Source organism: Stomoxys calcitrans, chromosome 4, assembly GCF_963082655.1.
Source record: "Stomoxys calcitrans chromosome 4, idStoCalc2.1, whole genome shotgun sequence".
NCBI classification, from domain to species: domain Eukaryota; kingdom Metazoa; phylum Arthropoda; class Insecta; order Diptera; family Muscidae; genus Stomoxys; species Stomoxys calcitrans.
Window position 1 is genome coordinate 117,490,150 of NC_081555.1, and position 71,015 is coordinate 117,561,164.

The following is a 71,015-nucleotide window of genomic DNA, read 5'->3' on the forward strand; positions in this document are numbered from 1 at the left end:
ATCGGCTTGTTGTACGCTCTAAATAAAAAAATAACCTCGAAAAATATAACCTAAGTTAGGAATTCTGTGCTACTTACAAAATCCTTAATTGTTTTCCATGCCACTCCCCTAAGTTGGTGTAGTGTATTCACTTTAGTGCCGGTATCTGTTTGAAGCGAAAGCCGTGCACTGACAAAGGAAATGCTCCAACGTCTCATTATCTTCCCCGCATGCCCTTCACATGTTATCATTTGCGATTTTACATAAGTGAGCTCGTAGTCCTATGTGTCCCGTTATGATACCATTAGCTATACTAACCTCCTTCTTACTTCCTCTCAGTAATAGCCTCGTCTTCTCACGATCTGGATCCCCCCATAGGATTTTCCCCGTCCTATCGACCGTTTCGCTGTTCCACAATGTTGTATTCGCATTCGTCGCCCACTCCCTTAACTCGGACTGCGCCGACCCGAAAGGATTCGGGTTAACCAAGTTTATTGACGGTATTGCTCTGACCTTCACCGCCAAATACTAAGAGAAGGATGGCAAAATCCGTTCAAAAAATTTTATTTCTACTAATTTTTTTCCATTCTAAAAGACACACAAAAGACACATGCAGGTGATTCAAAGAATGTTCAAGTGCACAGCAAAAAGAGTTTGGTAATGTTGATGTGTTTGTTGTTCTTAGCATTGATGATTAGTTTGCCTCGGAGTAGTAGAAAGAACGACTTTCTTCTCTCTTACTGCGCTAAGGAGTGATAGAGAACTTATCGATCACTGTTTCAAAACAAAATCGTGCTGTACACCCTTCTCAATAGTCGTAGGGTATGTAGGGCAGACTAATTGATATGGCAAAAGTGTTGATGTAGATACATGGAGTATGAGTAATCGCGATCCACCATGCCAGTCAAAGTGTTTTGAATAACCGCACACACATGCCTTGCTTTTCTAAGTTCATTGCTATGCTATTATTTGAATAGATTTTTATAAAGACCTTTGTAGCGAGCACACCAGATCAGTTAGACACAATATAAATTAAAATTTCCATACGTATTGAACTGTGGCTTTAAGCGACGTCTCTTTATATGCGCCAATTGCAGTGTATACTTTTGGGCTTTTAAATAAATGAGCTCTTTAGGGCTGTCCAAATATGGCTCACATAAAGAAAATTAAATTTAAAACAGCAAATATTCGCTGTCGGTTTTCATCGCCTTTAAAAATCCGTATTAATGTCATTCATTAAAACCGATATTTCGATTTTATATCTTGAATACAAAATATTTTTCAATGAACTTTGCTGAAATAAGGAACAGTAAGTTATATTATATTCCTAGAAACCCGTATCGAATATATAGTGGTGGAAAAAATAATATGGACAATTGTCACTAAGAATAATTTTTAACAAAACAAGTAAGAAAATATGTATGCACCAATGAAAAGCTGGACCAGAATATTCGCAGAACTGATGATTTCGGAATAGCGAACTAAAATTGTATAAAAAGTCTCATTAAATTCATGTACGCTTGGTTCATATCGGTTCATAACCTGATATAGCTGCCATATATGCCGCCTTGACTTCTTGAGCATCTAGAGGGCGCAATTCATATCCGATTTGGCAGAAATGTTGCATGAAGTTGTTTGATATGACTTTTAACAATTGTACTTAGTATGGTTCAAATCGGTCCATAACCTGATATAGCTGCCATATAAACGGATCTGGGATCTTGACTTCTTGAGCCACTAGAGGACGCAATTCTTATCCGATTTGGCTGAAATTTTGCATGAGGTGTTTTGTTATGATTTCCAACAACTGTGCCAAGCACGGGTGAAATCTATGCACAACCTTATATAGCTGTCATATAAACCGATCTGGGGTCTTGACTTCTTGAGCCTTTAGAGGGCGCAAATCCTATCCAATTTCGCTGAAAATTTCCACGACGTGTTCGTTATGACATTTAACAGCTTTGCAAAGTATGGTTCAAATCAGTCCGTGTACGGAGGAAAGCGATGGCGTTGATTAGGGACAGTGGGGTATCCAACTCTATTGCCTCCCTTCATCATCGTCGCAATGTGGGCTGTTTAGCGCTGTCCTATCGGTACTTTCATCGGTTCGTCTGATATTCGTCTTCTTATTCCTTATGTAAGGATGTATGTCAGGGATACTAGATATTCCAGGAACTCACACCCGTTTTTAATTGATTGGCCAGCGGACCGTACAATTCATTATAGAGAAAATTCTTATTTCGCCCGAACCGTTCGTATGTGGAATCGACTTACGGCTAATGTTTTTCCCACCCACTTTGGAATCCAAAGATTTAAGACAAATGTCAATAAGCACTTCATCCTTTCCCCTTCTCCTATTCCTATTGGGTTGCCCAAAAAGTAATTGCGGATTTTTCATATAGTCGGCGTTGACAAATTTTTTCACAGCTTGTGACTCTGTAATTGCATTCTTTCTTCTGTCAGTTATCAGCTGTTACCTTTAGCTTGCTTTAGAAAAAAAGTGTTAAAAAAGTATATTTGATTAAAGTTCATTCTAAGCTTTATTAAAAATGCATTTACTTTCTTTTAAAAAATCCGCAATTACTTTTTGGGCAACCCAATAATTTCCTCTCGCCAACGCAATGCACTACATTCATAGGGGACATCCCCTGCGTGTTGGCTGACAGGAAAAAAAAACTCACCGCACTAAACTTCAACAAAATCAAATCAAAAATTTACGTTTTATTGACTCAATACCTTAAAGGGGATATATATACATATGTATATATCGGGTTTTTCAATAAGGACAACTTTTTTTAACGATTGTAACTTGTGCTGTGGGACATGTGGCAACGTCCTGTTGAAACCACATGTCGTCCAGACCCATATCTTCCAATTCAGGCCAAAAATAATCAGTGAGCATGGTGCAGTAGCGTCGTCCGCCCAAGGCAACGTGACGATTGGCATCATCGACGGAGAAGTGTGACCCAAAGACATCGCCGGCCTGCAAACCGCACCAAACACTTAGTTTTTGTGAATAAAGTGTTGATTCTGCGAAATAAATGTTTTTCCCCTTCAGCCGATACCTCTGCTGCGCGTTCTACTGGCTGCAGGTATGCTTTTTTTGCTCTCCATTGTAATACCACAGTGGCGACAATCCCTTTTGATAATGCTTCTAATTTGGTCAAAATTTCTATAGTAAATTTTTGTATAAAACTGACATTTCAGTCACTTCTACGGAAGCTGGAAAACGAATCAGATCTCCCGAAGAACATAACACTGCTAAAATGCTGAAGAAGAAAAAGAGTTTCCCGCTTTCTCTGGGAAAACCAAGCTAGCCATCCCGCAATGAAGACTCCAGACATTGTCCTGCGGAGGTATACAAAGTCGGAACAGGAACGAAGGAAGCGCGCAAGGCCCCTGAGTCTTCATGGAAGACTGTGACTTCCAAACGGAGGCCACAATCATCACGAAAGGGGAAGATGGTCGCTGATTCTTCCAATTCAGGCCAAAAATAATCAGTGAGCATGGTGCAGTAGCGTCGTCCACCCAAGGCAACGTGACGATTGGCATGATCGACGGAGAAGTGTAACCCACAGACATCGCCGGCCTGCAAACCGCACCAAACACTTATTTTTTGTGAATAAAGTGTAGATTCGTGAAGCAATTTAGGATTTTTACCTAACCATTAACGAACATTTTGCTTATTTGCGAATTAATTTGTATTCTTGCAAAGAGTAGTCTAAAGGAGTTTCTTCTTCCGTCGCTAAGCACTGAAGATTAAGTAATAGCCAGCCTTGAAATAAACAAGTCTCATTACTGGCTGGCTTCCCTATGCATGGCACAGGATTCGTAGATGCCGCCTTTAAACCTTAAGTCGCTGGTTGAAGCCGTTTCTGTAGGGAAGAAGAGCCTGATATAGCTGCCATATAAACCTATCTGGGATCTTGACTTCTTGAGCTTCTACAGGGCGCAATTATTAACTGATTTGGGTGAAATGGCTTCTCCCATGACCTTCAACATATTTGTCAAACCTGGTCTGAATCTGTCTATAACCTAATACAGCTCCGCTATAAAACGATCTCCCTATTTTACTTTTTGAGTCCCTAAAGGGCGAAATCCTTATTCGATTTGGCTGAAACATTCATTCCATTATTCCTATTCCTTTATTTGCCTCAATAGAGACACCGGGAAAAGAACTCGACAAATGCGATCCATGGTGTAGGGTATATAAGATTCGGCCCGGCCGAACTTAACATGCTTTTACTTGTTGGAATTTGTTTTTGAAATTTTAATAGAGTTTTTTATTAACTTTTTAACACGGGCAATCATTTTGGTGATAACCTTTTTTATCCACACTTTTTTACACTACACTCTCTGCCACCGGTTTAATTTTTAGTTCATGTATTTGAACATGTGGAGCAGTGCCAAGGGCGTATAGAACACTTGCAGCTACATCGTTAACATTCAAACAGTTACCCTCAGAGCATGACCTTACCAAACCGTCAATTAATGCTGTATCCACAATTCCTGGACTAATACTCTGAAAAAAAAGCTCCAGTTTGATATTCATTTTCAATACACTTTAACTTTGTACTTACGGTGATTTTGATTTTCGTATCGAAATGTCGAAATTCCTGCCGATACATTTCAGTTAGAGCAGTTACGGCCCACTTGGAAGCTGTATACATGCCCAGAACAGGAAGCATCTCTTTGGGAAATATCGATAAATTATGGCCCACAATGCTATTCAAAATAATCACATGACCATCGAAATTCCGCTTTTTCATTGATTTGTAAGCTCTTTGGTTACAGTGCACCACACCCATGACATTGGTTTGGAGAATTTCTTGTATGGAACTTACATCGCCGGTGAGTAGAGAGGTTGGATTTATGGTTCCAGCAGAATTCACCAAAATATCTACTCCTTTATATTCACGTTCTATCTCATCGAAAGCCTCATTTACTGAGTGTACATCCCCCACATTGCATTTGATTGGCGTAAATTTCTCTTGTAATTCCTTAGGTAATACGGTTTTGATTTTTTCCATACTTTCCAGGCGTCTTGCGAGACCTACAACGCAAAGACCACTGTTGAGAAGACTTTGAACTATGGCAGCACCTATGCCGCTGCTGGCTCCGGTCACTACAGCTACTTTATTGTGCCACCTCTCCATTGCTACTAAAACAATATCGTACTGATGAAATTAATAGAAAAAACTAGATCTTTTATACGCCTTACTAAGCCCATTGTAATTATACACCATAAAATGTTCATTAATATTCACAATAACCATGTAATTTGGGGTTGTAGTTTATAAAGAGCAGATATGGAACAACCATGAGAATAAACGATAATAGAGACAGACGAAAACTGAAGTTGCAATATATGCAGGGTAGGGTTAGATTAGCTTAAAGTCTAATGTCAGACTAATTTACACGGTTTATAGTAAAAGCCTCAATCCTCGGTTTGAGACCCCACTTCGATTACGCTCTACAGAAGCGTAGTTGGATCAATACTAAGTTTAACTAGACCAATAAAAACTTAAGTCTTGGCAATTTGGTGAACGAACGGGCGGAGAGAGGTGCGAAGTAAGAACTTTCCAAACTTTCAGAAAACATGGTGCCTTGGCATAGTTAGAAATTCTAACTGACTACACCATAGACACCCAGATTAAGTACGAAGCAGCCAATGCGATTATTAGATTTACGGCAATGGGAGAATACATTGAATAAAGTAAACATTCCAGTGCAGAGATTATCAACCACAAGAGATGTGATAGATTGAAAGAAGTTTCTGATCGGACACCTGAGACGACATTTGTGGTCGAGGTATTGCCACCTGGTAATTCTTGCTACACTCAAGGATCTAAGCTGGAGGACGGAACAAGTCTGGGCGTCTTGTTTGAGGAGCCAAACATTGAGTTCTGTCTCCATCTGCCTGACCATAGCACGATCCTGCAGGCGGAAATCCGACGATCATGGAATGCTTGAGGTGGTGGTACGGTACTAATGCGAGGATGTCGAGTGTGAATAACGGATAGAAAATTTGGCCGTTAGTGCTATAAAAAACAGGACGATCTTGGAGTGTAAGAAGGAGATAAATGCCTTCTCTGAAGATGGCACGATCCGCATCGGTTGCGTGCCGTGGCATAGGAAAATAAAATAAAACGAAAGGGCCGACGATTGGGCTGTAAAAGTCAGAGGACAGCCAGAAATAATACGCTGACCTCACTATCGTCATCGCCTATACTATGGGATACCAACAGCTAGGAAAATCCCAATAACTCTATCTGTATCTATTGGGTTGCCCAAAAAGTAATTGCGGATTTTTTAAAAGAAAGTAAATGCATTTTTAATAAAACTTAGAATGAACTTTAATCAAATATACTTTTTTTACACTTTTTTTCTAAAGTAAGGTAAAAGTAACAGCTGATAACTGACAGAAGAAAGAATGCAATTACAGAGTCACAAGCTGTGAAAAACTTTGTCAACGCCGACTATATGAAAAATCCGCAATGACTTTTTGGGCAACCCAGTAGTATCATATTACATTCTTGTCTCTGTGCCTCTGTCAAAGTCATCTTTTTGATGTTTAATTCTTTAGTTGAAATTCCGAACTTAATTCTGACTCCTGATCGTCTTTCTGCGAAATAAATGTTTTTCCCCTTCAGCCGATACCTCTGTTGCGCGTTCTACTGGCTGCAGGTATGCTTTTTTTGCTCTCCATTGTAATACCACAGTGGCGACAATCCCTTTTGATAATGCTTCTAATTTTGTCAAAATTTAATTTCTATAGTAAATTTTTGTATAAAACTGACATTCCAGTCACTTCTACGGAAGCTGGAAAACGAATCAGATCTCCCGAAGAACATAACACTGCTAAAATGCTGAAGAAGAAAAAGAGCTTCCCGCTTTCAAGTACTCTGGGAAAACCAAGCCAGCCATCCCGCAATGAAGACTCCAGACATTGTCCTGCGGAGGTATACAAAGTCGGAACAGGAACGTAGGAAGCGCGCAAGGCCCCTGAGTCTTCATGGAGGACTGTGACTTCCAAACGGAGGCCACAATCATCACGGAAGGGGAAGATAGACGCTGAAATTGGTAAGGAGCCGCCCTCTTACACCAGAGTGGCAAGGAAGCATAACAGAGATGAGCTGACTTATGCAGTAATCAATATCGGCAGTGAATGCGGTAGGATTCCACCACATCATCGGTCCCAAGTGGAGCATCTGGTTAACGATCGGGTTTTCGTACTTATATGGAACTCTGTAGAGGGTCCATCCATACAAATGATGAGCTGCGAGTATAGAGGCGACATCTTAACGCTCCATTTTGCATCAGCGGAATGTATTGATACCGTCAAAGAGCTCTTCTGAGGTATTCACGCTTCCTGGGAGGGCGCAAAGCTCGACCTGGTGAGAAAGGTGGACATTGCCCAGCTCACAAAGGCGACGGTCTTCATCAAGGGACGGGGCAGTACATTTGCGACGGAACGCATGTTGGGATTATTGGACAAGCAAAGCTACGGTTTGATCGCAGAGAAGTGGGAGGTCTTCCATATGGAGGAGAAGGAGGAAGGAACTCTCTTTGTGGTTGGCATTGATTAAGTCTCAGTAAGGCTGTCTTTTTCAAGATTGGAAAAACTAGGATAGGCAAAAATCCGCATATTGAGACATCAGACGACGAGACAATCACCGTCTCTCTCAATATTGGAAAGACTAGACTCAATAAGTAAAGATTCTAATACTTAAACAACAGGCACTGCAGGGGCGAGATACCCAACACAGCCTAACGACCAGGGACCCGACAACGAACCCATCAAGACTCGGAAGACTAGAATAGGTAACATAGGCAAACATCCTAGTATTGAAACATCCGATAGAATAGGAACAGGAACTTAATACAGCCGGAAGATTCGGAAGACTAGGCTAGGCAAAGAAACTTATTATAAAAACATCAGGCAGTGCAGTGACAGAACAGAACTGTCAATACAGCCTAATGAGCAAGGAGCGGGCGATGAGATCATCTCCTATTCCCAAGAAGCCCATTTACTGGAGGACCAATGATTTAGGTCATCCAGATAAACCTCCACCGGAGCGAAACAGCTTCACACGCTCTGATGGAAAAAATCAGCAAGGGCAAGATTCATATTGCCTTAGTTCAGGTGCTATGGACGACCCGGAACAAAGTTTCTGGACTGAACCATATCATCTAACAATTATTCTAGGCAAATACTGGTACTCGCCCGAGGATCTACGTTATTTTTCATAAAAATTTTAATAATATATTTACAGATGCAACAGTGGCTAGACTGGAAGATGGTGGAGCATACCTGGCATCAGTTTATCCGCCTTTCGACTCATCGAATCTGTCCCCACGTCGGAGCTGCAACGGCTGGTGAGAAAAGCAAAACAGACAGGAAAAGAGGTACTAATAGGATGCCAACTCTCACCACATTTCGTGGAGTAGTACCAAAACTAATAAGCGGCGCCAAGCCTTGGCAGAGTTCTTGAATACCAACGATTATCTATCTTTTTTAATAGGATAAGGGAGGAGGTATTAGATTTGACGATATGTTCGGAAAATCTCATTGATGAGGTTCCGGACTGGCGGGTCTCCACGGAACAGCGCCGAATCCGATAAGCTTCCGGAATAAATTGAAAACCAACTGGACAAAATTCACAAGACTCCTCAGAAGATGGCTTGGGCAAGATAATTTAGATTGTCCAAGCATTGAAGACATTGACGACAATGTCGTGGAGTCTCAAATTAAAGGTATTCAGGAGTAGGGTACGAATTTCATATTAAAAATCGGCTCCAAGTAACTGGAGGGCCTCCCCAAAACCCCAAAACACCCTAAAATAGGTTTATTGGACGAGCACGCCAATATGGGACTCAAATGAAAGGTATTCAGGAGTAGATTACCAAAATAGTCAGGAAGAAGATATAGGCTTTATAATTTGTTGATCCCGGTAGGTAGCGGAGCGGACCCTTCCCAGTTACTCCAAAAACACCACACAAAATCAAAAGTGGACCGATAAGGACAATATGGATATCAAATGAAAGGTATTGAAGAGTAGAATAGGACTATGGTATTTAAAGTTGGGTCCAAGTACCCAGGAAGTCGCCATATCAATATGGAGCTCAAAAGAAAGGTATTCGAGAGTAGATTACGAATCTGGCATACAAAATCAGACCCCACCTGCCTAAAATGCCCCAGATGAGCATAGGACCCATCATGACTATATGAGACTCGGTTTGTTTGTTCCGTAGAATCAAAAACGGCTGAACCGATTTTCTTAAAATGTTCACAGATTGTGTAGGTTTTTGTGGAAGGAAACACAGGCTATATAATTTGTAGATATCGGAAGGTGGCGGACCTTCCCCCTTACCCCAAAGATGTCACCCCAAACAAAAAGTGGACTGATATGCACAATATGGGTATCAAATGAAAGGTATTAAGGACTAGAAAACGAATATCGTATTAAATTTTGGATGCAAGTACCCAGAGGTCCGACCCAACCCCAAAACTCCTCTAAACAAATACATCCGACGTTACTATCAATATGGTACTCAAATGAAAAGTATTCGGCAATAGATTACAAATATGGCATAAAAAATTAGGTCCAACTATTTGGAGGTCGCCCCACCCACAAATACCCCTTAATGGGCATATAGATATTTGGAAGTAGATTACGACATTAATGACATTATGTCATTAAAATTTGCGTTAAAGTCTAGGTGGCGCTTTTCCTCCTTAAAATACGTCGAATAGGTTAATTGACCCATTATGGGTCAATATGGGGCTCAAATTAAAGATATTTGGGAGTAGAAAATGAATTTGATATCCAAGTGTTTGGGTGTACGCCCTAAATCACCCCCTAAACTGAACTTCATTTTCGATTATGGCAATGTTGAGCTTAAATCAACGATATTTGGGAGTGAAGATGGAATTTGATTTCTATTTTCAGGGCAAAGTGCCGGTGGCCGCCCCAGATCCAAAACACCTTCCAAACGGTTCATGCTTACGGACCATGGCGATACGGAGCTCAAATTAAAGGGATTTGGGAGTGGAGCTCAAATTAGATATCCATATTTGAGTCGAAATGTCGCCCCTAAAAAGCACTTCTCATTACCCTTATTTTCAAAAATACCAGATATCGGAGACTGGTAATGTGATACGTTCGAAATTTTTTGCACTCACAGTCACCAAAAACAAAACATGGTTTCTGTGGTTGGGGTCGGGGGCCGCCCAAAATGGATATATAGACCAATCATGACAATATAGATCCATGTGTTTGGGGAGCCGACTTTGGGATGGGAATTGGTGGATTTTGGGGAAATTGATATTCATTTTCGGGACAAAGATCTCTGGGTCCACCCCACCCTCAAACACAACTTATTTACCGATCATGCAATTATGGGGCTCATATGATACGAATCTAATATTTACTCTAATGGCCAAGTGACCATCCCCGAAATATCCCCTAAACCGGAAATATTTACCAATACGGTAATATAGGACTCAAAAGAAAGGCATTTGGAAGTAAAGTAAAAATTTGCCCAAGAACCGAGAAACTTCTCACACATCAATGACTGCTTCTCGTTTCAAGTTGAGTTTATCAATGATAAGGGACCTTTTTCTATAACCGAATCCAAACAGCGTGCCGCAGTGCGACACATCTTTGGGGAGAATTTTTTACATGACCATGCCAGCATTAAGAGGGAAAAAACCACAAATTCGACATCCACATTCTGGGCGAATTGTCCCCACCTTAAAATAATATTAGAGAGTTAAAGAAGGCGCACCGGAGCGGGCCCGGTTCGGCTAGTATCTTATAGATGTAAGTCGTGGGGACTGTAAATGTTAAATCGATCCATATTGAGATATGGCTCCCGTATAGAGCAATTTTCCGATTTGACCTTCTGAACACATATATGGCGCCATTTTATTCCGATTTGGCTGAATTTTGCCACCATGACTTTTACAGTGACTTATAATATACATGTCAAGCATGATCCGAATTGGTCCATACCTCCCATATAAAAAATCTCCAGATTTTACTCCTTATAAATTTTGTGGAAGTAATTCTTAACCTTGACCTTCAACATCTCTACTAATCGTGAATTAAATCGATTCATAATCTAATATAGCTCCCATACAAACGGAACTCCCGACTGTACATCTAAAGGCCATTAGAGAGCCTTATTCTTATCCTAAATGACTAAATTTTCCATAATACTTTCTGATATGACCTCCAGCATATAAACCAAGAATGGTTCAAATCGGTGCATAACTTCATATACCTAACCAAATAAACATTTGTCTCTATTAGACTCTTGATCTTCGATTTGATGCTTGAACTACCTTCAGTTTCTGCCTATAAAAAAGCCGTGCAAAGAACTTGACAAAAGCGTTTCATTGTGGAGACTTAGAAGATACGGACCAGCTGATCTTAGTCATGTTTTTCTACAACGACTGAGTTGTTGTCAAAACGGCTGTAAATGCTCCATATGGTCTACTTATGTGTGGTCTTACAAAAGTTAATCGCAACCCAGTGATAATAATTTAATGACTAGACTTATTTTTTTATTGCAAGTAATATGTAAGTCTTTCTTGAAACGTTCTTAAAGTACCTCGCCCACAGGTCGTACTATCATTTCATGTACTTGAACATGTGGTGGTGTAGCAATGGCATACATTATACTGGATGAAATGTCTTCAGGCTTGAGTATTGCAGGACCGACATTCGCCTTTACAAAGTCAGGCACCATTTCCGTATCTACCAAACCAGGACTGACACTCTGTACACAACACATTTGGGAAATTAGTAAAGTATTGTCACTACATTTCAAAACCATTTTCATACTTACAGTTATTTTTATCTTAGTACCAAGTCCTATAAACTCTTGCCTATAAATATCTCTCATTGCCCTTAAGGCAAACTTGGATGGGGCATACATATTTAGATTTGGAGCTTCTACACCATTGAAGCCAGGAATATAATGACCGGTCAAACTGTTCACCAATATTACATGGCCATCCGCATTGCGTTCTTTCATAGACTTGAATGCTCTCTGCGTACAATTGACCACACCCATGACATTGGTTTGTAAGACTTTTTGAGCACTTATTATATCCATAGTTGACAGCTGACCTGGTTGATAGAGTCCGGCATTATTTACCAAGATGTCCACTCCTCCCAATTCATCAATGATTTGATCAAAGGCTTTATTAACCGATTTCGTACTGCAAACATCACATTTTATGGCCGTCAAATTGTTACGCACATCTGGCGCCAAGTTCTTCTTTATATCCTCGACTCGCTCATAACGCCTTGCCAGGCCAACTACCCGTACTCCATTCTTCACCAGATCCTTGATTACAGCAGCACCTATACCCGAACTGGCTCCAGTGACCACAGCTACCCTATTAAGCCAACGTTGCATTTTGCAATATTTGTGAGAGCAGCATACGAAATGCCTTATATTGGAGGACTTGCATACAAATTCGCATGCAAATCAAACCGTAAATATTAAGCTGATATGTAAAATGTGAGGGATTATGTGCAGATTATACTTCCATGTGACCTTTAATGACTTTAATCGCATTTTTTTAATACTCCAACCATGTGTGATTGTATTTTCCAACAATTTCAGTAGATAAGAACAGCATTTCAATCATGTCAGACAGAATACACATTGTTATTTAATAACGCGGCGTAATAAAAAAAGAAGAAATTGTGAAAATCTTTTATCTCGCTGATAAGTTGGTTTTTTGAATGCATGTCGCATTGATTGCTTCCTATTCTAAAAATAACTTGAACGTTTTCACTTAAATCAATATTAGTATTTTTATACACTCCACCATAGGTTGGGGGTATACTAATTTCATCATTCTGTTTGTAGCTCCTCGAAGTATTCGTCTAAGATCCCATAAAGTATATATGGGTTGCCCAAAAAGTAATTGCGGATTTTTCATATAGTCGGCGTTGACAAATTTTTCACAGCTTGTGACTCTGTAATTGCATTCTTTCTTCTGTCAGTTATCAGCTGTTAATTTTAGCTTGCTTTAGAAAAAAAGTGTAAAAAAAGTATAGTTGATTAAAGTTCATTCTAAGTTTTATTAAAAATGCATTTACTTTCTTTTAAAAAATCCGCTATTACTTTTTGGGCAACCCAATATATTCTTGATCGTCATTACATTTTAAATCGATGTAGCCATGTCCGTCCGTCTGTCTGTCGAAAGCAAGTTAACTTTCGAAGGAGTATAGCTAGCCGCTTGGAATTTTGCATAAATACTTCCTATTAATGTAGGTCGGTTGGGATTGTAAATGGGCCATATCGGTCCATGTTTTGATATCGCTATATAAACCGATCTTGGGGCTTGACTTCTTGAGCCACTAGATGGCGCAATTCTTATCCGATTTACCCGAAATTTTGCACGACGTGTTTTGGTATCACTTCCAACAACTGTGCTAAGTATGGTTGTAATAGGTCCATAACCTGGTATAGCTGCCATATAAACCGATCTGGGGTCTTGACTTCTTGAGCTTCTAGAGGGCGCACTTCCTATCCGACTTGGCTGAAATTTTGCAAGACGTGTTTCGCTACGACTTTTAACAACTGTGCTAAGTATGGTTCAAATCGGTCTATTACCTGATATAACCGATCTAGAATCTCGACTTCTTGAGCCACTAGAATGAGCAATTCTTATCCGATTTGGCTTTAATTGCGTGACGAGTTTTGTCATGATTTCCAACAACTGTGCCAAATATGGTTCAAATTAGTCTATAACCTGATATATTGGGTTGCCCAAAAAGTAATTGCGGATTTTTCATATAGTCGGCGTTGACAAATTTTTTCACAGCTTGTGACTCTGTAATTGCATTCTTTCTTTTGTCAGTTATCAGCTGTTACTTTTAGCTTGCTTTAGAAAAAAAGTGTAAAAAAAGTATATTTGATTAAAGTTCATTCTAAGTTTTATTAAAAATGCATTTACTATCTTTTAAAAAATCCGCAATTACTTTTTTGGCAACCCAATAGCTGCCGTATAAACCGATCTGGGATCTTGAGTTCTTGAGCCTCTAGAGGTCGTAATTATTATCCGATCCGAAATTTTTTTACGACGGATCCTCTCATGACCATCAATATACGTGTTTATTATGATATGAATCGGTCTATAGCCTGATACAGCTCCACTGATCTCTCTATTTTACTTTTTGAGCCCCCAAAGGACGCAATTCTTATTCAAATTGGCTGACATTTTACACAAGTCTCCAACAGATAATATAATTATGGTCCGAATAGGACCATAACTTGATATCGCTCTAATAGTAGAGCAAATCTTTTCTGTTATCCTTTTTTGTTGCCTAAGAAGGGATGCCGGGTAAAGAACTCGACAAATGCGATTCACTGTGGAGGGTATATAAGATTCGGCGCGGCGGAACTTAGCACGCTTTTACTTGTTTCGAATTTTCTTTTTTTTTACCTCAAAATCAATTATTCGACTTTTTAAACAGTAAAATTCGACTTCGACTTTTTCACACAAAACGTCTATTAATCGATAAGTCGAAAGTCGACTTTTAGATCCCTAGTTTGAACATGAGAATGAATATCACGGGAATGAAAAAGAAAGACACACAGTCGGATCTGACACAGATTAAACACACCATTAGTGGACGTTTCGAAGGTTGGTTAGGCGCCAATTTTAAACAATATCATGCTTCTCTGGGCCTCCCGTATGTCGGCCCACAGTTTATAGTTTGTTTTGTACTGTCATATCAGCTTACAAAACACCGGGGAATTTTTATGGAATCTACAATAAGATTATCAAAACAGATTAACAACTACAGCCCGCTATACAGCATATCTTCACGTATCAATGTGTATATCCACCACCATAGGATGGGGATATACTAATCTAATCATTCCGTGTTTAACACCTCGAAATATTGATCTAAGACCCCATAAAGTATATATATTCATGATCACCTCGACATTCTGAGTCGACCTATCCATGTCCGTCCGTCCGTCTCTCGAAATCATGATAGCGGTCGAACGTGTAAAGCTAGCCGCTTGAAATTTTGCACATATACTTAATATTGATGTAGGTCAGTGGTACTTGCAAATGGGTCATATCGGTTCAGACTTGGATATAAACCGATCTGCTAATTTGACTTCTTGAGCACCTGGAAGCCGCAATTTTCATTTGGTTTAGCTGAAATGTTGCATATAGTGTTCTGTTATGACCTTGAACATCCGTATCTAGTGCGGCCCAAATCCGTCAATAAACTGATATATCTCCCATATATATAAAAATCAATTTGTGTTTGTTTGTTTGTGTTTTCCTTATAGACTCAGTAACGGCTGAACCGATTTTCTTGAAATTTTCACAGATGGTGCATAATGATCCCGTGGTGAAAATAGGTACTAAATTTTTTGATATTTGAAGGGGGGGAGGACCCTCCCCCTTACCCTAATTTTCAGAAACGCCAGATCTCGGATATGGGTGGTGCGATTTAAGCGAAATTTTGTGTGCTCTCATATAGTACCCTAAAAATAAAAATTTGGTATCCAAATTTCGGATGGGGTACCTAGGGGGCCGCCCCCCTTAAACCTGCCAAACATATATTTAGACTAATCACGACAATATGGGACTCAAATGAAAGGTATTTAGGATAATAAAACTTATCTGATATCCAATTGTCGGACCAAGTGCTCCCTACCTACCTCCTACCCACCCTACCCTAACGCACCCCTAAGTCGGACATATTTACCGACCATGACAATATGGGATTCAAATGAAAGGTATTTGCGAGTAAAATACGAATCTGATATCCAAATGTGGGACCACGTTTCCGGGGGTCCACCCCCTTCCCAAAACACCCCCAAACAAGACTTATTTACTGACCATGGGAAGGTGGGGCTTAAATTAAAGGTATTTAAATGCAGAATACGAATCTGATATCCAAATATGGGACCAAGTGTTTGGGGAGCCGCCTCTCACCAAAAAACATCCCCCAAAGGGGACACATTTACGACCATAGCAATATGGGGCTCAAATGAAAGGTCTTTGGGAGTAAAGCACGAATTTGATATCAATATTCGGGAAAAGTGTCTATGGGGCCACCCCACCCGCACAACACCACCAAAATAGTAAGTATTTTCTGACTATTGCAAGAGGGTTTTTAGAGTAGAACGCGAATCCTATATATATTTTCAAGGCCAACTCACTGAGTGGCCGCCCATCCCCCAAAACACCCCCAAGCCGGTCATGTTTGCGACTATGGAAATATGGGGCTCAAATTAAAGGTATGTGGGAGTAGACCACGTATCTGATATCAACATTAGGAGCCAACTGTCTAGCGGACGCCCACCACCATAACAACACCCAAATAGGACGTATTTGCTCACCAAGACCATTTGGGTCCCAAAGGGAGTGGAACTAAATATTCATAGTTTTTAGGGCCAATACCCCAAACCGGACATATTTGCTGACTTTTGCAATAAGGTGTTTAAATGAGATTAGAAAACGAATTTGATATCCTATTTTGAGGCCAATGGCAATATGGGGTTCAAATAAATGATATATAGATATATGAGAATAGAGCACGTGGTTGATATATTTTCCGGGCTTAGAATTTGGGGGACCACCCCAATCCCCAAAACACCCCTAAATCGGGCATATTTACCGACCATGACGAAGTGGGACTTAAATGAAAGGTATTGGGGGATAGAGCAAAAATTTATACCCATTTTCGGGACCAATTTTCTGGGATTCTACCCCTTTGCCAAAATACCCCACAAACAGCAAGTTTTTAGTGACCATCGCAATATGGGGCTCAAATAAAGGTATTTGGAAGTAGAATACGAATTTGGTATCCAAATGTAGGTCCATGTATTTAAGGCATCACCCCTTCCCTAAAACACCCCTCAAAGAGTAAACATTTTTCGACCATGCCAATATGTGGCTCAAATGAAAGGTATTTGAGATTAGAAAATGAATTTGATAACATATTTGAGGGCCAAGTGTCTGGGGAACCACCTCACTCCCGAAAACACCCCTAAATCAGAGAAAACATAAGAATATCGGGCTGAAATAAAGTATTTTAAGAATGGAGTACACCTTAAATTCATAGACCAATAAAGATCATATGGCATTCAAATAAAGGTACATAAATTGTAAAACTGTTAATATAGCGATATACTATTTTCGTAGCATGGTATTTGACTAAAAGCTTTTTAATTATCGAAAATAAATATTCCACGAAAACTTTTGCTCCATATAAAGTAAGAGAAGGCGCAGCGGAGCGGGCCCGGTTCAGTTAGTCTCCCATATAAACCGATCACCCTTTTTGACTCCTTGAGCACTTAAAAGTCTCAATTTTTGTCCGATTTGGCTGAAGTTTTGCATATGGTGTTCTTTTATGACTGTGCCAAGTACGGTCCAAATCGGTCTTTAACCTGATATGACTCCCATATTTAAGGAGTGGTGGGTTGCCAAGATTCGTCCCGGCCGAACTTAGCACGCCTTTTCATTATACCCTCCACCATAGGATGGGGGCTGTACTTATTTCGTCATTCTGTTTGTAACTACTCGAAATATTCGTCTGAGACCCCATAAGTTATATATATTCTTGATCGTCGCGACATTTTATGTCGATCTAGCCATGTCCGTCAGTCCGTCCGTCTGTCTATCGAAAGCACGCTAACTTCCGAAGGAGTAAAGCTAGCCGCTTGAAATTTTGCACAAATACTTTTTATTAGTGTAGGTCGGTTTTGGTTGGTATTGTAAATGGGCCATATCGGTCCACGTTTACTTTTGATATAGCTACCATATAAACCGATCTTGGGTCCTGACTTCTTGAGCCTCTAGAGGGCGCAATTCTCATCCGATTTGACTGAAATTTTGCACCACGTGTTTTGTTATGACAACAACTGTGCCAAGTATGGTTCAAATCGGTTCATAACCTGATATAGCTGCCATATAAACCGATCTGGGATCTTGACCTCTTGAGCTTCTAGTTTTCAAGTTCAATTTATTATAACACAAACATTTTTTACAACTTAAAAAAACCACACCCTCCAACCGTTAAAAAATCACATTTGCTATTGTAAATTTGTAGCCTTTTGCAAAGTCTACACTTTGACAGTGGCAAAAATTCACCCCTGCATTTGGATCATTTTATTTAGATTCTTGCTCTTAAATTCGTCCAATAAAACAATTGGCGACATTTAAAGGCAGTTATTCACTTTTGCACTTTGAAGTCGTGGAAGCTATGGACAACAACGTCGACATTTCTTTTAAAATTCAGTTTTTGTGGTTGATTTTATTTTTGTTTTAAACTATGAACTCCGCCACAGGTTTAACTGTAACTTCATGTATCTGCACATGGGGTGGAGTAGCTAAGGCATATAGAAAACTTTCTGCTATGTCATTGGCATTCAAAAAATACCATCTGAATATGTTATCGCATAGCTATCAATTAACGAAGTATCCGTGATGCCAGGACTTATGCTCTGCAATAAAATTATATGCACTTGGAAAAATAATCATATTTTTTTAACATATTCAACTCACCGTAACTTTGATCTTTGTATCAAAATGCCGAAATTCTTGCCGATAATATTCCGTTAATGCCTTTATGGCCCATTTGGAGGCTATGTACATGCCCAACATTGATGAAATGTCCTTGGGAAAAATTGGTATAGGGTGGCCCAAGATGCTGTTCAAAATGAAGACATGACCATCGAATTTTCGCTGCCTCATCGATGAGAAAGCTTTTTGGGTACAATGTATCACGCCCAATACATTTGTCTGAAGAACTTCTTGCATGCCAGCCACATCGCCGGTGAGCAATAAATTAGGATTCATAGTTCCGGCAGAATTTACAAGAATATCGATACCACCATGCTTACGTTCTATTTCATCGAATGTCTTATTGACACATTCTACATCACCTACATTGCATTTAAGGGCACTTAACAGGGGTTGTAATTCAAGGGGTAACCCATTACGAAACTCCTCCATATTTTCAACACTTCTTGAGAGGCCAACAACTCGAATGCCATTCTTAAGAAGACAGTGAACTATGGCAGCACCAATGCCTTTGCTAGCCCCGGTCACAACAGCTACTTTACGACACCAACGTTCCATGATATGTGCATAATGCAATGGAGAAAATGCCACCTATATTGTAGTCGTTTAATTGATACATTATTCCATACCAAATGATGATAGTTGCAGTCACATTGCAAAACGACTATTTCAGGCGGTTTTTACACTACTTTTCATACAGTTTTTGTTTTCCTGCTATACATTACTGAATCAGGTTTTTAAGTTTTTGTAAGCTGTAAATAGTCTCTTGTTTGAGAAAAGTAATGAACAGAATTGTTCAAAGTTTAAATTTGTATTATATGTAAAAGGTGATTTTTTAAGAGCTAAAGGAAAGTTTCAAAAAAACACAAAAAAAAAAACAAAAAAAAATTCATGAAATTTTTATTTGAATCGATCGGTCTATATAATTTAATGTTATTTCATGCAAATGTTTACCGTGACTGCGCCTCAAATTTAGTCTCCGCTTAGTCCAATTTTGGCATACTCTTTCCAAAATTTCGGCCGGTATCTCACGAATAAATGCTTCAATGTTGTCTTCCCATGCTTCAATTGAAGCGGTCTTGTCTGTATAGACTTAAACATAGCCCCACAAGAAATATTCGAAAGGCGTTATATCGCACGATCTACGCGGCCAATTGACCGGTCCCGAACTTGAAATAAAATGTTCACCGATCTCGCCTCTCAATAAGTGTATTGTTACTCGTTCTGTGTGGCATGTGGCACTTGTCTTGTTGAAACCACATGTCATGCAAGTCAAGCTCTTGCATTTTGGGCAAAAAAAAACGTTGGATATCATCTCACGATAGCGCTCACCATACACAGTCACGTTACGTTACGTTACTCTTTAAAGAAGTACGGTCCACTGATATCACCAGCCCATAAACCGCACCAAACCGTGAAATTTTCTGGATGCATTGATAGCTCTTGCAATGCTTCTGGTTGATCTTCATTCCAAAATCGACAATTCCGTTTATTTACGTACCCACTGAACCAAAAATTAAAGTGGAAAAAGCGCGTGATATACTTTTTTAACAGAACACGCATTTTGATAATAAAATTAAATAATTTGCAAGCGTTTGTAAGACGATTCTTCTTAAATTATAGGCCAGTTTGGATTTGGGTCCAGATTGAACTTTAAACTTATGGTCCAAAACTCCTCACCATTCTTTCAAGTAGTGCGAAGATTCAATCGATTCACCAACGAGCTATGAATGACAGTCTGTAAGCCGATTTCGCCGAAATTTGGGACAGTGAGTTGTGTTTGGCCACTCGACATCCTTCTTCAATTTGGCACAGATCAGTCTAGAATTGGATATAGCTACCATATAGACCGATTTCTCAATTTAAGATCTTGGGCAATTAAAAGGCGCAGTGGTTCGGGGTATTGGCCCTAAAAACTATAAATATTTAGTTCCACTCTCTTGAAGACCCAAATTGTCTTGGTGAGCAAATACGTCCTATTTGGGGGTTGTTATGGTGGTGGGACGTCCGCTAGACAGTTGGCCTCTAATGTTGATATAAGATACGTGGTCTACTCTCACATACCTTTAATTTGAGCCCCATATTTCCATAGTCGGCAAACATGACTTGGGGGGTGTTTTGGGGGATGGGTGGCCACTCAGTGAGTTGGCCTTGAAAATATATATCGGATTCGTGTCCCACTTTAAAAACCCTCTTATTCGAGCCTCATATTGCAATAGTTAGAAAATACTTACTATTTGGGTGGTGTTGTGCGGATGGGGTGGCCCCATAGACACTTTTCCCGAATATTGATATCAAATTCGGATTCTACACTTAAATACCTTTAATTTAAGGCCCATATTCCTATGGTCAGTAAATATGTCCTGTTTGGGGGATGTTTTGGGAAAGGGGTGGACGTGGTCCCACATTTGGATATCAGATTCGTATTCTACTCGCATATACCTTTCATTTGAGTCCCATATTGCCAAGGTCGGTAAATATGTCCTGTTTGGGGGTTGTTTTGGGAAAGGGGTGGACCCCCCCCCCTTTGGATATAAGGGGGGGTCGCAAATACCTTTCATTTGAGTCCCATATTGCCATGGTCGGTAAATATGTCCGATTTAGGGGTGTTTTGGGGGTTGGGGTGGTCCCCCTAGCACTTGGTCCGACAATTAAATATCAGATACGTTTTCTTATCCTAAATAGCTTTCATTTGAGTCCCATATTGTCGTGATTGGTCTAAATATATGTTTGGTAGGTTTTACGGTGGGGCAGCCCCCCTAACTACCCCATCCGAAATTTGAATACCAAATTTTTATTTTTAGGGTACTATATGAGAGCATACAAAATTTCGCTTAAATCGCACCACCCATCTCCGAGATCTGGCGTTTCTGAAAATTAGGGTAAGGGGGAGGGTCCGCCCCCCTTCAGATAAAAAAAATGTAGTACCCTTTTTTCACCACGGGGTCATTATGCACCATCTGTGAAAATTTCAAGAAAATCGGTTCAGCCGTTTCTGAGTCTATAAGGAACACAAACATACAAACAAACAAACACAAATTGATTTTTATATATAAGATTTGTCATTGATCTCCCAAGCGGGAGAGATACAGACTGTTTGAACATGAGAATGAATATCACTGGAATGAATGGTTTTAATTGATTTCAGAAAAGAAATTGTCACACACACACAGAAGGATCAGACACAGATCAAACACACGATTATCGGACGTTTCTAAGGTTGGTTAGGCTAACATTTTGAGCAACATCGTGCTTTCTCTGGGTCTCTCTGTGCGAATAAAAAAAACACAATCTCCAACCGTTATTAAAATGTAAGTGCTTCGCGATAATATCACATTTGCTACTGTCAAGTTGTAGCTTTTCGCAAAGTCTACACTTTGACAGCAGCAAAAGTTCACTCCTTCATTTAGATCATGTCATTTTAGATTATTGCTCTTAATTTTGTTCAATTAAACAATTTGCGACATTTTAAAACAGTTATTGACTTTTGCTCTTTGAAGCTGTGGATATTATGGACATTTGTTTCAAAATTCAGTTTTTGTGTTTAATTTTATTTTTATTTTAAACTATGAACTCCGCCACAGGTTTAACTATAACTTCATGAATCTGCACATGGGATGGAGTAGCCAAAGCATATAGAATACTTTCTGCTATATCATTGGCATTCAAAAAATTACCATCTGAATATGACCTCGCATAGCCATCAATTAACGTAGTATCCGTGATGCCAGGACTTATGCTCTGCAATAAAATTATATGCACTTGGAAAAATAATCATATTTTTTTGTACATATTCAACTCACCGTAACTTTGATCTTTGTATCAAAATGCCGAAATTCTTGTCGATAGTATTCCGTTAATGCCTTTATGGCCCATTTGGAGGCTATGTACATGCCCAACATTGGTGGAATGTCCTTGGGAAAAATCGGTATATTGTGGCCCAAGATGCTATTCAAAATGAAAACATGACCATCGAATTTTCGCTGCCTCATCGATGAAAAAGCTTTTTGGGTACAATGTACCACGCCCAATACGTTTGTCTGAAGAATTTCTTGCATGGCAGCCACATCGCCAGTGAGTAGTGAATTTGGATTCATAATTCCGGCAGAATTAACAAGAATATCGATACCACCATACTTACGTTCTATTTCATCGAATGTCTTATTGACGCATTCTGCATCACCCACATTGCATTTTAGGGCACTTAACAGGGGTTGTAATTCAAGGGGTAACTCATTACGAAATTGCTCCATATTTTCAACATTTCTCGAGAGGCCAACAACTCGAATACCATTCTTTAGAAGACAATGAACTATGGCAGCACCAATGCCTTTGCTAGCCCCGGTGACAACAGCTACTTTACTACACCAACGTTCCATGATATGTGCGAAATTAAATCGAAAAAACTCCACCTATATAGTAGTCGTTCGATTGATACATTGTTCCAAACCAAATGATGATAGTTGCAATCATATTGCAAAACGACTGTGCATGCAGTTTGTACATGTAAAAGCTAATATTAACTAATTCTGGTTTCCAGCTACACATTACGATATCAGACTTGTGATTTTTTTTAAACTGTCTCTTGTTTGGGAAAAGTAACGAACAAAATTGTTCAAAGTTTAAATTTTTATGATATGTATATAAAACCAACTATTAGATAGGCGTAAGATTATGGCGTCTCAATCTCATGCCAGAGAACTGCAAGCGGTAGTATTTTTGCTGGTTTGTAAAAATACCACGTATATGCTGAATAGGTCCCCAAAGTTCGACAGAAAATGGTTTTTTAGAAGTAAAAATCAAATTGGTATAACCCTTCTAATTAGACGTTTGCTTCTAGAGTGAAGCAGACCTGTTTTAATACCCTCCATCAATGAGTGTGGGCATACTAATTTCATCATTCTGTTTATAACGAAACAGAAATGCTTGAGTGCCATGACGTGTCGTCATTATATTTTACGTCGTTCCATCCATGTCCGACCCTGTGTAAACGTCCGTATTTCGAAAGTACTCTAACTTTCGAAGAAGTAAATTTAGCGGCTCGAATTGATAGTTTTGCACAAATGCCTCTTATTGATGTAGATCCATTGAGATTGTATGGGGGTTTAAGCCCATAACAGTCGCATTTATCGATTTTTCTGAAATGTAAAACAGTGCGATTTATTAATGATATAGCTGTCATGTAAACCGATCTGGGGTCTAGACTTCTTGAGCGTCTAGAGGGCGCAATTTCTATCCGATTTGAATGAAGCTTAGCATCATGAAGTGTTTCTTATGACTTCCAACAACTAAGCTAAGTAGGGTTCAAATCTGTCTATAACCCGATATAGCTTCCATATAAACCGATATTGAATCTTGAGCCACTAGAGGGCGCAATTCTTATCCGATTTGGCTGAAATTTTGCATGAGGTGTTTTGTTATGACTTTCAACAACTGTGCCAAAAAGCTTTACTAATTGCTCGATTTCGCTTAAATTTGGATCAGTGAATTGAATTAGACCCTTAGAGATTTCTGAGACTCTTATTGTCTAGATCGCACCACATTTAGATAAAACTTCCATAAAGAGCTATACTCCAATTAGTGTCTTGAGCCTATATATGGCGCATTTATATGCCATTAAGTCTCATTTCGCGACATTACTTAGGCCCAAACCTTGAGTTGCCCTATACCCTTCAATAACCATACCGAATATGACTCAGATTGGACAAATGGTCCATATAACTGCCATATAGACTGATCTTCTGATTTAGGACACTTTACATTCGCACCAAATATGGCATAGATCGACCCACATTTTGATATAAATAATTGTTACTTAATTGAATGTTCGTGGGAGATCGTTTATGTGGGAGCTCTACCGGGTTAAAGACCGATTTAGACCGAACTCAACGCAGCTGTTGGAGGTCATAAGAGAACACCATGTGCCAAATTTTGGCCAAATCGGATGAAAATTGCTGCTTCCAGGAGCTCAAGAAGTCAAATCGGGAGATCGGTTTATATACCGATTTGAACCGTACTTGACACAGTTGTTGGAGGTCATAGCGGAATGCTTTGTGCAAAATTATAGCCAAATCGGATACAAATTGAGACTTCCAGGTGCTTAAGAAGTCAAATCGGTTTATATGGGGGCTATATCCAAATCTGACCCGATATGGCCCATTTGCAATCCCCAACCACCTACGTCAATAGTAAATATGCAAAATTTCAAGCGGGTGTCTTTCGCTTTCGGCCGCTATCGTCATCGACCGACGGGCGGCCAGACATGGCTAGATCGAATCAGAATGTCGAGAGGATCAAGAATATATATACTTTATGGGGTCGCAGATCAATATTTCGAGGTGTTACAAACGGAATGACTAGATTAGTATACCCCCATCCTATGATGGTGGGTATAAAAAAGAAGATAAGCATATCCATGGTGGTGGGTATCCCAGGTTCGGCACTGCCGAACTTAATGCGTTTATACTATGTACTAGTTGTGATCATTTTATTTCATTCAATTTCAAAATGTCAATTTTCTATTCTTATTCTTCTTGCAGGCACCCTTCTTTATTGGTAAGTTCAATTTTAATACTTGTAGTAATAAAACAGTTGTACTTCTTTGTAACGAACTTCCCTATAACAAATTGATCTATATAGCGAATAAAAATTTGAAAACGCAGCTTTTTTCCAGCCATTTTTACCTATAAGAAATTCAAAATGCAAATTTGCCTCTTGAACATAGATTGAGCTAAGGAACAGGGGCAAAGAAATAAAGAAATTCTCTATAACGAAAACCTCTCCTTAACGAATTTTTTTTTTTAAGCGCAATTTGAAATTCTCGTACAAGCTCATCTCTCTATATTATCACTCAAACTAATCTCTCAAAACTTATTCAATGTTCATCATCAACGCACTTGCAGACAGCCACAAAATGAATATTGCTGCAAAATACGTTAAATTTTCAATAATTACTATGTCTAGTTTCTCGTATGCACCAAATAATGATTTGGGTTTGCTTTGTGTATTCAAAAACAAGCAAAACAGTGTTGTGTGAGAAAAAAAATAACTTTAAATAATTTTTGTAGTGGCCTGTTGCACAGTGGGATGGAGAAAAAAATTAGTGAAAATAAGTTCGTTTGCCTTTTGCAACTTCTAAGGCATTCCCAATATATATTGCATCCTTTCACGGAATATTTTCAAATCTATAGCCATTGAATTACCACTACAGTGTTGATGTCGTTGAATTCGAGCCTACACTCGCTGAACCATTTCAAGTTTGTTAGGGTTTTTTTTTGACTACCGTCATGGCATTTGCCATTTGCAACGCTGCCAGAATTATTATGACTATTTATGGTGCGATGCACAAACATTTTGTTTACTTTATGGTGTTTGAGTTCGCCGACAATAGTCGCCGCTTAAGATTTTTCTTTCCAAATATAATTCAATCACACTATTACGCTTGAACTCCATCACGAATAAAATTCTTTTTGAACAAATTCATAACCAAATGTCCGATAGTATAGCAGCGTTATGGCAACTTCCGTTAGCCGCCCCAAGGAACCCATGGTACGACCAGGAGTGCCATAAAGCTACTGAAGCCAAAAATGCATCACACAGTGCAACTTTACAGTCAGTCACAACGCGCCAAGTAATAGAGAGGATATGGGAGAAAAGGAGAGAGAATGAATGAAGTCCGAAATTCTATCAAAGATTTAAACATCAAAGAAATGGCTTTGGTACAGGCACATCCAAAGAAAAAGAAATCTGGTAGCAGATACAGATAGTGTGCTGGGTATATGGAAAGAATACTGTTTTCAGCTGCTGGTATCCGATGATTGTAAAGATGTGTATACCACAGAACCAAACCCTGATGATGGTATAGAATGTATGCCTCCTAGTCAAAACGTGGTCCAAGTATCATTAAACCGGCTGAAAAGAAGTGGGCAGCAGTAGCCCAAGGGTTGCCCGCTGAAATGTTTAAGACCAGAGGCGACTCACTGATAAGGCGTATACAACAGCTCGTCTGTGCAATCTGGCTAAAAAAATGCATACCCGATGATTCCAACTTTAGTATACTATCTGGAGATGATAAACTATCGATAATCGCAACATTCGATCGCATTTATGTAAAAACTGTCAATACACACACCGAATAAAACCAAATTTAGTCGATTGGAAGTCATGGGAGAAATCATTGTGCAAAATTTTAGCCCAATCGGGTTAAAATTGACAAAATGTATCTTGTAGGATACATTCAGTGTCGAACAGCTTAGGGTAAGATATCGCTGCCATTTGACCGATTTATAACCTTGCAACAGCCGAATTTATTGCCCGATTTCACTGAAATTTGGTACAATGAATTGCACTTGACTTGTAAATGGGCAGAGATAGACGCATCGATAAGTAACCGATCGGCTTGGAATCCCTTTCTAAATTGATTACGCTTTTCCCCTCTGTCTGTCTGTCTATCACATAAACAGGCATGCTAATTTGTATTCAAAATACAGATCACAGTTTCCATCAGATCATCTTCAAATTTGGCGCGGACATATATTTCGGCCTACAGACGCAGCCTATTGAAAATAGAAGGAATCGGTTTAGATTATATGTTTGTCTTTTTTCGACTAATATTCCAGTTATGTCGTCATTTGTAAACGGATCCTCACGAAATATTAAAGAACGATTTTTTTATGACTGTCGGCATTGCTCATAATAATCAGTTCAGATTTATATAAATGCAAATTTGCCCATGAACATTCCATTAGGGAATTAGGGGCAAACTTCTCACAAATCAATGAATGTTGTCCGATTCAATTTTGAGCTTAATGATAACGAACCTCCTTTTTATTGCCGAACGTCGTGCCGCAGAGCGACACCTTTTTGGGGAGAAGTTTTTACATAGCCTCACCAATGTCGCCAGCATTAGGAGGGGATAACCACCGCTGTAAAATTTTCTAATGTTCCTGCTAGGATTCGAACCCAGACATGGCCTCCATAACATGTATCGCCCGATTTCCACTTCTCAAACGTATGCAACAAACGTTTTATTAACCAATCTCAAAATTCTACACGATGCTTTCTTCCATGCATTTGGAACATTGGTTAAAATTGCTCTGATTGGTCTGCACTACCCAGATTTTGCCTTGTTTTATTTTTTTACCCCCCAATAATAACCACAAGGAATAACACAGTGAGATACTAAAGAACAAATTCGGCCACCGGTTTAACAATCAAATCATGAACCTGCACATGTGTTGGTGTGCCAAGGGCATATAGCACGCTATGGGCCACATCTTCAGCATTCAAAAAATTTCCATCCGTATAGTCCCTTAGATAGTTATCAAGGAAAGGTGTGTCCGTTGCACCAGGACTTATGGTCTGCAAGAAGAAAAAAAAAGAAATCATAATATTTAGCAAAGTTTTACAAAATGTCCTCAGGCTACATACAGTGATTTTAATTTTTGTATCAAAGTGACGAAATTCTTGTCTATAAATTTCCGCCATTGCTTTTAAAGACCACTTGGATGCAACGTACATGCCCACCATGGGTGGGACCTCTTTGGGTGCTATGGGTATATTATGGCCTCCAATACTGTTTATAATAAAGATATGACCATCGAAATTACGATCTCTCATAGATTTGTAGGCTCTTTGGTTGCAATGGACCACACCCATAACATTGGTTAGCAGCATTTCTTGTATGAAACTGATGTCACCGTTTAGAAGTGACTGTGGATGAAACAACCCAGCTGAGTTAACAAGTATATCGATGCCATCGCATTTGCTCTCAATTTCGTCAAATGCTTCATTCACCCAATGCAAATCGGAGACATTACATTTTAGAGCACTAAACTTGTGTTGCAGTTCTGCAGGTAATTCTTTCTTCATCTGCTCCATAGGTTCTATGTGTCTAGCCAGACCTACAACTTGGATACCATTCTTCAGGAAAGCCTGTGTTATGGCAGCACCTATGCCTTTGCTGGCACCTGTCACAACGGCGACTTTGTTGTACCAACGATCCATTGTTGAAAAAGAAAAAAACCAAAAAATCAAAGTTGTTTAAGCCTCAACCGTTTGTTTCACATTGGCCTAGACAAATGTTCTAAAACTTTATAAAGATGCAAGAGTTTTGAAATTCTCTCAAAAGTTGTTTTTACTTCAACTGCAGTGTTTAAAATGCTGGTCAGCACGCGTGTTAAGCTTATCGCGAAGCTTTTTTTTTAAAGCACAATACAGTAGTTTCACACTCAAATTTAGCCCATACACATGGAATGGGAAGAGAGAACGCATAAAACAAGCAAAAACACAGCCGTGCCTAAATTTGCATACCCATCACCATCTCCAACATCACTAGTTACATCCAAATGTGGATGTTATAGAAGTCGCAATTTCAAATTTCAATGAAATGGTGCAATAAATGCGCCTTTAAATGGATTACGACCTTAGAACGTAAGAGCGTTCTATATGGCAGCTATATTTAAATATTATTCGATTTGGTCCATAAATGGAAATGATGTTGACGAATCTAATACAACTCACTGTTTAAAATTTTGGATAAATCGGGTACAAAATGCGCCATCTATTGGAGATGCCAAATCGGAAGATCAGTCTATATACCATCTTTGTATATCCAAATATGATACCAGACTCGATACTGGTATGGAGAGGTCTACTAAAGGGTGATTTTTTTGAGGTTAGGATTTTCATGCATCAGTATTTGACAGATCACGTGGGATTTCAGACATGGTGTCAAAGAGAAAGATGCTCAGTATGCTTTGACATTTCATCATGAATAGACTTACTAACGAGCAACGCTTGCAAATCATTGAATTTTATTACCAAAATCAGTGTTCGGTTCGAAATGTGTTCATTCACCGTAACGTTGCGTCCAACAGCATCTTTGAAAAAATACGGTCCAATGATTCCACCAGCGTACAAACCACACCAAACAGTGCATTTTTCGGGATGCATGGGCAGTTCTTGAACGGCTTCTGGTTGCTCTTCACTCCAAATGCGGCAATTTTGCTTATTTACGTAGCCATTCAACCAGAAATGAGCCTCATCGCTGAACAAAATTTGTCAAAATTTGAACACATTTCGAACCGAACACTGATTTTGGTAATAAAATTCAATGATTTGCAAGCGTTGCTCGTTAGTAAGTCTATTCATGATGAAATGTCAAAGCATACTGAGCATCTTTCTCTTTGACACCATGTCTGAAATCCCACGTGATCTGTCAAATACTAATGCATGAAAATCCTAACCTCAAAAAAATCACCCTTTAGAACTCAATGCTTCAAATTTCAGCAAAATCGACTAAAAATTGCGTCTAGAAGTACAAGAGGTATAAAAGGCAGATCGATTTATACGGGAGCAGTGTCTATGTGTTAACCGATATGGCCCATTTACAATCCGAACCAACCTACATTAATAGGAAGTATTTGTACCAAATTCAATCAAACGCCTAGATTTAGTCCTTCGAAGGGTAGCGTGCTTTCCACAAACAAACAGACGGACGGACATGGCAAGATTGACTTAAAATATCATTCCGATCTATATTATATATTCTTAATGTAATCTTAGACCAATATTTCGAGGTGTTACAAACAGAAAAGCGAAGTAAGTTTAGCCAGGTTTTCGGTGGTATGCATTCGTTGGAGGTTTTTTAGGAAAATTGAGTCTGAGCCGAAAATCCTTTGGGCGATAAGAAGTTTCGACTCTTTAAGTCGCCAGGCCCTAATGATTTATCACCGATTGAATTACAAGCTGTGTCTGATAGACCGGTTCCTTGGCTTAGTGAGATATACTTTGCTCATAACAGCATGTCATTTGGAATGAAGGGGCACGCAGGTCATTTTAATTCTGAAACCAAAAAACCCTACCGCGCGAAGGCGAAAGATTTTCGTCCTATTAGTCTGTCATCCTTTATGCTGAAGGCTATTGAGAGGTTGATAGAAACATACCAGGCAAATCTGCTGAAACAGCCCTTCACGACCTAGTCGATTACATAGAGGGTTCTCTAGCTGTCAAAGAGTTGGAGTTTCTAGGCATCACCTCTACCGTAAGAAAGTTTATTAATAACTTACTTGCTAAAACATGCATTACGACAGGGATCTGTGCATCAGCAGAGGAACGCCTCAAGGAGATTTACTGTCTCCTCTACTTTGGAATATAGGTACTACCAATATATTTTTGTCTCTGGAATAAAAAGGCGTAAAAGAGGTTTCGTATGCTGATGACGTGGCAATTGCGATTAGGGGAAGTTTCCCAACAACAATAATGTTCCATATACAGAAAGCGTAAAATACCTGGGTGTTTTGTTGGACAGGAAATTGAATTTCAAATCCAACATTTAAGAAAGGGTAAGAAAGGCAACTCTTGCCCTATACACCTCTTATTAACTTGATAATAAAAAAAAAATTGACAAACAGTGGGAAGACAAAATATCCCCATGACTAGGGTAGTATTTCTTGAACAACAAAATTAGTAGTAAATATTTGTTTGTAAATATTACTGTTTGAATAAGAATTTTAATTAGACTTTTTACTTACAGTTCTTTAAATTTTGCATGAAACTCTACTATTCTTGAACGTGGATTCAATTTGTTAGAGACCACAAAGATCTTATATCGCGATAATATTACTTCACAAATATGGCGGTATTTGAAATTATGTCACGTTTACTTAAAAAAAGAAGACAAACACCAGACAAGACAAAAAATTCATATGCCTAGTGTAGTATTTCGGAAATAATGTTATTTATAAAACAATATAATTATTAGCAAATACGTATTTGATGTTTTGTAGTGGATACTGCTAACTGAATATAAATTGTAGTTTCACGTTTTACTAACAGTTCTTCAAATTATGTATGAAACTCTTATCTTTTGCACCGTGGATCGCATTTGTCAGGAACCACACTGTTCTTAAATACCGATAATATTACTAAACAAGAATGCACTGTATTGTCCTCTGCATAGAAAGCCTTGATGAATCAATACTTTGGTAACAGGATCGCATTTGTCAGTGACCACACTGTTCTTAAACACCGATAGTGTTACTAAACAAGAATGCACTGTATTTTCCTCTGCATAGAAAGCCTTGGAGAATCCACACTTTGGTAACAGAAGCCTTTATCCATGCCCATTCAAATCCCGGATTGCGATCATGTTTTTGCCGTCCATAAAAGGTGTATTTATAACCCGATTTCGCTAGCCTTTGGCACAGTGAGTTGCACTAGGTCCCTCGACATCGAATATGGTTTATATCGGTCTATATTTGGGTATAACTGCCATACCCCACGAGTATATATGCATATATCTTCGAGTAAAGTTGTTTGGTACATCAAATATGTATGGATTACCCGATTTCGCCGAATTTTGGCTCAGAAACACTTTTAAGTATTTCGACGTACGTGCTGACTATGGCTCAGATCGGATCATATTTGGATATAACGCTCATGTAGACGGCTCTCCCGATTGAAGGTCTTTCTTATACGTAAATGGTGTATTAATTACCGAATTTTACTGTAATTTTATACACTAACATCGCTACACATTCATGTCGAATGTGATTTATGTAAATGCTATAAAGACCGATCTTCCGTGTAAGGTCTTGAGTCCATTTAAGGCCCATTTATTAGCCGTTTGCTGAAATTGCCGAGTTTGGTCCAGTTAGGACCAAATTTCGATAATGTTGCAGGGTTCATAAATGTTGCATTTTTCTTTGGATTTCGACGATAAGTGTTTTATATGTCCGAGATAGTGGATACTCAAAATTCTCCATCACAGGACGGGGGTGTAATGGGTTCATAAATGGTTAATTTTTCATTGGATTTTGAAGATATATGGTTAATATATCCGAGGTAGTGGGTATTAAAAATTCGGCTTGGTCGAACTTAATGCCTTTTTATTCCCTCCACCATAGAATGGGGGTATACTAATTTCGTCATTCCGTTTGTAACACCTCGAAATATGCGTCTAAGACCCCATAAAGCATATATTCTCAATCGTAATGACATTTTAAGTCGATCTAGCCATGTTCGCCCGTCTGTCTGCCAGTCGAAAGCACGCTAACTTTCGAAGGAGTAAAGCTAGGCGCTTGAAATTTTTCACAAATACTTCTTATTAGTGTAGATCGGTTGGGATTGTAAATAGGTCATATTGGTCCATGTTTTGATACAGCTGCCATATAAACCGATCTTGGATCTTGACTTCTTGATCCTCTAGAGGGCACAATTCTTATCCGATTTAGCTAATTTTCACGTGGTGTTTTTATATCACCTTTAACAACTGTTCTAAGTATGGTTCAAATCGATCCGTAACCTGATATATCTGCCATATAAATCGACTTCCCGATTAGACTTTTTGCGCTTGTAGAGAAGGCCTTTTTTGTCCGACTTCGCTGAAATTTTGCACTTATCATTGAGGAATGACTTCCAGCAACTGTGCCAAGTATGGTCTAAATTAATTCATAACCTGATATAGCCGCCATACAAACCGATCTCGCGATAAGACATCTTGAGCTTCTAGAGAGCGCAATTCTTATCCAAATTTGTTGAATTTTTGCATATGTCTTCCAACAACTGGGCCAAGTATGGTATAAATTGGTTGATGATAGCTGTCACATAAACCGGGTCATTACCTGATATAGCTCCCTTACAAATCGCTCTCCTATCTTGACTTCTTGAGTCGTTAGAGGGCGCAATTATTACCCAATTTGGCTGAAATTTTGCACGAAATGTTTTCTTATGACTTGCAACAACTGTACCACGTATGGTCTAAATCGGTTTATAACCTGATATAGCCCCCATATAAACCGATCTCCCGATTAAACTTTTCAAGCCTATTAAGGGTGCAATTCTTAACCGATTTGGCTCAAGTTTTGAACAATGACTTACACTTTAGTCTCCAACAGCTAAACCAAGTATGGCCACAATCGATTTATGTTATTGTTGTTTTGTAGCAGTTTGTTGTGCTCTATCTTTTGTCTGCTTGATTCTGTTAAGTGTGCAGATCCAGGAACTCTGCCACTAAGGTGGGATGCGTCCAGAGGTATATGGGTCTTAGTTGAGTAGGTCTGGCTGTTAAACAGGTGACAAGTGTCGTGTGGTCCCTTCTCATAGTAGGGACATACATCTTGCACGTCGTCATCAATCCTTGCTCTGTAGGACTCTGGTTTGTCGAGCGAGGTCAATTTCTTCAGGTGCAACGGGAGGCGGTCGTTCTTCAAGGACTACATTCACCCCGTAGCTATTTACCGCATCTGCTAACGTGTCTGCATGAATGTTGTTTAGGCCCGCTTGATCTAGAGGTTCTCTCTTGTAGCGCTGAACCTCACGCTCTAGATCATGAGCATGATCATTTACCTTAAGGCTTCTGGGCGGTGGATACTTTTTCACAAGATGATGATTTCGATGGAGAAAACATGTCGCAGTTCGAACGGCGGCATTCTGACTGATCTGAATAATATTCCCCTGCGTGTCAAAGAACTGACGGGACCACACTGGCGCTGCAAAACTTACCACCGACTGGCCACCGGACGTACAAAGCAACGTGGTAAACAAGGTTTTTTTTTTTATCAGCACCCCAAGTGCTGCCGGCAAGTGACTTGAGGACCTTGTTTCCACTTTTGACTTTATCGCAAAATGCTGTGACATGTGGGGAGAATGTGTAAGAGCTGTTGGGAGTGCAATGGAGAATAGGTAGAGGTTAAACAGGGCCGGAGATATCACCCCGCCTTAAGAAACTCCCTGTTTCACTCCACGATGCTTCGAATTCTTTTCCCTGAATTTCACAAATGACTGGCGACCACACGGATAATTCGCAACCCAGCGTTTCAGACCCGGCTGGAGGGATGTGATGGCGATGTCTTCAAATAGTTTGGCATGGCTGACCGTGTCGAATGGCTTCCATGGGTCCAGTGCCACGAGGACCGTCCTATCACATGGCCTGGGCTTACTGAAGCCACGGTAAATGTGTGCGGTGATGACATGCAAAGCAGTTGTTGTGCTATGCAGTCTTCGAAATCTATGCTAATGCTCGGCGAATGGAAATTCTTCTACGAGGCTCGGGTGGAGGAATGCCTCAAGCGTCTTGACTACTGGTAAGAGAAGCGAGATCCGTCTGTAGGACTCCCCCAAACTCGGGTCCTTTCGAGGCTTCAGTGGCGGGATCACTCTGCGGGATCATTTTCCAGACATCGGAAACTATAAGAGTGCTCAATGACAGGATGAGGACAGTGTTAAGGTACTTAACTCCAGGTAGATCCAGATTCTTAAGCATCAATGTAGAGATTCCGTCGGGGCCCAACGCCTTGGTTGATTTGGCGCCACGGATGACATTCGTAACTTCGTCCACGATCAATTGTAATGGCTCTCCTCCTTGTCCTGTCACTCTCGGGATGCACAATCAATTGACGGTTGGACAACCTGGCGCATCTCTTCGGATCAGCCACGGTTACGTCGCCAAAAGTGAGTGAGGTCCTGTCATACCGTCTACCGGGGTTCGAGAGTGACCTAACAGCAGACCACAGCTTGCCTAAACCGGTACCTAAGTTGCATTGCTTCAAGATTCGCTTATGTTCGTTGACTACCCTGTTTATTTCCTTATTAATCTGACTCTGGGGTAAGTGGAGTCCGCACAACGAATCCCATCACTGCCTTCGACGGGAAATTGGGCCGCACTTGGGGTATTCGACCGTCTGGTATAAAGCGAGTGGTTGCTGCGTTAATGATGTCTCGGAATTTCCTCTCGGCAGCTAACACATTCGAGGTGTCAGTTCACTAAAGCGACGATTGGTGTACTCTATGAAGACAGCCCAATCGGCCATCTTTGAAAAATCTGCCGGAGATCAGAGGTTCTGAAGTCGGGTGGTCGGTCCATGGTGTGAATTATGGGGAATTGTTCTGATCCCTAAGAATTGACAGCTTGCCAGGATGTGTCATTCAGGAGATAAGGGGAAGCAATGGAAATGTCTGGCGAGCTACTACACCTCCTCATAATCCTAGTGGGGGTATCCTCATTCACCATGCAAAACGTGGAGCCTTTAATCTGCTCTGTCAAAGCTATGCCCCGCTGGTCGTTACCTAGAGGATAATGCTAGAAATGTGATGCGCACTAAAGTCTCCTAGAACCAGACGATTATGGTCAGATAGGAGCCCACTTACGTCCGGCTTGTAAGTCTGGCCATTAATTGGTACACAGTCACCAAACGGCAGTATATATACCATGTATAGCTCTATCTCGGCAATACAGGACCTGACTGATATCCCCATGTACTCCATGTAGGAGTCACTAGTGCCAGGCGTAGAAGAGATAGATCTATACTGAAGGCCAATGCCTCACCTCCATTTCTTAAGCGATCCTTACATATCACATTGTATCCGTGACAACTGTGCAAGCACCAAGGTGTTGGTCAGCTTAGTCTCCTGGATCGCTGCAACCAACATGTTCTTCCGACTCATAAAATTCACTTTCTTGTCTATCTTACCTCGGAGACTGTTGCAATTCAATTGCAAAAATGATACACCTTCTGGAACTGGCCTGGTATTATTGAGACTGCGATGCTGCTGTTGTGTATATTGCCGCACTGGAGAGGTCGAAGGGTCACATAGTACGACGATGACGCTTGTGACCCACTGCTGTCTATGGTCGCACAGCACCTTGCAAAATATTCAGTATGACTACACTCCCGTAGTAACGTAAGGCCAGAGAAAGATCGGAAATGTTACAACTCCATGCACCGGTTACACCTCACCGACACTGACCGATGATGGAGGCGGTTCTGGCAAACCGAACAGAATCCGGGTTTCTTTGCAATCCCGGCACTGACCAGAAGCGTGCAGATAAGGCACTACACGGTATGCCTCTCCTATGACGAAAAAATGACGAACACCTGGTATAGCTCCAAGAGCATAGCAATTCTTATCCATTTTCCTTTGTTTGCCTATGAAGATATATCGGGCAAAGAACTTGAGAAATACGAGCTATGGTGGAGAGTATATAAGATTCGGTCAGGCCAAACTTGGCACGCTTTAACTTGTTGTATATTATTGTTTCGTATTTTGCGCTCCTCCTAACAACCTCATCGTAAATTGATCAGCAGACATTTTCCGCTATCAACAGGCTTTTAGCAGACAGACTGCTGATATAAAATGGCATGCATTTTGCTATTACAACAATATTTCCTTGGTAATAGCAATAAAATTAATAACAACAGTCAGCAGACAGTGTATGCTATTAACAGCAGACTTTTTTCTATGGTTGTGGAATAACTACCACAAATGCCGCCCAGATATTCTATATAAACTGTCAGTCAATTCCAAATTTGATTTGTAAACAGACGTTTCTTTCGAATTTCATCATCTATCGGGGATATGACACTTTGTGCACCACATTGGCCACCAGACAGCACCTGATTTAGTGATTTCCAACTTTTTGTATTGCTATACCCACTGTGCCCATTTTAGTTTTAGAACTGTACACATAATTTAAAACGTGTATTTGTTTAAATATTTCTTTAAATATTTATTTAAAACAAATAATTTTCTTTTGTTCTTCATTAAAACAAATCCAAAATTTTTCATTTTTGTAGCTTAGAATGAAATGCTTATATTAGTTTAGTAATTTGGCCAACTCTAGTGCAGTTTAAGATTATATCCCACCATGGAACGTTGGCAAAACAGAGTGGCTGTAGTGACGGGAGCCAGTTCTGGCATAGGAGCAGCCATTGCCAAGGATTTGGTAATGGCAGGCCTCAAAGTTGTAGCCTTGGCTAGACGGGTGCCTCGAATGCAGCTACTAAGAGACTCTTTGCCAATTGAAAAACGCTCTCAACTTATTATTATGCAATGTGATGTTACCGACTTGAATAATGTGGATAGAGTCTTCGACGAAATTATCTCAAAACTAGGAGGCATCGATATATTGGTCAACAATGCTGCAAGTCTGAAAAATGGTCTATTGTCCACCATGGATATTAAGGAGGTTCAGGAAGTACTTAATACCAATGTCCTTAGTGTGGTCCATTGTACGCAGAGGGCATTCAAATCGATGAAAGATAGAAATTTCAATGGTCACATTATTATAGTCAATAGTATAGCTGGTCATAATGTATTGGCAGGGTTGCCTCAGAGTGTTCCCAGCATAAATATTTACTCACCCACTAAATTTGCTATTACAGCTATAACAGAAATGTACCGGCAGGAATTCCATGGATTGGGTACAAAAATCAAAATTTCGGTGAGAAAAATTAGTTTTCCTCTTCAGTTGAGGTTTTTATCGAAAAAAATGTTTGCATTTCAGAGTATAAGCCCCGGCTTTGTGGACACAGAGCTTTTATTTGACGAACTACGTCAAGCGGTTTCCCACTGCCTGCTACAGTCAAGCGATGTTTCAAATGCCGTTTTGTATATGCTGTCTACTCCACCCCATGTCCAAATCCATGAAATGATTATAAAACCCTTAGGAGAAGCTGTTTGAGGAAGTTTTTAGTATGCGGTTGACAGGCTACAGATTTTTCTTAAATAAACGGTTGAAGTTATAAATCGGAGAGCAATGGAGTTTTTTTTTTATTAATGGCCTTTACAGAAAAGGACAAATTCTTTTAAGGGTCTGATATATACCGCCATTCGAATATTTTGAACCTACACCACAGCTATGCGGCCCCCATAGCTGATCCGTCTCTGACGCTGACTGTCTGGGTTCACATCGCGGCGAGAGCATAAGAAAAACTTTTCAGCGGTGTTATTCCCTTCCTAGTGCTGGCGAGACTTGCGATGTATTTACTAGAGTGATGACTTTTTGACTTTTTTTTTCTCAAAAATAATTTTTGCTTATACAGCTAATTCGGGACATTATGATTTTAAAGTATTAAGTAAAAATATGTGTAACTTAAATTAGTTCTTCGGGTTGTTCTTAAGGCTCTTAGGTTAAAGTTAGCTCCAATAACTAGTTGGGTAACCCTTTCATGTAAATAATGCTCTTCAACTTAGGGGAAGGCTTGCAACTAACTTTTAAGCGAACCTGGGAGACATTAAGCCAAAATTCTTGTACATATTAGAATAGGAACAGGGGCCGCATTTCAATTTGTTCTACTCCCCAAAGCTTCCGAGAGTTTTTAAATGGGTTTGAATACGGTGATCTGAGAGGATCAGACCTGAACAAATCTGTTTTTATTAAAAAAAAAACTAAGGTTTAACGCCCCTGGAGGCAAGTTTTGGAGCATTATCGTTCATAATAACGAATGAAGTTGGCATTACTGTCTCCGTTGTATCTCTATGGAAATGGTGTTCCATACTTTGAGTTTTCATGAAAAACGACAACATATTTGCGATCTAAAGTTGCGCTTACAAGATTCTGTAAGATTCAAATTGAATCGGGTATCTTCACTAATGTTGCTGTGATGCACTGATATATTGAACAGTTGGTGGATTTTCGACAATAACAGTATAAAGCCATTATGCATTAGGATAGGGTTTCTCAAGATTTATCTTTTAAAAAAGAATCAAGGCTCATGGCCTTTGGCCTTTGGCTCATAAATAACTGCAATTTAAGATTTATCTCGAGGTGACCAATCCCATGGATCAGCGTCTGGACTCACTAAGGTCCACAAATTTTGCATACTTATTGAGAAACACATATTTATCCGTTCAAAAGTTTAAGAATTATTTCCAATACTTTTTGATTTTGCAACACTGTGTGCCGCCAGACTTTCGCTAAATATGCAGATATCCGACCGGTCGATGTTCCTTATTGACATTATCTCCATAGCCTTGGCAATTGCAAAGAACTCTGCCTGGAAACTACTGCAATCTCTTTCATGCGATTAGAGACATTTATTGGGTTGCCCAAAAAGTAATTGCGGATTTTTCATATAGTCGGCGTTGACAAATTTTTTCACAGCTTGTGACTCTGTAATTGCATTTTTTCTTCTGTCATTTATCAGCTGTTACTTTTAGCTTGCTTTAGAAAAAAGTGTAAAAAAGTATATTTGATAAAAGTTCATTCTAAGTTTTATTAAAAATGCATTTACTTTCTTTTAAAAAATCCGCAACTACTTTTTGGGCAACCCAATACATATGGTTCCATCTGGAACCCATCTTAATCCACAAACTTAATTTCACCTTTCCGCCAAATAAGGTATAAGCATATGCAGCCTACTATTCACAATGCCCACCCTCGATAGGTAGCGAGTTTGCATGTCGGCCATAGTCCCGCTCAGGTTAGGTTTACAAGAGTCACTGTGTTTGCCACTATGGACATACACCTAAGCCTGTAATCGGCTTGTTGCGCGCTCTAAATACTAAAAAGTAACATCGCAATGGAGAATATAAGACAAGAGTTCCGTGCTACTTTCAAAACCCCTTATTGTTTTCCATAAAACGGCCCTAAGTTGGTTTATGTCTGTTATTGTGTGCCCACTTAAGAACCGATATCTGTTAGCCGCGAAAGCCGGGCAATGACATAGCAAATGCTCAAGCCTCTCATCATTATCTCCACATGCCCTCCATATGCTATCACTTGCCGCACCGATTTAATATATGAGTAAGCTCGTAGCCCTATGTGTCCCGTTATGTTACCGAAAGCTATACTGACCTCCTGCTTACTTCCTTTCAGCAATAGCCTCGTCTTCTCACAATCTGGTTTTCCCCATAGGATTTTCGTCGTCCTACCGACCGTTTCGCTGTTTTACTGTTTTAAATGCGCGTTCCTAGACCATGCCCTTAACTCAGACTGCGTCAACCGAATGGCTTCGGGTTAGTCCCGCTTAACATGAAAGCTGAGAAGTTAAACAGGTATTCACTATTCATTGCCTTAAAAAGTAAGGGCCAGCACACTAGCTTACAAAAATAATATTCAAACACTCCCACAAAGAAGTAAAATTTGGACTTAACGTTGTATATATTCCATGAATTATTCACTATACATAAGACCAGAAGAATCAAGAAGTAGAATAATATCCCAAAAAAGTGCTGTCTTGGAAAAATTCTAGCTCGAGATGGTCAGAGATATCCCCAATTTGTTTTTTTTTTTTTTTGTTCTCTCCATTTAATGTCATGTATTTGGTACATATTGACTCGTCAAAAGTCGGAACATTTTAAGAGTCTAATGAGTGCTGTCCGATTCAAGTTTTTAAGCTCAATAATAAGTGGCCTCCTTTTTATAGCCGAGTTCGAACGCCGTGCCGCAGTGCGACATCTCTCTGCAAAGAAGTTTTTACGTGGCATAGTACCTCACACATCTCGGGCCGAACAATTTTCTTATGATGGTCTCGCCAAAATCCGCAGCCAGTCTTTCAGCATCATAGGCGGACATGCTAACCTCTGCGGTACGGTGACCTCCATTTCGTTTGTAACATCTCGAAATATTGATCTGAGACCCCGTTGAGTCGTATTCGTCTACCGCCGAACAATTTTCTTATGATGGACTCGCCAAGATTCGCACCAGGTCGTTCAGCATCATAGGCGGACATACTAACCTCTGCGCTACGGTGGCCTCCGTTTCGTTTGTAACATCTTGAAATATTGATCTGAGACCCCGTTGAGTCGTATTCGTCTTGACATTTTAAGCCGATTAAACTCTGTCCATCCACCTGCCGAACTTATATAGATATTCACTTGAAATTTTGATGTAGGTAGTTGGGTACTGCAAATGGATCTTATCGGTTCAGATTTGGATAAAGTTCCCATATAAAGTAGTCAACTTGACTTCTTGAGACCCTATAAGCCCCGATTTGGCTGAAATCTGGTGTGTGAAATACCTTTACAATATCCAACACGTACACCAAAACCAGCGCAGATATGTCGATAAATAGATATGAGCCCATATCAACCGATACCGGTATTTGATTTCTTAAGTCCCAATAGATCTCAGAGTTTGTTTGATTTGTCTGAAGTTTATCCCCTTCAACAAGCGAACCAAATCTCTTACGGATAGATGCATTCATAGTTATAGGCCCCTTATAAACCGATTGCGGAATTTGACGTACTGAGTTTCTATACACCGATTTAGAGGAAACTTGGTATGCCTTGGTAGGTCTACGGTAACACCTTCGTACCACCACATAAATATCGCTCCCATAAAAATCGAACTTCTTGAGGCCTTAGAAGATTCAGCCATTACCCGATTTGATTTCTTCAAACTAAACCAGATATAAGGTTAATATGTGTAAAAAAAAAGATTCGGGCCGGCCGAACTTTGCACATTTTCACTTGTTTTCTTTCTTAACAAATTGTCACTTTTTGATTTTTGCAAGCTAGTGTTGCACTTTACGGCTTTGTTGAGATATTAGTTTATCATGTTTCCACGTGTTTATTATACAATTTTCTATAAAACTTTGTTTAAAAATATCTAACTCGTTTGATATCACTAAGCTGTTTAAATATTAGTCACACTAGGGTAAATCTATGAAACAGAAATCCAATGTCAATAGAATGGAGATTATAGTGAATTTTTTCATTTTATTAAAAAATTGTGTTTAAAAATAGCTAACTCGTTTGGCATTAGCAAGCTGTTTAAATACAAGTCACAGTAGGGTAAATCTTTGAAACAGAAATCCATTGTCAATAGAATGGAGATTATAGTAACTTTTTCATTTTATTAATAAAAGTTGGAAATTTTAGTAAAAAAAAAACCTAAATAGTATATAGGTTCATAATCTTAACATCCATTTGGTACAGTGAATTATTTAAATCGCAAAGCGGCCTTGAAGAGTATGGGCCGAAACGTACATGCTATAGACGATTTCTCTGGTGTAAGAAATTTGATTGCAATGGTCATCATGTTTCCCATATCTAATTCTATACAACTTGGTACAGGGTTTTCCGATTTTGATTGTGGATATTGTAGATAGAAATCGCCTCCAGGAAGACCGTACTATGGTCAGGCAGTCTAAAACAGATCTGAGTCCCTGGGTTCTCAATGTGGACACCCAGGCTCACTCTGTTCTCTAGCTTCCATGTAGCATGATCTTCCAGATGGCAGTACTAGGGTTCAATCCAAGACTGTACAGCTGGCAGCAGAGCCTCGTACTCGACTTCAAGGTTCATCTCAGGTATCGGATCGGAAACCTCTTCCCTTCCTTCCAGGAAGGTAGGAATAATCGAGGGGACGATAGGCCTCGATTATACCGCGATGGTATGAGCTGCTCCCATCCTCAATCCATTCTCTTATCACCTTAAGTCTCATAGCCACAGTGTAACCTCACATTTATTCTGTATGTCAATGGGTCGAATATCTATAATAGTCTCCAGCACTCTAGTGAGCGTGGTCCTCATCGCTCCTCCTATGCTAAGACTACATGTTCTCTGAACCTGTTGTATGGTCCTTATGTAGCACTTTTTCTCCATAGCAGTTCACCAAACTACTGAGGCGTAAGTAAATATTGGTACAATCACGCTTCTGTAGAGCCAGTGAACTATCCTCGGATTCAGGCCCCATTTCGAGCCTACTGCCCGTCCACATAATGCCAAACATCTGTGAGCCTTCTCAGTACGCTCCTGAAAGTGACACTTCCAATTCAGTATCCTGTCCAAGATCACACCTAAATATTTGACCTTGTCAGATAACGAAATCATCTTATTGAGGAAACGTGGTGCATTGGCCCACCTTCTTCTTCCTCGTGAATAGGCATATTTCTGTCTTCTCTGGGTTAATTTTAAGACCTCTGGGTCTAGCGCAGTCATATGCCATATGCAAGATCCTTTCGGCCCTTCTGTATAGATCGTTCGGATCCTTACTCCTTAAAAGTATTATAACATCGTCTGCGTAGCAGACGGACCCAAATCCCTCTTCAGTCAGCATCCGTAATAGGTCATTTATATTTATGCTATGGGACACACAATGTATCCACCTGTTCCTTAGCATATGGTTTATCCGGTCTCTAAGGATCGGGTCCACCCGGTACTAGTCTCCACCGACCTTGCCTTGACATAGACATGCTGTTTGTATTTGAGCAGTTTGCTGGATGTCCTACTCTTTATCATGGTGTCCACAATACGTTCCATGGTTTTGAGTAGAAAGGACGTAAGGTCCGTAGGCCCATGGTGTCGCATAACTTGCGTTGCCGGGTTTGGGTATAAATACCACCCTTGCCTCCTGCCAGGCTTTCGGATTCTCAGGCATGTTGTGAAAATATTGGCCAGATAGTAACGCCGGGAATATTCCATCAGGTCCGGGTGACTTAAATGGTTTGAAGCTCCTCAAGAATTCCTTCACCATAAAGTCTCGCCGTATACTGTGGAAAATAGGTTTTCATCAACATCCTCAACATGTCCTCCGTTGTCTCTGCTCTCTGACTCTAAGCCTTATGTAGCGACGCTTAGAGAAAGAGTGTTCCATGGAGACCCTCCATTCAGGAACCTCATCAATGAGATTTTTCGAACATATCGTCAAATCTAATTCCTACTCCCTAATCCTATTAGATATGATAGCGGTGTTACCAATATTAATTATTAAGTGTAATTGGATCGTTAGTATTCAAGAACTCTACCGGGGCTTGGTCCCGCTTATTAGTGTTGGTACTATTCCACGAAATGTGGTAAGAGTTCGCATTGCACCCTATTAGTACCTCGTTTCCTGTCTGTTTTGCTTTCCTCACCAGCTGTTGCAGCTCCGACGTGGTTAGCGGTGTCGGAGAGTCGAAAGGCAGAAAAAGTGATGCCAGGTATGCTTCACCGTCTCCCTATCTCACCACTGTTGCATCCGACTTTGACAACTTTGGGGAAAATATATAATTCATATCTTTATGACAAATAACGCAGATCCTCGGCCGAGTACCAGTGTTAGCGTTTCCATAGAATAATTGGTAGTTTATGTAGTTTAGTCCAGAAACTTTGCTCCGGGTCGGCCATGGCTCCTGAATTAAGGCAGTATGAATCTCGACCTTGCTGATTTTCTCCATCAGAGCGTGTGTATCAGTCTCTCTCCGGCGAAGGTTTATCTGTATTTCCACAATCATTGGTCCTCCAGTAGATGGGCATCTTGGGAGTAGGTAGATCATCACCTACTCCCATCATTTGCTCCCTGCTTTTAAGACTGCATTGACTTTCTTGTAACTGCACTCCATGATGTCATCGTATTAGGTTCTTTGCCTATCCTAGTCTTCCGAATCTTTAAAAGTCGGTAATGGTTCCATTGTCGGGTCCCTGTTCGTTAGGCTGTATTGAGTTTCCATTCCCTATACTGCCTGATGTTTCAATACTAGGATCTTTGCCTATCTTAGTCTTCCAAACCTTAAGTAAATGGGCTTCTTGGGAGTAGGTGATGGTCTGACGCCACCATCGTCGGCTCCGTGTTCAATAGACTACATTGATATTCCTGTCGCGCGCTGTCTAATGTCTCAATATTAGTATCTTTGCCTATCCCAGTCTTCCGAATCTTGAAGTCGTTGATGGGTCCGTCTTTGTTTATCGTAGTCATTCCAGTATTGAAAGAGGCGGTGATTGTTTCATCGTCAGCCCCCTGATCGTTGGGCGGTATTGAGTCACCTGTCACTTCACGGCCTGATGTCTCAATATGAGGATTTCTGCCTATCATAACATTTCCAATCTTGAAAACGACAGTCTTGCTTTCGTAGTGCGCAATGCCTTTAGTCTAAGCCAAACTCGTCACGGAGACTTGATAAATGCCAATCACAAAGAGACTTCTTTCCTCCTTTTCCTCACTGTGGAATACCTCCTACTTCTCTGCTATCAAACCTTAGCTTTGCTTGCCCAATAATCCCAACATGCGTTCCGTCGTAAATTTACTTCCCGATCCCGGGCTGGGGGATGTCCATCTTTCTCACCAGATCGAGCTTTGTGACCTCCCAGGGAGCGTGGATACCTCTGACGAGGTATTTAACGATATCAATACATTCCGCCGACGCAAAACGCAGCGTAAAGATGTACCCTCTGTACTCGCAGCTCATCATTTGTATGGGTAGAATATCTTAAGAGTTCCACACATGTTCGAAAATCCGCTCATTAAGCAGATCCTTCACTTGGGACCGATGATCTGGTGGAATTCTACCGGATGCACTACCGATATTGATAAATAAGCTTATCTTTGCTGCGCTTCCTTGCCACTCTGGCGTATGTGGGCGGCTCCTTATCATTCTCAACGAACATCTTCCCGATCCCTTGGTGAAGACCGTAGCCTTTGTCAGCTGGGGGATGTCCATCTTTCTCACCAGGTCGAGCTTTGCGCCCTTCCAGGGAGCGTGGTTACTTCTGACAAGCTGTTTGACGGTATCAATACATTCCGCTGACGCAAAACGCAGCGAAAAGATGTCTCCTCTATAATCGCAGCTAATCTTTTGTATGGATGGACCCTCTACAGAGTTCCACTAATGTTCGAAAATCCGCTCGTTAACCAGATCCTCCACTTGGGACCGATGATGCACTGCCGATATTGATGACTGCATAAGTCTGCTCATCTCTGTTGTGCTTTCTTGCAACTCTGTCGTAGGAGGGCGGCTCCTTACCATTCTCAGCGACTATCTTCCCTTCCTTGATAGCTGTGGCCTCCTATTGGAAGTCACAGTCCTCCATGAAGACTTGTGGGCCGTGCGCGCTTCCTTCGTTCATTTTCCGACTTTGTCTACCTCCACAGGACACTGTCTGGAGTCTCCATTGCGGGATGGCTGGCTTGGTTTTCCCAGAGTACTTGGAAGCGGGGAGCTCTTTTTCTTCTTCAGCATTTTAGCATTGTTATGCTCATCGGAAGATCTGATTCTTTTTCCGGCTTCCGTAGAAGTGCTTGGAATGTCAGTTTTATCCCTTCCAGCATCCTGCATTTTCGCCCGATTGCGCTGCCGGTACACACTCCTCTGTCCCCTTCGTCGTTTCCCCGATCGCTTTTTCGGTCTGCTTGTGAGCTTAGCAATGCCATCGCTCACTTCTGCCGTCATCCCGCTGCCCTCATCACTCGATTCGGCTGCGATGACTGTTTTTTTGACACCGTTGCTGTCTAAATCCGAGTCAGAAACACCATCCTTCCATAATGCCTGAGGACGAACTGTGCATCCCTTTGGCTTCTCCGTCTCTTCCTTATTAATTAGTGTGACGACTGGTTGTGCGCTTGAATGCTTCAAGCGTCTACAGATAGCCAAGGCACCCATAGGAGGGGAGAACAACATCCTACAGTCTGCCGCCACACAGCAGATGTTGGATCATTGGAGTCAATTTCTAGCCTACTCCAAAAAGGCCTTAAAGCTTTTCGTAATAGGTAGTAGCTATTCCGAGATACGGATATTTTTGCTTTGAAGAGCGAAATAAAAACACGCCCGCTCCACTCAACGGCTACAATAATAATGTAGCCCTTGAGTGATAGTGTACAAGTTTTCAACTATTCTCCCCAATGTGTCGTACTAAAAGTGGAAGTCAATGAATGCGAAGCCAAAAATAGCCAAATGATATTCGATTTAATGTGATTAGCTTTGCTACGTGTGTTTTTGATGTATTCATCTTTAATTCCACATCTAATCTCACAATGGAACGTTGGCAAAATAAGGTGGCTGTTGTAACGGGTGCTAGTTCAGGAATTGGGGCGGCCATTGCCAAAGATTTTGTTTTGGCTGGCTTAAAGGTGGTAGCTTTGGCACGCCGCTTGCAACGCATGGAAGAAATTAAACAGTCTTTGCCACAGGATAAACAATCTCAGTTAAGCATAATGTATTGCAATGTCACAGATCCTGCCAATGTGGATAAGGTTTTCGATCAAATAATTGATGAATTCGGTGGCATTGATGTATTGGTCAACAATGCTGGCTGTGCTAAGAGTGGCCAATTGGTGGATATGGATTTAAAGGATATTACAAATATATTGCACACCAATGTCTTGGGAGTTGTGCATTGTACGCAGAGAGCCTTTAAATCAATGAAGGAGCGCAATTTCGCTGGACATGTCATTATTGTCAATAGCATTGCAGGCCATACTGTTTTGGCGGGTTTGCCCATGTCTGTGCCCAACGTAAATATTTACTCTCCCACCAAATTTGCCGTAAGAGCCATAACTGAAATGTATAGGCAAGAATTTCATGGTTTGGGCACCAAAATCAAGATATCTGTAAGAGCTATATGACATTTTTGGTGAAAAAAGTGTTTAAACTGCAAAATTTTTTCAGAGCATTAGCCCTGGTTTCACGGATACTGAAATTTTGTACGGCGATGTTCGTGCTGCTTTGGGTGATTGCATGCTGGATGCTCATGATGTCTCCAATGCTGTTTTGTATATATTGTCCACGCCACCACACGTTCAAATTCACGATCTGTTGATAAAACCCCTTGGAGAAGGCATCTAAATCAAATAAAATATTCGTTAAAAGATTTATTCATATTTTGTTAATCTTTTGTGAGTTGTAATAAATTAAAAAAAAAAATTTAGTCTAGCGTTCGAAGCCATCAATACAACTTCCAACAGATGCACAGAATCATGTGTACCACGGACCTTGAAGCCATCACACCTAATATGGTTGAAAAGTCTTCTAACCAAAGACGAAACGAGTGGTTGGTGTGTCTTGCTATCTTTAGCTTTCCTTTTCCATTTGCAATCTCCGATCATTGAGCTCGTCTCGATAGAAAAATTGTAAAATTTAATGATCTTCGCCCTAAAATGGAAAATAAATGTAAAAAATAAATTTACATCACTATTGAGTTATGGAATGGAGAGATGCGTTTTTTATGCATTTGAACAAAATTAAAACATCGACGATTTCTGTAGCGAGAACACTGCAAACTCCAAAATCCTTAACCAATGTTCATGTAAACCGATCACGTCAATGTTGGCTTGAAAGGCAGGTATTAAGACCGGACCAAGAATCGAACATGAAAATTTGGGACCAAGCATCTAGTAGGCGCCTTACAACAAAAACACACAGTCGATCAATCTGATATCCAAATTTGGATCAAGTAACGAGGGGGGCCTTAATACAGATGAAACAGGTACATATGTTAGAGTAAGCTCAAAGTGGGTTGGTGCAATCTAGGCAAAAGGAATGGCATTTATGGGCACTTGAGTTCGATTGCAGACACTGCGGTCAGCGGCAAAGTGTTGAATTGACAGATCTGGTATTGCCATCAGGGAGTGTAGTGTGTGGATTTGTATCCAGTGTGGTTAACACACGTTGTCTCCACCTTGGAGTACTCCCAAATGTATCTTTCTTGGTAACTCGATTTTCAGCGAAGCCCCTAAACCTAAACCACGTTCAAAAGACAGAGAGATACCAAGAATGTTGTCATCGATTGGAACGTCACGCCGTCCTTTCCCCCGAAATGACACCAGCGGCAGCAGTGCCTTGCTTCCTGATGGTATTGCCATCAGGAAGTGTAATGTGTGGATGTGTGTCCGGTGTGCTTAACACATGTTGTCTCCATCTGGGATTTGAGGCTTTTGATAAAAACGCATTTTCCACATGATACGACGGGACTCACGGAGACACCGCAATCTGAGAATAATGAATTTGATCGAAGGCTTATCATTACAGAATTTATGGTAAAGAAGTCTTGAGGAGCTTCAAACCTTAAATGGTTTGAAGCTCCTCAAAGCTTCTTCACCCGACCCTGATGAAATATTGTATTTCCAGCGTTACAACAGAAGAAGGCGAACTATCTGGCCTGTATTTTCACAGTGTGCCTACAACTTGCATATACTCCGAAAGCCTGACAGGAGGCAACACATCTATGCAACGTAATGTGGATACCAAGAGTAGGACAGCCAGCGATCTGCTCATATAACAGAATGTCAAAGGGAAGGTCGGTGAAGACTATCCTGCACCTATCCTGTTGTGCATAAAATAGAAGAATCCCTCGATACCAGGACCTCACAATGGTGGTATGCATTGACATCGGGTGGGCTTTTAACAATGTGCGGACTGACACACTAATCCAATTCTGAGGCCAGTACGGGAAGACCAGGTCCTTAGAGACTGGATAAACCATATGCTAAGGAACAGATGGATAAATTGTGGATCCTATAACATAAATATAAGGGAGTAAGTGACACAGGGGTGCATTTTATTGCCACTCCTATGGATGACCATCATAAATGACCTATTACGGATGCAGACTGAGGTGGGATTTGAACCCGGCTGCTATGCAGACGACGTTACAATACTTCTAATGAGTATGGATCCGAACCAGCTATGCAAAAGGATCGTGCAGATGGCCTACGACTGGGCTAGACCTAGGGGTTTCAATGTTAGTTAAAAAAAGAGCCTAATCTGCTTGTTCACGAGGAAGACAAAGGTTGGCCAATTTAACGCTCCACGTTTCCTCAATCGAACAATTTAGGAAACTAAGTTTGATCCATAGGAAACTAAATTTGATGTGTCATATTCAGGAGCATACCGAGAAGGCTAATAGATGTTGGGCACTATGTAGAAGGGCCGTAGACTCGAAATGGGGCCTCAATCCGAGGATAGTCCTCTACAGAAGCATGATTAGTTACGTCTCAGTAGTTTGGTGGACTGCGATGGAGAAAAATTGCACGGATAGTGCAAATGTTTCAGAGAACATGGTGTCTTGGCGTAGGCGGAGCGATTAGGACAACGCCCACTAGGGCACTGGAGAATATTCTATTGTATTGCCATCTGGAAGATCATGTTGCACGATTGGCTTGAGGATCGAGTGGGCCTGGGGGTCTACATTGAGAACACAGGGACTAAAATATGTTTTAGACGGCCTAACCATAAAACGGTCCTGCTGGCGGAGATCAAGACCATCACGGGATGCATGAGGTGGCGTGGTGTTTACGCGAGGACGCCGAGTGTGAACATATTTACGGACAATAAACTGGCCAGGGCAATAACAAACAGGACGGTAAGTTCACGAACAGTCTTGGAGTGTAAGATGGTTATTTATGCCGTCTCTGAGGACGGCACGATCCGCATCGTTTGGGCAGACGATTTGGCAGTGAAGGATCAAGTAACGAAGAGGCCTTTATAGAGATTAAACAGGTATTTATGTTAGGGTAAGCTCAAAGTGTGTTGCTGCAATTTAGGCAAAACGAATGGTAAAAATATTAAAGTCATTATATGGGCTTCCGTCACATAAATCGCAATGTGTATATAATAGCATGCAAAACTTGCGAGGCATTTTTATACCCACTATATCTTGATATAGCCCGATATAGACCGATCGGCCGATTTAGGGTCTTAGGCCCATAAAAGCCACATTTACTATCCGATTTTGTTGAAATTTAAGACAGTGAGTTGTGTTAGACCCTCCGACATCCTTCGTCAATTTGGTCCAGATCGGTCCAGATTTCGATATAGCTGCCATATAGACCGATCCTACGATTTAGGGTCTTAGGCCCATAAAAGCTACATTTATTAACCGATTTTGGTGAAATTTGGGACAGTGAGTTTTGTTAGGCCTTTCGACATCCTTTGTCAATTTGGCCCAGATCGGTCGAGATTTGGAAATAGCTGCCATATATACCGTACCTCCGATTTAGGGTCTTAGGCCCATAAAAGCCACATTTATTATCCGATTTTACTGAAATTTGTGACAGTGAGTTGTCTTAGGCCTTTCGACATCCTCTGTCAATTTGGCCCAGATCGGTCGAGATTTGGATATATTTGCCGTATATACCGTACCTCCGATTTAGGGTCTTAGTCCCATAAAAGCCACATTTATTATCCGATTTTACTGAAATTTAGGACAGTTAGTTGTCTTAGACCCTTCGACATATTTCTTAAATTTGACCCTGATAGGTCCAGATTAGGATATCGCTGCCATATAGACCGATCTCTCGATTCAAGGTTTTGGGCCATAAAAGGCGCATTTATTTTCCGATTTCGCTGAAATTTGGGACAGTGCGTTGTGTTAGACTTTTCTAAATTTTCCTACAACTTGGACCAAATCGGTGCGGATTTGGTTATAGCTGCCATGTAGACCGATCTCTCGATTTAAAGTCTTGGCCCCATAAAAGGCGCATTTATAATCCGATTTCACTGAAATTTGACACAGGGACTTTTGTTAGGCTTTTCAACGTTTGTGTCGTATATGGTTCAGATCGGTTTATTTTTAGATATAGCTACTAAAGACGAATATTTTGTTTTTCACAATCGAACAATGACTTGTACTTATTAATATTTGGTCCAAATCGGAACATATTTCAATATAACTGCTATGCTATGCAGTTTTCACCGGAATTTGATGGAAGGTGGTTTACATATATACCCGAGGTGGTGGGTATCCAAAGTTCGGCCTGGTCGAGCTTAACGTCTTTTTACTTGCTTAGTTTTCATTACAGGTGCTAGTTCGGCAGACATTTCCCAAGGATTAATTTTGGCTGGTTAAAAAGTTGTCGCCTTCGCCCAGCGTCTACACTTAAGGGAAGCACTCTGCCATGTGTCACTTAACTCACAAATATAAATTATGTTTTTGATCGATTTGAGTAATTTTCAAACTAAACAAATGCTTCAGCCTCACGACATCTCTAATATAGGTTTTATCCACCCCTCCCATTTTTAAATTTATAATTTACCCATAAAACATTTTGGTGAATTTATGTAAATAATGTTTGGATTTGAATATTTTTGTTTATAGTTTCTTAAATTTATTCAATTTAATTATCGAATTAAAATACATGCTAATGAAATCACGTGATACGTTCATACGATTTAAACTCTAAAAATAGGAAAAGAAGATGTGCTACTGGTGAAGGTCTCATGCTAAATTAAGATATTAAAACTGGTAACATATTACGACTAACTGTTTTTGAGAAAACGAAATGTCGTTCAAGCTAAGCAAGGAAAAAAAGTTATTATGGTATTATTTACCAACATGCGTCTTCAAGTAAATGTTGCACAGTGGGGTTGGAAAATAATTAGTGGAAATAAGCCTACCATTTGTAAAAGGGTAAAGATATCTTCATGGAATCGCCGGGATTCGAACCCAGGCGTTCAGCGTCATAGACGAACATGTTAACGTCTGCGCTACAGTGGCTCAATTAAGGTATTGAGCTGAAATTTGGCACAGATACGTCTTTTTGATGCACGCTGGTTAAGTTTTTAAATGACCCAAATCGGCCCATGTTTGGATAAAGCTGCTATATAGACCGATCTGCCGATAAAGGGTCTGAAGCCCACAAATGCTTTGCCGCGGCGAAATCTATCAGCCTCAACCCATTACTGGACGTTATCTCGTGGAGGCTAAGCTTTCCGACTGTTGGACCAAAAATGTCTTCCTTCCCTATTTTCGCATTAAAATCTCCCAGAACGATTTTAATATCATGGACGGGGCAGTGGTCATATTCTCTCTCTAGGCGCTCGTCTTTGTCTTCCGTCGGGGCATGGGCACCAAAAAGGCTGATGTTGAAGAATTTGGCGTTTATGCGGATTGTGGCTAGCCTCTCATCCACCGGAGTAAAGCTGGAGACAAGGTGTTTCAGTGTCCGACTAACCACAAATCCACAGCCAAATTCATGCCTTGTGTTATGGCAGCTATAGTATAGTCCGTCACCGTTTAGTGTTGTCGTGACGCCATTCCCAGTCCATCGCACTTCCTGTAAGGCGGTAATATCTGCCTTGTACTTCTCTAATACATCCGCTAGCGCGTATGCTGCACCTTCTCTATAAAGAGTGCAGACATTCTAGGTGCAGATCCGCAAATCATGGTCATTTTTTCGTTTGCGTGGGTCGCCAACGTTGGGGGGGTCCGTTTTTACTATTCCTTTGTTTCTCATAGTAGTTCTCAGTTTTCCGGGGCGGGTTACTGGCCCAGCGTCCCAACCGCATGGGTTTTGTGGGATTGCACACGTATCCCTCGTTGTGGCGACCCGCTTTCTCCAAGATCCGACACTCGCCACCAGCCGCCCTTAACCTGGGAACAGACGCTGATATTGGCCATTGGTTATTTGAAGGCGCCAATAACTCGCCCTGTCATCTCGAGTATCATTGGCACTCAGTATTTAATTAAGAGCCAGTGCCACCTGACTCCTCACTGAGACTCTCCTCTCGAAAATCGTTGACTGCCCGCGGCCGCATTTGCAGCTACTCCGCATAAAAACGGAGCTTTCCACTATCCGCAAACTGTGGTCGCGCCCGGTAGCTTTCAGCTTACCTTCCCGTGATAACGATGGGAACCACACGAGTCGGAGCTCAAAGTTCCAGCCTGTGTGGTGCTTATAGTTATCCCGTATCGGCCGGGGGACAGACGGACACAGCTAAATCATAACAGAAATGATTGTATACTGATCGGCATACTAATCAGTTTGGTTTAGTTCTTCTTCTTGTGAGCTTTGCCAGCAAACGCACAAAGTTTTAATACCCTGCACCACTGTGGTGGTGAAGGGTATACAACCTTTAAATTCTTACCAATATGCCAAATTCATTACAAAAACTATAAAAATTGTTACTCGTATTAACCATACTTAGTATTCGAAATGTATACTGAACAACTCAATACTTAAACCAAGATACAAAGCTTTGAAAATGTTTTCTCAGTCGAAAGTCTCATCTTAACATGGAACGTTGGCAAAATAAAGTGGCTGTCATTACTGGCGCTAGTTCTGGCATAGGGGCAGCTATAGCCAAGGAATTTGTTATGGCCGGTTTAAAAGTGGTTGGGCTAGCTCGACGCACACACTTGATTGAGGAAATGAAAAATAGTCTTCCCTTGGATAAACGTTCCCAGCTAATCGCCATCTATTGTGATCTTTCCAAACCAGAGTCTATAGATAAAGCATTCGATGCGATCATTTCACAATGTGGTGGCATTGATGTTTTGGTTAATAATGCCATTTGCTTTAAGGTTAGTCTAGCGGTCAACATGCCCTGTAATGATCTACAAGAGTTGGTGCAAACCAATTTTATGGCTATCGTCCATTGTACACAAAAAGCCTTCAAATCGATGAAGGAGCGCAATTTCAATGGGCATGTTATAATGATAAACAGCATAGGCGGTTATGCAGTTTTAGACAGAGCACTTTTTCAAATGCCTTGCTCCAATATCTACTCGCCTTGTAAGTTCGCTTTGAGAGCTTTAACAGAACTGTACAGGCAGGAATTCCATGGCTTGGGTACAAAAATCAAAATCTCGGTAAGATTGCATGGAAAGTTTTAATAGGAAATGATTTTTTTATGGTTTATTATTTCACTTTAGAGCATAAGCCCTGGATGTGTAAATACCGAATCCTTGAATGAGGATTATCGTCAGGCCTTGGAACACTGTATGCTACAACCCCATGATGTGTCGAAAGCCGTTTTGTTTATGCTCTCCACACCTCCACATCTTCAAATACATGACATGATTATAAAGCCACTTGGGGAGAAAGTTTAAGAAGTGCATCGTGTACTGACTATGTCCTTATTACTGTAAGAAAAAATCACAAATAAACAAGTTAACCAGTTAGGATTGGCAAAAGTCGGGCGGTGCCGACTGTATAATACCCTTCACCTGCATTATAAGTACAATGTGGGACCTATATCCAATTCTGAACCAATTTTGATGGACCTCGGCGAGCAAATATGTTCAAACTGTAAAAACTACGGTTGACAAATGACAACATTATGGCAAATTACCCAAAATCTGACAAACATATATATGGGAGCTATATCTAATTCTGAATCGATTTCGAGCAAACTTCTCAAATAATGTGGTAGTCGTCGAGGAAAGCGTTGTGCAAAATTTTGGCAAGATTGGTCAAACAATGCTCTTGCAGTGGCTCTTGGGGTAAAAATCTGGCGATATATTGTACATATATGACAGCTATTTACAAATCTGAGTCGATTTCTATGAAATTCACCAGTAATATTAAGAGTCATAAGAAGATCCTTCCTGCAAAATTTCGACAGAATCGGTTAACAAATGAGCACTTTTATGCAATGTTTCTCAAAATCGGACGAACATATATATGAGAGCTATACCTAAATCTGAACCGATTTCGAACAAACTTCTCAAATAATGTGGTAGTAGTCGAGGAAAGCGTTGTGCAATATTTTGGCAAGATTGGTCAAACAATCCGCTTGCAGTGGCTCTTGGGGTAAAAATCTGGCGATATACATATGTGACAGCTATATCCAAATCTGGGCCGATTTCTATGAAATTCACCAGTAACATTAAGAGTCATAAGAAAATCCTTCCTGCAAAAGCTCGACAGAATCGGTTAACAAATGAGCACTTTTTTGCATTATTTCTCAAAATCGGACGAACGTATATATGAGAGCTATATCTAAATCTGAACCGATTTCGAGCAAACTCCTCAGATACTGTGGCAGCCGTCGAGGAAAGCGTTTCGCAAAATTTTGGCAAGATGGGTCAATAAATGCGCTTGCTGTGACTCTAGGAGTGAAAATCGGGCGATATATATATATATGAGAGCTATATATAAATCTGAACCGATTTCTATGAAATTCACCAGAAACATTAAGAGTCATAAGAAAATCCTTCCTGCAAAATTTCGACAGAATCGGTTAACAAATGAGCACTTTGTGCATTATTTCTCAAAATCGGACGAACATATATATATGAGAGCTATACCTAAATCTGAACCGATTTCGAGCAAACTCCTCAGATACTGTGGCAGCCGTCGAGGAAAGCGTTTAGCAAAATTTTGGCAAGATTGGTCTATAAATATGCTTTCTGTGGCTCTAGGAGTGAAAATCGGGCGATATATATATATATATATATGAGAGCTATATCTAAATCTGGGCCGATTTCTATGAAATTCACCAGTAACATTAAGAGTAATAGTAATAAGAAAATCCTTCCTACAAAATTTTGACAGAATCGGTTAACAAATGAGCACTTTTTTGCATTATTTCTCAAAATCGGACGAACATATATATGAGAGCAATACCTAAATCTGAACCGATTTCGAGCAAACTCCTCAGATACTGTGGCAGCCGTCGAGGAAAGCCTTTCTCAACATTTTGGCAAGATGGGTCAATAAATGCGCTTGCTGTGACTCTAGGAGTGAAAATCGGGCGATATATATATATATGAGAGCTATATATAAATCTGAACCGATTTCTATGAAATTCACCAGAAACATTAAGAGTCATAAGAAAATCCTTCCTGCAAAATTTCGACAGAATCGGTTAACAAATGAGCACTTTGTGCATTATTTCTCAAAATCGGACGAACATATATATATGAGAGCTATACCTAAATCTGAACCGATTTCGAGCAAACTCCTCAGATACTGTGGCAGCCGTCGAGGAAAGCGTTTAGCAAAATTTTGGCAAGATTGGTCTATAAATATGCTTTCTGTGGCTCTAGGAGTGAAAATCGGGCGATATATATATATATATATATGAGAGCTATATCTAAATCTGGGCCGATTTCTATGAAATTCACCAGTAACATTAAGAGTAATAGTAATAAGAAAATCCTTCCTACAAAATTTTGACAGAATCGGTTAACAAATGAGCACTTTTTTGCATTATTTCTCAAAATCGGACGAACATATATATGAGAGCAATACCTAAATCTGAACCGATTTCGAGCAAACTCCTCAGATACTGTGGCAGCCGTCGAGGAAAGCCTTTCTCAACATTTTGGCAAGATGGGTCAATAAATGCGCTTGCTGTGACTCTAGGAGTGAAAATCGGGCGATATATATATATGAGAGCTATATATAAATCTGAACCGATTTCTATGAAATTCACCAGAAACATTAAGAGTCATAAGAAAATCCTTCCTGCAAAATTTCGACAGAATCGGTTAACAAATGAGCACTTTTTTGCATTATTTCTCAAAATCGGACGAACATATATATGAGAGCAATACCTAAATCTGAACCGATTTCGAGCAAACTCCTCAGATACTGTGGCAGTCGTCGAAGAAAGCGTTTCGCAAACGCTTTCCTAGACGAAAGAAGTAAAAATCGGGCGATATATATATGAGAGCTATATCTAAATCTGAACCGATTTCGTAAAAAAATCCTTCCTGCCAAATTTCGAGAGAATCGGTTAACAAATGACCATTTTATTGCTATATTACTAAAAATCGGACGAACGTAGATATGGGAGCTATATCCAGATCAGACGGACATAGCTGAATCAGAAAGTGATTGTAGTTGATCGGTATACTTATCAATGGGTTATCTCTTTTCCTTTTTGGGTGTTACAAACAAATTCACTACGTTATAATACCCTGTACACACAGTAGTGGTGTAGGGTATAACAAGCATTAGGGTCGAACATTGCAAATGCAAATTTTACCCATGAACATTCCACTAAGGAACAAGGGCAAACTTCTCACAAATCAATGAGTGCAGTCCGATTCAAGTTCAATGATAAGGGGCCTTCTTTTCATAGCCGAGTCCGAACGGCGTGCCGCAGTGCGTCGTCGTAGGCGGACATGCTAACCTCTGCGCTACGGTGGCGAACATTGGATACCCAATAACACGGCGATTCACCAAATTTCATCAAAATCATTTAAAAATTGCTACATATGTGAACCCATGGCAGCTATTGGGTTGCCCAAAAAGTAATTGCGAATTTTTCATATAGTCGGCGTTAACAATTTTTTTCACAGCTTGTGACTCTGTAATTGCATTCTTTCTTCTGTCAGTTACCAGCTGTTACTTTTAGCTTGCTTTAGAAAAAAAAGTGTTAAAAAAAGTATATTTGATTAAAGTTCATTCTAAGTTTTATTAAAAATGCATTTACTTTCTTTTAAAAAATCCGCAATTACTTTTTGGGCAACCCAATACATCGAAATATGGTCCGTTCTAGACCAAACTCGGCACGGACATCATGAGACGTTTTATACAACTAACTGTCCCAAATTCATTTCATTGAAATTTTGTCTTTGTAGAAACTTTTATTGAAATTTTATCTTTAAAGAAGATTTCATTGAAATGTTGTCCTTAGAGGAAATTTTCTTGAAATTTTGTCTTTAGAGAAAAAGACAAAATATCATAGAAATTTCGTCTTTAGAGAAAATGTCAAAAAAATTTGCTTTTAGAGAAAATTTAATTTTTTTTTTGTTTTTGTCTTTAGAGAAAAAATTTATTAAAATTTTGCCTTTAGAGAAAATTTTGTCTTTAGAGAAAATTTCATAGAAATGTTGTCTTTAAAGAAAATTTCTTAGATAAACTTTGAAGCAAAAAATTTTGTTTACATTGAAATTAACCCTACCAAAAGGTATAAGGAATCCAAATGCCGACTATATTCGTTCTTATCCGTATATCTTTATGACCTCTGTTTGTCAAAATTTTAAATTAGAAATGTGCTTGAAATAACTTAGGAACTTGATTAGAATCTTGATTAGTGGCGGTTTTAACCGGTGTCAGTGCTGGCATGGGTTTCTGAATATTTTGTTATGGTCGGTTTTAAAGTGGTGGGACTAGCACGTGGTTCCCACTTGATGGAGGAATTGAAGAATAGTTTACCTCAAGGTAAACGCTGCCAAAAAACCGCCCTATATTGTGAATATACTATGTATGGGATGCCCAAAAAGTAATTGCGCATTTCTTCATATAGTCGGCGTTGACAATTTTTTTCACAGCTTGTGACTCCGTAATTGCATTCTTTCTTCTGTCAGTTATCAGCTGTTACTTTTTGCTTGCTTTAGAAAAAAAATGTAAAAAAAGTATATTTGATTAAAGTTCATTCTAAGTTTGATTAAAAATGCATTTACTTTCTTTTAAAAAATCCGCAATTACTTTTTGGGCAACCCAATATATCGCCGAGTTATTGGGTATCCAATGTTCGGCCAGGCTTAACCTAATGCTTTTTACACCCTACACCACTACTGTGGTACAGGGTATAATAACTTAGTGAATTTGTTTGTAACACCCAAACGGAAGAGAGATAGACCCATTGATAAGTATACCGATCGACTACAATCACTTTCTGATTCGATTTAGCTATGTCCGTCTGTCTGTCCGTCCGTCTGGGATATTTTTCGGCCTAGAGACGAAGCCAATTACAATTGGAAAAAAATCGGTTCAGATCTGGATATAGCTGCCATATAGACTAATCTCTCGATTTAAGCTTTTGGGGCCACAAAAGGCGCATTTATTGTCCGAGTTCGCCGAAATTTGAGACAGTGAGTTGTGTTAGGCTCTTCGACATTTTTCTGCAACTTGGCCCCAATCGGCCCAGATTTGGATATAGCTGCCATATAGACCGATATCTCGATTGGCCCCATAAAAGGCGCATTGATAATCCGATTCCACTGTTTCTGAGTCGATAGATATACTTAAAGGTGTGTCTATTACTTCACCATCTAAGCATTGCAAACAAATGCTCAAACTTATAAAACCCTGTACCACCCAGGTGTAGGGTGTAGGATATAGAGATTATTTAAATCGCAATTTAATGCAAATATAATGTAGAAATATCCACATTCTCTCACATATTCTTCTATCCCCAATATGGGAGCGAAGAAACATTTAATTACCAAAGCGCAAAAAAAAATGCTTCCACCAAAATAAAACAAAAATCAAAAAACCACAATAGCGACACGAAAACTGCTCTATGGCTTAAAAATAATTTTGGGGTTTTAACCGGATATTTTTTGAAAACTTTTGCCAGTTCAAAAGTAAACCTCATCATGGAACGTTGGCAAAATAAGGTGGCTGTTATAACTGGAGCCAGTTCGGGCATTGGCGCTGCCATAGCTAAGGAATTTGTAATGGCCGGTTTGAAGGTGGTGGGTCTTGCTAGACGTACACAACTAATGGAGAAGCACAAAATGGATTTGCCCAGCGAAAAGCGTTCCCAATTCATTGCCATGTATTGCGATGTTAGCAATCCCAAGAGCATTAATGATGCCTTCGATTTGATCATAGCCCAATTTGGAGGGGTAGATGTGTTGGTGAACAATGCCGGTTGTGGACAGGCTGACCAATTGTCAACCATGAATTTGGATGACGCCCAAAAGATTGTAAACACCAATATCATGGGTGTGGTTTACTGCACCCAAAGAGCCTTTAAATCCATGAAAGATCGTCATTTTGATGGACATGTCATTTTAATAAATAGCATTGCTGGTCATCAATTCTTTCCCGGGGTTCCGTTGAAATTACCCGCTGCAAATATTTATTCACCCACTAAGTTTGCCATTACTGCCCTAACAGAGTTGTATAGGCAGGAATTTAGTGGGTTGGGAACAAAAATTAAAATATCGGTTAGTATGTTCAGGGAAATAATAAAAACGATCTCAATGTTGTTTACCCACTTCTTTAGAGTATAAGTCCTGGCGTGGTGGATACTGATATTTTACTCAAGGATCTACGTGAGGCAGCAGGCGATTGTATGCTTCAACCTGAAGATGTCTCAAAAGCAGTTCTCTTTATGTTGGCAACACCTCCCCATGTGCAGATACACGATATGATCATTAAACCAATGGGAGAAGTAGTCTAAATATGTATAATAGGGTGGGTTTATTTGCATGGATGAGAAAAAAAATTAAAAATCGTACAGCAAAAACGGAAACTACATACAATTCTAAAATTTTTCTCCGAAGAAACCTTGTAGTTAAAATAAAATTCTAATCCGCCCCTCTCGACACCAAATTTTTTTCCTGTTTTTTCGGTATTCGTGATCAAGGTACAGGTCGCATTTGTTGTTTGATTGTCGTAAAATTTTGCACAAGCCACATTTTTGGTCCAAGGACGAACGCTATTGAACCGATTTGGAACAAGAAATAGAACGTCTCGTGGAAAATTTTGTAAATATCGGACCAAAATTGTGCCTACTACAGCCTTAAAAGGCCATTTGGGATGAAAGATATATATGGTAGCTTTATCTAAATCTGAACCGATTTTGTTCAAAATCAAAAGCGTTCGTCCTTGGACCAAAAAAAAGACTTGTGCAAAATTTTACGATAATCGAACAAAAAATGCGACCCGTACCTTGATCACAAGAACATCGAATATCGAAAGAACAGGAAAAAAATTTTGGTGCCGATTAGGATTTTATTTTAGATACATGGTTTCTTTGGAAAAACTTCTTAGAAAAAAATCGACCCGCCCTAATATAGAACCTAACCTAACCTATAATTCAGATTGTCTAAATCTCCATTCTTATACATTATTTGTTGTCCAGTTCACATTTTTTTTTTTATAAATAAAACAAATAAAATCTTGCTAAATTCGGCCGGACCGAATCTTAGGTACCCACCACCACCAAGTTTTTATTGGATTATTTTGGTCTCAAGAAGTCATATCGGGATATCGCTACATAGGGTGACCTATATCACCATATCGTCAGATTCAGATAAAACTTGACACTGTTGTTGTAAGTCACAATATTGGTTTTTGGGGTCAAATTTCAGCCAAATCAGGTGAGAATTTAGTCTTCTAAGAACTGAAGAAGTCAAATCTGGGAATCGGTTTATATGGGGGCTATATCTGTTTATACACCGATTCGGATCATACTTGGCATGGATGTTGGAAGTCATAACCCAAGCCTTTGTTCTAAATCGGAGGAAAATTGAGGGATCTAAAGGCTCAAGAAGTCGAATCCGGCGATCGGTTTATATGGTCTGATTCGGATCATACTTGGCATTGATGTTGAAAGTCATAACTTAAGTCTTAAGTGTTCCAAATTGGTTGACAATTGAGGCTTCTAAAGGCTCAAGAAGTCAAATCCGACGATCGCTTTATATGGGGGGCTATATCTGTTTATAGACCGATTCGAATCATACTTGGCACGGATGTTGAAAGACATAACCCAAGTCTTTGTTGTCAAATCGAATGAAAATTGGGGCTTCTAAGGCTATATCTTTTTATAGACCGATTCGGATCATACTTGGCATGGATGTTGGAAGTCACAATTCAATTTTTTTCCGGTATCTGTTAAAAAAGCCGGGCAATAAGAAAGGAAATGCTCCAACGTCTCATCATCTTCCCCGAATGCCCTACACATACTATCACTTGCCGCTCTGATATTATTGTACGTAAGCGAGCTCGTAGTCCTATGTATCCCGTTATGATACCAATAGGTATACTGACCTCCTTTTTACTTCTTTTCAGTAATAGCCTCGTCTTCTCACGATCTGGATCCCCCCATAGGATTTTCGCCGTCCTGCCGACCGTTTCGCAGTTCCACAATACTGCATGCGCATTCGTCGCCCACTCCCTTAACTCGGACTGCGTCGACCCAAAAGGCTTCGGGTTACGCAAGTTTATTGACGTCAGTACTTTGGCCTTCACCGCCAAATTGTCTGCCCTTTCATTTCCCCTTACTCCGTTATGGCGCGGTAACCAAACGATGCGGATTTTGTCATCCTCAGATAAGCCGTTAATCTCATTCTGAAACTGCAAGACTGTTCGTGACCTTACCATCCTGATTGTTATTGCACTTATGGCAATTTTACTGCCGGTAAATACGCACACTCGACGTCCCCGCGTTAGCACCACACCACTTCACGCATTCCGTGATCGCCCGGATCTCCGCCTGCAGGACCGTATTATGGTCAGGCAGTCTAAAACAGATCTCAGTCCCTGGATTCTCAATGTCAACCCCCAGGCCCACTCTGTCCTCTTGCTTTGATCCATCCGTGGTCTTCCAGATTGCAATACTAGGGTTCCGTCAATCCAAAACTGTGCCGATGGCAGCAGTGCCTCGCACTCGACTTCAAGGTTCATCTTGGAATCCGATCGGAAACCTCGTCCCTTCCTTCCAGGTTTCATATCATCGCCTCGATTTTACGGCGATGGTATGAGCTACTCCCATCCTCAATCCATTCTCCCATCGCCTTAAGTCTCATAGCCGCAGTGGCTGCCTCACACTTAATATGTATGTCAATGGGTTGAATATCTAGAATAGTCTCCAGTGCCCTAATGGGCGTGGTCCTTACCGCTCCGCCTATGGCAAGACAACATGTTCTCTAACCTGTTGTAACGTCCTTATGTTGCATTTTTTCTTCATAGCAGTCCACCAAACTACAGAGGCGTAAGTAAGTATTGGAGCCAGTGGACTATCCTCAGCTTCAGACCCCATTTCGAGCCTACAGCCCGTCTACATAGTGCCCAACATCTATGAGCCTTCTCAGTACGCTCCTGAATGTGACACTTCCAATTCAGTTTGCTGTCCAAGATCACACCTAAGTATTTGACCTTGTCAGATATCGAAATCGTCTTATTGAGGAAACGTGGTGCGTTAAATTGGCCCACCTTCGTCTTACTTGTGAACAGGCATATTTTAGTCTTCTCTGGGTTAACATTGAGACCTCTGGGTATAGCCCAGTCATATGCCATATGCAAGACCCTTTCGGCCCTTCTGCACAGCTCGTTCGAATCCTTACCATTTAGAAGTATTATAACATAGTCTGTGTAGCAGACGGGTTCAAATCCCTTCTTAGTCAGCATCATTTATGATGGTCACCCATAGGAGTAGCCATAAAATGCCCCCCTGTGGCGTGCCCTGTGCGACTTTCTCCCTTATATTTATGCCATGGGACACACAATTTATCCACCTGTTCCTTAGCATATGGTTTATCCAGTCTCTAAGGACCGGGTCCACTCGATATTGCTCTAAGGATTGGAGCAGTGTGTCGGTCCGCACATTGTTAAAAGCCCTCACGATGTCAATGTATACCGCCAGTATGTACTTTTTGGCATCGAATAATTCTTCTATTTAATGCACAACCTCGTGCAGGGCAGTCTCCACCGACTTTGCCTTGACATAGGCATGCTGTTTGTATTTAAGCAGTTCGCTGTATGTCCTACCCTTTATCATGGTGTTCACAATACGTTCCATGGTTTTGAGTGGAAAGGACGTAAGGCTTATAGGTCTGTAGGCCTTTGGTGTCGCATAACTTGCCTTGCCGGGCTTGGGCATAAACACCACCCTTGCCTCCTGCCAGACTTTCGGAGTATATGCAAGTCCTAGGCACGCTGTGAAAATTTGGCCCATCTGGCTTCGAACAGGGCAGTCTCCACCGACTTTGACTTAACACAGCCATGCTGTTTGTATTTGAGGAGTTCGCTGGATGTCCTACTGTTTATCATGGTGTTCACGATAAGTTCAATGGTTTTGAGTAGGAAGGACGTAAGGCTTATGGGTCTGTAGGCCTTTGGTGTCGCATAACTTGCCTAGCCGGGCTTAGGTATAAACACCGCCCTTGCCTCCTGCCAGGCTTTCGGAGTATATGCAAGTCCTAGGCACGCTGTAAAAATGTTGTCCAGATGGGGCGCCAGGTAGTCTGCCTCTTTCTGGTCCGGGTGACTTTAATGGTTTGAAGCTCCTCACGGATTCCTTCACCATAAATTACGTAAATATAAACCTTCGATCAACGTCATTATTCCAAGATTCCGGTGTCGTCGTGAGTCCCTTCGTATCCTGTGGAAAATGGGTTTTCATCAAAAGCCTCAAAATGTCCTCCGTTGTCTCTGCTCTCACTCTCATGTCGTTTACTAAAGTTTCAGTTTGGACATGGTTTTTGAGAGAAATCTTTTATCTTGACGGCGTCATTAACGCTATCGACTTGTTCTCAGAAAAGCTGCCGGGAGGCAAATTTTGCCGCTCTAGTTATCTTATTGTATTAATTGAGCCGTGTGTAATACACATCCCAATAAACTTCCGTCTTTTTACGACGTTCTCTGTTAAAAACTCTGCGGACCTCTTGCCAATATTGCGAATCTCCCCGGTCATCCAGGGTTTTTCTTGGGCTGGTTTCCTTTCCCGAAGAGGACAATTGTCTTCGAAGGACCTAACCAGTGCAGCAAATTGGGTAAGAATTCCGCATTCTAGGGACCTAAGAAGTACATTCGGAAGATCGGTTTATATGGGAGCTATGTCAGGTTATGACCATACTTGTCCCGAATGTTAAAGGTCACAGTTGAACTCAATGTGCAAAATTTCAAGAAAATTGGGTAAGATTTGCGAATTCTAGGGGCTCTGCAAATACATTTCGGGAGACCGGCTTATATGGGATCTATATCTGGTTATACAGGCCACCATAGCGCAGAGATTAACATGTCCGCCTATGACGCTGAATACCTGGGTTAGAAACCTGGCGAGAACATCAGAAAAAATTTGCAGCGGTGGTTATCCCCTCCTTCTGCTGACGACATTTGTGAGGTACCTTCTCAAGTAAGAACTTCTCCCCCAAGAGGTGTCGCACTGGGGCACGCCGTTCAGACTCGCCTTTAAAAAGGAGGTCCCTTATCATTGAGCTAAAACTTGAATCGGACAGCACTCATTGGTATGCGAGAAGTTTACCCCTGTTCCTTACTGGAATGTTAATGGGCCAACTTGCAACTTCCAATATTTTTGTATTTTAAAATTTATTTTATATGCACTAACGTCAACATTATCATTTTTGTCATTAAGCAAATATCTCTTCTTAGATGAGACGTTTCAGTGAAAAGCTTTTGAGTTTGATTTGTTGTTAATGAATTCATTTAAAAACTGGTTTGCCAAACTTGTTCTTCATTAAATAATTTTTTGCCCTATACATAGGATGATTACTTATTATATAACTATTAAATAATAATTAACTCATAATATTTGCAATAGCAGCAGGTTTGTTTTAAATATATTAAATATATTAAAATAATAATAAATAAAGCTCGCCCGGGCCGAATCTTATATACCCTCCGACATGGATCGCATTTGTGAAGTTCTTTAACCGTTATCTCTTTATAGGCAAATACAGGATAATGGATAAGAATAGCTATTGGAGGTTGGAGACCAACGTAGAAGCCATTGTGCAAATTTTCAGCCAAATCGGATAAGAACTGCGCCCTATGGGGACTCAAGAAGTAAATTCGGAAGATCGGTTTATATGCCAGCTACATCAAATTATAGACCGTCTAAAACCATATTTGGCACGTATATTGGAGGTCATAGTGGAAGTCGTTGTGCACAATTTCTGCTAAATCTCGCTTGAACTGCGCCCTCTAGGGGCTTAAGAGTACAATCCGGAGATCGGTTTAAATAGGAGCTATATCAGGTTTTTGAACCAATTAAGACTATTGTCTAATGCACTGCAGGTATGCCGTGTTGCTATGGTAACAGTCAAAGGCATGGTGGTTTTTTCGCCATTGCAGCATGTGAAACAGTGTTGTGGCGCAGCCCTCATGGCATGATGTTGTGTTGATGGTCGCATATCGTAGCAATGTTTGTTTTCGACAGATGTCATTAATTGAGAAAAATGTCACATTTGCAGGCCTTTTTTTATTTGAGCTCATTGATAGTGGGCAGTGCGACAACTCCTTGGCGAGAAGTTTATACATGGCATAGTACCTCACAAATATTGCCAGCATTAGATGGAGATAACCACAGCTGAAAAAAAATGTTTCTGATGTTCTCCATAGGTTTCGAACCCAGGCGTTCAGCGTCATAGGCGGACATGCTTACCTCTGCGCTACGGTGGCCTCCAGTTTATATGGGAGCTATATAAAAACGCCGAAATTTCAAGCGCCTAGCTTTATTCTTTCGAAAGTTAGCGTGCTTTTGAAAGACAGACGGACGGGCATGGCTTAATCAACATAATTGGATCTCAGATCAATATTTCCATGCGTTACAAATGGAATAACAAAATTAGTATACCCTCGTCCTCTGATGGAAGGTATAGAAATATAAAATAAAAATGACAAAATTAGTATACTCCCGTCCTGTTATGGAAGGTATAGAAATATAAGATAAGAATGACCAAATTAGTATACCCCCGTCTTATGGTGGAGGGTATAGAAAGATAAAGGCCCTATGTTCTGAGAACTTGAGTCGCTGGGAGGGCTGCTACATAAGCTTCTGGCCAGACAACACCTAGTGATACCAGGTGCAGTCTGACTTCAGGTGAAAATTTAGGCTTACAATGGCTGAAGAAATCAAATCAAGGGTTCGATTTATATGGGGATTATATCTGTTTATAGACCGATTCGAATCATACTTGGTGGCATAGGTGTTGAGAGTCATAACACAAGTCTTTGTTGGCAATTTCAGATTAATCGAATGAAAATTGAGGCTTCAAAAGGCTCAAGAATTCAAATCCGAGGATTGGCTTACATGGGGGCTATATCTGTTCATAGACTGATTCGGATTATACTTGGCATGAATGTTGAAACAAGACTTTGTGCCAAGTTTCAGCCAAATCGGAATAAAATTGAGGCTTTTATGGGTTCAAGAAGTCAAATTCGGGGATTGATTTATATCGGGGCTATATCTGTTTTCAGACCTATTCGGATCATACTTGCCATGGATATTGGAAGTCTTTGTTCCAAATTTCAGTCAAATCGGCTGAAACTTGAGGCTTCTAGGGGCTCAAGAAGTCAAATCGGCAAATCGGTTTATATGGGAACTATATAAGGTTATAGACCGTAAGGTTCGGACCGTACTTGGCACAGTTGCTGGAAGTTGTAACAGAACACCACATGCAAAATTTCAGCCAAATCAGATGAAAATTGCGGCTTACAGGGACTCAAGAAATCAAATCAGGAGACCGGTTTATATGGGAGCTGTATCTATATCTGAACCGATATGGCCCATTTGCAATTCCCAAGGACAAAGATCAATATTAAGTATCTGTGCCAAAATTTCAAGCGGCTAGCTTTACGCTTTTGACCGCTATCGTGATTTCGATAGACGGAAGGACGGACATGGCTAGATCGACTCAGAATGTCGAGACGATTCGGAATATATACACTTTATGGGGTCTTAGATCAATATTTCGAGGTGTTACCAACGGAGTGACTAGATAAGTATACCCCCATCCTAAGGTGATGGGTACAATAAATAAGTTTTTTATTTTAGAAACATTAATATTAAACATGCAAAGTCAGGTCCATGTGCATCACAAAAAATACATTGTTTTGTTTTTTGAGTGCAAAGAAATTTTTTTTACAAATCAAATATTGTTCGACATCATGCTTCGAGTCCTCTTTCAGGTAAACAAAATATGAAAATTGTACAATACACTGAAAAAATTTACAACAAAATATTTCTGTCACGGTTTGAACTGTCACCAACATTTGAATTTCAAAACTTTAAAATTTTTTTATACCCTCCACCATTGGATGGGGTTATAATAATTTCGTCATTCCGTCATTTCTAATAGCTAGAAATATTCGCCTAAGACCCTTTAAATATATATCTTCTTGGTCGTCATGACATTTTAAGTCGATCTAGCCGTGTCCGTCCATCTGTCCATCCGTCTGTCTGTCTGTCGAAAGCACGCTAACTTTCGAAGGAGTAAAGCTAGAAGCTTGAAATTTTGCACAAAGACTTCTTATCAGAGTAGGTCTCAGTGGATTTTAAATGGATTATATCGGTAGTTATTTTGATATAGCTGCCAACCGATCTTGGATCTTGACTTCTTCAGCCACTGGAGGGCGCAATTCTCATCCTATTTGGCTGAAATTTCGCATGAAATATTTTGTTATGACTTCCAACAACTGTACTGAGTATGGTTTAAATCGACAATAACCTGATATAGTTGCCATATAAACCGATCTTGGATCTTGACATCTTAAGCCTCTAGAGGTCGCAATTCTCATTCGATTTGGCTGAAAGTTGGCAGGAATTGTTTTGTTATGACTTCAAAAACAGTGCTAGGTTAGGTTGAAAAGAGGGTGCAGATATTAATCCGCCCCATGCCACTATGGACATACACCTAAGCCAGTAATCGCCTTGTTGTGCGCTCTAAAAACTACAAAGTAATCCCTAAAAAGAAAATTTTAAGTTAGGAATTCCGTGCTACTTACAAAATCCTTAATTGTTTTCAATACCACTCCCCTAATTTCGTTAATGTCTGGTATTGTGTCTCCACCTTAGTACCGGTATCTGTTAGACGCGAAAGCCGGACAATGATCATCTTCCCCGCATGCCCTACACATGCTATTACTTGCCGCACCGATTTTACATAAGTGAGCTCGTAGTCCTATGTGTCCCGTTATAAAACCAATGGCTATACTGACCTCCTTCTTGCTTCCTTTCAGTAATAGCCTCGTCTTCTCACGATCTGGATCCCCCCATAGGATTTTCGTCGTCCTACCGACCGTTTCGCTGTTCCCATGCATGCGCATTCGTCGCCAACTCCCTTAACTCGGACTGCGTCGTCCCGAAGGGCTTCGGGTTAACCAAGTTTATTGACGGCAGTACTTCGGCCTTCACCGCCAAATCGTCTGCTCTTTCATTTCCCCTTACTCCCTTGTGGCCCGACACCCAAACATGCGGATTTTGACATCCTCAGAGAAGGCGTTAATCACCTTCTTACACTGCAAGACTGTTCGTGACCTTTCCGTCCTGGTTGTTATTGCCCTTACGGCATTTTCACTGTCGGTAAATATGTTCACACTCGACGTCCTCGTGTTATCACCACACCATTTCACGCATTCCGTGATCGTCCGGATCTCCACCTGCAGAACTGTATTATGGTCAGGCAGTCTTAAACAGATCTCAGTCCCTGGGTTCTCAATGTATACCCCAGGCCCACTCAGTCCTCTAGCTTTGATCCATCCGTGTAACATGATCTTCCAGATGGCAATACAAGAGTTCCGTCAATCCAAGACTGTGCCGCTGGCAACAGTGCCTCGCACTCGACTTGAAGGTTCATCTCTGGTATCCGATCGGAAACCTCTTTCCTTGCTTCCAGGTTTCCTATCGTCGCCTCAATTATACCGCGATGGTATCCGATCAGAAACCTCTTCCCTTCCTTCCAGGTTTCCTATCTTCGCCTCGATTATACAGCGATGGTATGAGCTGCTCCCATCCTATCCATCCTCCAATCCATTCTCCCATCGCCTTAAGTCCCAAAGCCGCAGTGGCTGCCTCACACTTAATCTGTATGTCAATGGGTCGGATATCTAGAATAGTTTCCAGTGCCCTAGTGGGCGTGGTCCTCATCGCTCCACCTATGCCAAGATAACAGTGCTAAGTGTGGTGCAAATCGGCTCATATCCTGATATATCTGCCATATAAACCGATCTGGGCTCTTGACTTCTAAAGTCTCTAGGGTGCGCAATTCTTATCCTATTCTTCCTTCAACAAACGTGTCCGAATCGATCTATAGCCTGATACAGCTCCCATAATAACCGATCTCCCGATTCTGCTTTTTGAGCTCCTACAAGGCCCAATCCTTATCCGAATGATCTGTAAGATTGCACAATGACTTCTACTGTGACCTTCAACATTCAATTCGTTTATGGTTCAAATCGGACTGTAACTTGCTATAGCTCGAACAGCATTACAATTCTTATCCATTATTCTTTGTTTACCTAGCCGTAGTAACGACAATTTTCAAACGATCTGTTCGTAAGAGGTCGGTTCAGATTTAGATATAGCTCTCACCAATTTAAACCTGTAGGGTAGGTGTAGGGTATTATATAGTCGGATTCACCCGATTTTAACCTTTCCTTACCGATTCATTCATAAGCTACTAGTGAAAAGAATGTAGTGTTCATCACGTAGCGTGCGTTACATTGGATTTTCGGCTTTAGACTAAAATTTTTAAAGGTTTTGAGTTATTTAGAAACAAATTTAAAATTGTAGTTTGTTTATCGTTACCTCATAGAATGTCATTTTCGAGGTTAACTACGAAAAATTCGCTTGAAATAAACAAAATATACACTAACCTCGAAAGACAC

At 40.4% G+C, this 71,015-nt stretch overlaps 9 protein-coding genes across 9 annotated transcripts; 4 read left to right on the top strand and 5 right to left on the bottom strand.

Annotated features, from left to right (window-relative positions):
- Positions 1 to 4,290: 4,290 nt before the first annotated feature.
- LOC106089535 (farnesol dehydrogenase) lies at positions 4,291 to 5,142 on the bottom strand. The gene is made up of 2 exons (XM_013255385.2): positions 4,560 to 5,142; positions 4,291 to 4,501 (listed from the first exon to the last, which is right to left on the bottom strand). Exons 1-2 carry the CDS (start codon positions 5,133 to 5,135, stop codon positions 4,322 to 4,324), a joined length of 756 nt encoding a protein of 251 aa, XP_013110839.2. The 5' UTR covers positions 5,136 to 5,142; the 3' UTR covers positions 4,291 to 4,321.
- A 6,447-nt stretch (positions 5,143 to 11,589) lies between these two features.
- Positions 11,590 to 12,411, bottom strand: LOC106089543 (farnesol dehydrogenase-like). The gene is made up of 2 exons (XM_013255392.2): positions 11,836 to 12,411; positions 11,590 to 11,766 (listed from the first exon to the last, which is right to left on the bottom strand). The coding sequence occupies exons 1-2, from the start codon at positions 12,409 to 12,411 to the stop codon at positions 11,590 to 11,592; spliced, it is 753 nt and encodes a 250-aa protein (XP_013110846.2).
- Positions 12,412 to 18,304: 5,893 nt separating this feature from the next.
- LOC106089533 (farnesol dehydrogenase-like) lies at positions 18,305 to 19,950 on the bottom strand (the record flags this gene model as incomplete). Its single annotated transcript, XM_059367251.1, has 3 exons — positions 18,305 to 18,442; positions 18,545 to 19,098; positions 19,923 to 19,950. Coding segments are annotated over 3 exons (720 nt in total), but the record flags the coding sequence as incomplete, so codon positions are not given.
- A 2,160-nt stretch (positions 19,951 to 22,110) lies between these two features.
- Positions 22,111 to 22,941, bottom strand: LOC106089545 (farnesol dehydrogenase). Its single transcript, XM_013255394.2, has 2 exons — positions 22,366 to 22,941; positions 22,111 to 22,303 (listed from the first exon to the last, which is right to left on the bottom strand). Exons 1-2 carry the CDS (start codon positions 22,939 to 22,941, stop codon positions 22,124 to 22,126), a joined length of 756 nt encoding a protein of 251 aa, XP_013110848.2. The 3' UTR covers positions 22,111 to 22,123.
- A 4,731-nt stretch (positions 22,942 to 27,672) lies between these two features.
- On the bottom strand, positions 27,673 to 28,602 carry LOC106089536 (farnesol dehydrogenase). Its single transcript, XM_013255386.2, has 2 exons — positions 27,992 to 28,602; positions 27,673 to 27,922 (listed from the first exon to the last, which is right to left on the bottom strand). Exons 1-2 carry the CDS (start codon positions 28,565 to 28,567, stop codon positions 27,743 to 27,745), a joined length of 756 nt encoding a protein of 251 aa, XP_013110840.2. The 5' UTR covers positions 28,568 to 28,602; the 3' UTR covers positions 27,673 to 27,742.
- Positions 28,603 to 37,167: 8,565 nt separating this feature from the next.
- On the top strand, positions 37,168 to 38,094 carry LOC106089537 (farnesol dehydrogenase-like). Its single transcript, XM_013255387.2, has 2 exons — positions 37,168 to 37,784; positions 37,848 to 38,094. Exons 1-2 carry the CDS (start codon positions 37,209 to 37,211, stop codon positions 38,022 to 38,024), a joined length of 753 nt encoding a protein of 250 aa, XP_013110841.1. The 5' UTR covers positions 37,168 to 37,208; the 3' UTR covers positions 38,025 to 38,094.
- Positions 38,095 to 47,015: 8,921 nt separating this feature from the next.
- LOC106089532 (farnesol dehydrogenase-like) lies at positions 47,016 to 47,826 on the top strand. Its single transcript, XM_013255382.2, has 2 exons — positions 47,016 to 47,591; positions 47,650 to 47,826. Exons 1-2 carry the CDS (start codon positions 47,016 to 47,018, stop codon positions 47,824 to 47,826), a joined length of 753 nt encoding a protein of 250 aa, XP_013110836.1.
- A 6,161-nt stretch (positions 47,827 to 53,987) lies between these two features.
- Positions 53,988 to 54,900, top strand: LOC106089540 (farnesol dehydrogenase-like). Its single transcript, XM_059367909.1, has 2 exons — positions 53,988 to 54,568; positions 54,632 to 54,900. The coding sequence occupies exons 1-2, from the start codon at positions 53,993 to 53,995 to the stop codon at positions 54,806 to 54,808; spliced, it is 753 nt and encodes a 250-aa protein (XP_059223892.1). The 5' UTR covers positions 53,988 to 53,992; the 3' UTR covers positions 54,809 to 54,900.
- A 5,131-nt stretch (positions 54,901 to 60,031) lies between these two features.
- LOC106089539 (farnesol dehydrogenase) lies at positions 60,032 to 61,104 on the top strand. Its single transcript, XM_013255388.2, has 2 exons — positions 60,032 to 60,610; positions 60,670 to 61,104. The coding sequence occupies exons 1-2, from the start codon at positions 60,035 to 60,037 to the stop codon at positions 60,844 to 60,846; spliced, it is 753 nt and encodes a 250-aa protein (XP_013110842.2). The 5' UTR covers positions 60,032 to 60,034; the 3' UTR covers positions 60,847 to 61,104.
- Positions 61,105 to 71,015: the final 9,911 nt, after the last annotated feature.

Bases quoted from the DNA above. Each gene is read 5' to 3' on its own strand.
- LOC106089535 (XM_013255385.2), bottom strand. From the start codon at position 5,135: ATGGAGAGGTGGCACAATAAAGTAGCTGTAGTGACCGGAGCCAGCAGC. The intron at 4,502-4,559 runs GTAAGTACAAAG...CTTTTTTTTCAG, and splicing joins ATACGAAAATCAAAATCACC to AGTATTAGTCCAGGAATTGT.
- LOC106089543 (XM_013255392.2), bottom strand. From the start codon at position 12,411: ATGCAACGTTGGCTTAATAGGGTAGCTGTGGTCACTGGAGCCAGTTCG. The intron at 11,767-11,835 runs GTAAGTATGAAA...TGTTGTGTACAG, and splicing joins GTACTAAGATAAAAATAACT to AGTGTCAGTCCTGGTTTGGT.
- LOC106089545 (XM_013255394.2), bottom strand. From the start codon at position 22,941: ATGGAACGTTGGTGTAGTAAAGTAGCTGTTGTCACCGGGGCTAGCAAA. The intron at 22,304-22,365 runs GTGAGTTGAATA...ATTTTATTGCAG, and splicing joins ATACAAAGATCAAAGTTACG to AGCATAAGTCCTGGCATCAC.
- LOC106089536 (XM_013255386.2), bottom strand. From the start codon at position 28,567: ATGGATCGTTGGTACAACAAAGTCGCCGTTGTGACAGGTGCCAGCAAA. The intron at 27,923-27,991 runs GTATGTAGCCTG...TTCTTCTTGCAG, and splicing joins ATACAAAAATTAAAATCACT to ACCATAAGTCCTGGTGCAAC.
- LOC106089537 (XM_013255387.2), top strand. From the start codon at position 37,209: ATGGAACGTTGGCAAAACAGAGTGGCTGTAGTGACGGGAGCCAGTTCT. The intron at 37,785-37,847 runs GTGAGAAAAATT...TTTGCATTTCAG, and splicing joins GTACAAAAATCAAAATTTCG to AGTATAAGCCCCGGCTTTGT.
- LOC106089532 (XM_013255382.2), top strand. From the start codon at position 47,016: ATGGAACGTTGGCAAAATAAGGTGGCTGTTGTAACGGGTGCTAGTTCA. The intron at 47,592-47,649 runs GTAAGAGCTATA...AAATTTTTTCAG, and splicing joins GCACCAAAATCAAGATATCT to AGCATTAGCCCTGGTTTCAC.
- LOC106089540 (XM_059367909.1), top strand. From the start codon at position 53,993: ATGGAACGTTGGCAAAATAAAGTGGCTGTCATTACTGGCGCTAGTTCT. The intron at 54,569-54,631 runs GTAAGATTGCAT...ATTTCACTTTAG, and splicing joins GTACAAAAATCAAAATCTCG to AGCATAAGCCCTGGATGTGT.
- LOC106089539 (XM_013255388.2), top strand. From the start codon at position 60,035: ATGGAACGTTGGCAAAATAAGGTGGCTGTTATAACTGGAGCCAGTTCG. The intron at 60,611-60,669 runs GTTAGTATGTTC...CCACTTCTTTAG, and splicing joins GAACAAAAATTAAAATATCG to AGTATAAGTCCTGGCGTGGT.